The sequence below is a fragment of the Miniopterus schreibersii genome (assembly GCF_964146895.1).
Source record: "Miniopterus schreibersii genome assembly, chromosome: 4".
In the NCBI taxonomy this organism is placed as follows: Eukaryota; Metazoa; Chordata; class Mammalia; order Chiroptera; family Miniopteridae; genus Miniopterus; species Miniopterus schreibersii.
The window spans coordinates 64,304,486-64,372,073 of NC_138105.1; the positions used below are offsets into that span (position 1 = coordinate 64,304,486).

The following is a 67,588-nucleotide window of genomic DNA, read 5'->3' on the forward strand; positions in this document are numbered from 1 at the left end:
GCTGGGGCACTGGGTCTGCGCATTCACAAATAGCCCCTCCCCAGAGGGCAGCAGTGGAGGGGGCGCTAGCCTCCTGAACCCAACATTGGTCCCCCGTCTGGTTGCCCACGGAGACGGGGGTGTGGCCGCCTCGCTCTCGCACCGCCCCCTCCGCCTTCTCCGCAGTGCCCCGCCCGCCGGATGCCAGGTCCTAGCCCTGACCTAGGCTAACGAACTGGCGGAGGCAGTAATGAGGGTCTGGACCCAGGACGGGAGTGGCCGGGATGAAAGACGCTTGTTTGTGGGAGACCCAGGGGCCGCATAATTACCACCCCCTCCTAGCCTCTCAGACACCGGCTGGACTATGCACCTGGCAGCTTCCGAGCGGGGGCGCGGAAGAGGGATGATCCTGGCGCAAATCAGCGGGGTCCAGAGCCAGGGTGGGGGAAGCGGAGACTGAATGTGTTCAGGAGTTGCCAGGTGTGGTGCACATGTGTGCCTGTGGGCAGTAGACTCGTGGGTACAGAAACAGAAACAAGGGTTCCTGGGGACGCATGCTTGTGTGGACACGAAAATGGAGCTATGTGCATGGAACTCATGTGTGTGCAAATGAGTGGAGGTGTGTGTGTGCGAGCACACATGGAAACATGCTTGCATTGCAACCCATGTGGAAGATCACAGGGGGTTGTGCACAGACTCCAAAGCATGTGCATACGGGATGTGGGAGCTGCAGGGGACAGAGCTGGGTGTGACTTGGGAGGGCTGGGACTCACAACACATATGTGTCCCTGGGGTGGGCACACAAACTGTTCATCAGTAGTGGTCAGGGTATCTTGAGACAGAAGAGAGAGATAAGCGGCCAGAACCAGGAGGGGTAAAAGTTAAACTGCTGTCCACCCAGTTCCCACCAGCATGAGGAGGTGGGGCTTCTGGTCCTTTCAGGAGGCCCCAGGTGGTGGACAACTGTGAACACAGGAGATTTCGCTTAGCTGTCCTGTGCTTAGTTTCTCTCATTTCTAGGAGAGGGTCTCCACGTGGAGGAGGATTCAAATGGTCGGGGGACACCTGGTAGAGTTGCCTCTGACTCACGGTCCAGGATTGTGGAGACTGAATCTCCTGCACCTGCCCAGGCCCCAGGAGCATAAATGCCAGGCAGTGACCCCATTCCCCACAAAATGCATGCACACATGATGGGCTGCAGAGTGGGACCCTGGGGGACACAAGGAGACACAGACCTTGTGTATTTGCTCCCACCTGCACCTGGGCAGAAGGCCTGTGGAAGCCACAAGCCTGCCTCTCCCATCATACAGGTTTGCTCTTTCCCCATTTCATGATCTCCACAGGCCTGGATGGTGGTCTCTTCTGCTGAGGGAAACTGAGGCACAGCAGGGTGGTAAATGCAGTGACAACAAAGCACACACCAAAAACATGCATTCAGGCATAGGATATGTATCAGGAGGAACTAACCCCCATGATGCCCCCATCTGGCCCCACACACAAGATGTCACACACACAGAGGCTCCATGCAGGCACAAGGGGCTTGTGGGATCTCCATGGCAACACTGGAGTGACACAAATGGAAAGTGACCCCTCCCCTGGCAGCTGCAGGGATTCAGGGAAGAGCTGTGGGGCAAGAAGCCCACACATGTGCCCACAACCCCCTGCACCTGTCCCCACCAGAATCACCTGGCCGGGCTCCAGTGGGCCTGTGTGGGTGAGTCTGTAGCTGAGTGCTGGGCGTGTCTGGGGAGGGTGCTGCCTTGAGTGAGCAAGTCTTCCAGGACCCAAGTGCCAGCTGCTGGGTGTAACTTCCAATTTTGCGGTTTTCTTAAGGGAGATCTTGGCCCAGGCTGACAGTGGGGGTGCAGTTCGATTTGAGGGTCACACAGTTAACTGAGGTTGTGGCTGGAGCCAGTGGGGGTATATGTGGGGTGTTGTGTATTGGGGTTGCTGGGTTGCAAAGCAGGGAGTTGATGGATTGCGGAGGAGGGTGCTGCATGTGAATGTCCAGTGAGAAGGCGGATTAGTTTGTCTGGGGCTGTGAGGGGCTGTGTGTGGGAGTCTGGGGTGGTGTTGCTTCTCCAGGAAGCCTATGGGAGTGGGGGTGGAAATCAATTGGGGCCTGCATGTGGGAGGCTGCCTTCCCCTGCCACTCAGTGAGGCTGGCCCCACCCACATTCCAGAAGGGTTAGGGGGTGCCCTTCCCTCCCCTGCCTGTTCCCTGACCTATTACCTTGGCCCAAGCCCACTCCCTTGGTCTTGGGCACCCAAGGCAGCAGTAGCTGGCTCCAGGGAAGGGCGGTGAGGTGGGATGGAGGCCAAAATGTGCCACGGGTGAAGGAGGGGGCCCCCAGAGAGGGAGCGAAAGTAGTGGAGGGGCTGGTGGGACAGAGACCAGATGAAAATAGAGGGAGACCCATCCAAGAACAGAGATAGGCTGAGAGAATGAGCAAGGCAAAAAGAAAGAGAGAGATGAAAATAGAGGAAGGAGAGGAAGGCCGAGAAGGATGGAGACCAGGGGCAGACATGAAGGCATCTGGCTAAGAACACAGGACCAGGGTAGGGCAATCCCGAAGCAAGGCCCCAGGTGACAGTGGCTCTTCCCCCACCCACAGGCGGGCTGTTCACCAGGTCCTCTGTCATCCCAGGGTTGGGCAGCTGTGGGTGGGACTGGATTCAAGACTCCTAGGTTGGGCCCAGTGCCCTTGGCTTGGTAACTCCCATTCCCAATGAGCCTGGAGAGAAGGGCAGATTCCACCAGGCCTGGTGGGAGCGGCTGTGCCCCAGGCACTTGCCTAGTGCTGGGGGTGCGGCTGGCCCTGGTGGGGCACCACTCACTCCAGTCTCACCAGATGGCTCCTGGCCAGGGGCCTGGCTCTCTAATGTCTTCCCCAAAAGACCCAGGACTGGCTGGGGCCTTTGGCATTTCAACACCGTGCAGCTAGCCCCAGTGACCCATTTGGCCACCCCCAGGGGACTCTGGCCTCAAGCTGAAAGCCATGACCTCAGTTACTTTCTCCTGCCCACCCACAGTGGCCTCATCACCCCAGGAGCACTGCCTACCTGTGAGCCACCACTTGGACTCAGGCTCCACACCTTGGTGGTCACACCAGCCAGTTCACACCACCATCCTTGACCTTCAACTCAGTCTTAAATTCTCTGCCTGGGACCAATGGTTTGGCTTGCATCCTCCCCAGCTGGCAAAACCTACCCTTTCACGCTGACCACTGCCTTCTCTGAGTGACTCCTGGTCACAGCCCAATCTGAGCCACACCCAGGCAACAACGTGGACTTCCTGCTACCCTAATCTCTCCTTCTGGGGTCCTCAATCTCTGCCTGGAAGTTGGCCAGGTGCCAGGAGCTCATAGGGGTACCTTCTTCCAATCTCCCAGTTCCCTGCAGTCCCTTTGCCAATCATCTCGCTGTGAACAAGAGGCCCCTTCAGACAATGCCCCAGCTCCATCTGTCCCTCTCAGGCCTCTCCCCTAAATCCAAGCCCAGCGTCCAGCCACATCCGTCCTGGATGTTCTAGCTTCTGCTCCCTTCACCTCCTTCTCCTCCCTGGGCGTCATCTCACTCCCCAAACCACAGACTTGGAGAATCACCTTTTCGGGTCCTTAGCCTTTTGTTTATATCTCCCACAACCTGATTTCCCGGCTGCCCCACAAATGCACCTGCTTTTACGTCTCCTGGTCTTTGCACACGCCGTGCCCCCCACCTGGGGCATCCATTCCCTCTTCCTCTACTCGGCAAACTCCTATTCCATGGGCAAAGCCTCATCCCAAGTGCCCTCCCGTTGGGTCTCTGGCGCTTCCCCAGCGTGGGGGCTGCAGTACTCCTCCAGCCCCGGGTCACGCACACGGAGTCGTGGGGGAAGAGGCAGCAGGCAATACCTGGGCGTGGAAGGAATGGTGCACGCGAGCGCGCCGGTGCAGGGGGAACTGGGAACATGCGGCGACCCCAGACACGCCCCCTCTTCCGTCCAGGGGTATCCGCGGGTGTAAAAACTGCAGCCAGAGGGAGGGGGCCTAACCCCTCCGCGCCTCACTTGCGCACTCAGCACGGCCAGGACGCAATCCTGCCTGGAGAAGGCAACCCAGCGCCACTATTGGTGTGTGCAGAGGAGCCAGCGGGGCAGCCACCAATGAGGCGAATCCGATGGTAGGCGGGACCTGGGCCTCCGACGCGCCGTAAGGGGCGGGCGGGGCGCCCTCTGTACGGTGACGTCAGACCCGTTTCCCCGCGCGTTGCCCTGGAAACCACGTTTCCAGCCTTGTGGGTTTCCGGGGCCGCCTCTTCTCATTCATCTTTTTCGTCATTGGGGGAGGGGGAGGTGTAGGGCCGACCCTGACACTCGCGGTCCCAGCAGCCCCTGCCTTCTCTGGGCGTCAGTTTACCTTTCGTAGCCTCCTACTCCCGCGTGGTCTAACCTACCGCCCCTCCGGCCGCTGCACACCCTTGGCTGAGCACCCCCACTCCCACTTCCTGCAGGTGTGTGTGCTGTGGTCCACAGCCCCTATGCGGGATGGAGTCCTCATAGGACCCCTGGGCAGGGCCGTGACTCTTGCACCCCGGTCTGCACCGTGAGGAGTAGGTTCCCGGGCAGCAGGGCAGGTGCTCCCCGCCCTAAATTGTGCAGACACAGCCCTGTGATTCAGCGTGTTCCTCAGTGGACACCTTCCCTCCACATCCCCCACCCAGCTCTGCGGTGGTAACCTGGGTGACAGCGCCGGTCCCTCACCCCCCAACATCCCCAGCTGGACTGCGTAGGCGGAGGTTCCCACCCACACTTCCACCACCTGGGGGGACATTTGCTGCGTTGACATTGAGGTCTGAAGCGATCAGCCTGACTCCGGCATCCTGATACCTTTTAGCTGTGGGCAGACAAATATGATTTGGGGGTGACTGGACGGTAGGAGAGGCCCAAGGGCCTCCACGAGATGCCCCAGGACTCTCCTAGGAGGGAACGTTTCCCTTCCTTCTGGGGTCCCTGGAGCTGGGGCTTGGGAGGACAGGAGCTTGGACCATTAGAAATCAGCCAGGGGGAAAAAAGAAAAAGAAATCGGCCAGGGACGTCCTGGCTAGATAGCTCAGTTGGTTAGAGCATCCTCCTAATATGCCAAGGTTTTGGGTTAGATTCCTAGTCAGGGCACAAACAAGAATCAACCAATGAATGCATAAAATAAGTGGAACAACAAATTGATATTTCTCTTTCCCTCCCCCCTTTTTAAAAATATATCTTTATTGATTTCAGAGAGGGGAAAGGAGAGGGAGAGATAGAAATATCAGTGATGAGTCATTGATTGGCTGCAGCCCGAAACCCGGGCATGTGCCGACCGAGAATCGAACACAGATCGCCTGGATCCTAGGTCAACGCTCAACCGCTGAGCCACACCCTGCCGGGCTCCCTCCCTTTAAAATATATATATATATCTTTATTGATTTCAGAGAGAGGAAGGTAGAGAGAGAAACATCAATGATGTTATTGATCAGCTGCCTCCTGCACGCCCCCTACTGGGGATCGAGGCCATAACCCGGCCATGTGCCCTGACAGGGAATTGAACTGGGATCTCCCGGACCATAGGTTGATGCTCAACCACTGAGCCACACCTGGCCGGGCATCCCTCCCTTTTTCTAAAATCAATAAATAAAAATTAAAAGAGCCCGGCTGGCATGGCTCAGTGGTTGAGCATCAACCTATGATCCAGGAGATTGTGGTTTCATTCCTGGTCAGGGCACATGCCCCAGTTGTGGGCTCCATCTTCAGTAGGGGGCATGCAGGAGGCAGCCAATCAATGACCCTCATCATTGTTGTTTCTCTCTCCTCCGTTCCTCTCTCTGAAATCAATAAAGACGTATTTTTTCTTTTTTAAATTGGCCAGGGGTAGTGGTCACAAATTTCAGAAACATCCCCAAGTGATGCTTCTCTCTGGGCCTGTTTTCTCCTCTATTAAATGGGAATGCTAAGTCTTTTCGGTGGCAGTGCTTGTTAAGTGAGGAAATCCATGTAAAATGACATATGATTGTCCCATGTCTGCCCAGTCCCAAAGTGAAGACGGGATCCCAGAGCGGTGGGAGACGAAGACTGAATAGTTCCCAAGCCAAGCAGGGACAGCTGGGAGAGGGTTGTTCCTGGACAGGGTGCAGCCTGGGCTGGATGCATGAAGGTCAGGGCTGGGGAGTGCTGGAATGCAAGGCCAGATAGAGTTCACACAGGACCTGGTGGCCTTGCACAGCACCAAGCCCTGGGAATTATGGATCCCCTAATAGAGGATTGGGTACTCTGGAGGCCGGGCACCAGGGCACCCTAGTAGTATCCTGGGAGGGGACTCAGGTCTGGGGCCAACCAGAGCAGGGAATCAAGAGGGCAAGGCCCCACACAGCCCCTGCCCACACCCTGCAGATTTCCGTCCTTGGGTAAGGGAGGTGGCCTACCCCTCCCTCCTCTGCAGGGGCAGTTTCCTGCCCACCCTCACCCCAAGCCATGGAGGGAGCCTGGGATGCACTCCTCCCTCTTTGCATTAGGACCCACTTCACACCTGAGATGGTGGAAGAACCCCCCCCCATTGCCACTCCCAGGCACGCAAGACCACCCACTATTATAATCTCGAACAGAACCTACCCCCAAGGGGAGCAGGAGGGACTTTCACTCGTGTAATTTTCTGTTTATTACTTGAAATCAAGGTGTTTGTGTAGGTTTTTTCTTTTCATACAGGAAACTCATGAAAAGTGCAGGCACACCCCACAGCCGGACCCCCACCCCCAGGGCCGGTAATGCTTTCTTGGGGGGGGGGGGGCATAGTGAGGCAAGGCTGGTTCCTGCCTGGGGCCTCTACCCTCAGACCCTGGGGGGCACAGACATTATTTAAAAATTGTTAAAAAAACAACAACAAGAACACATTTAAATAGGTATCCAAGACAGTTTTTCAAAAAACAAACCTGCCCCTTTTCTCTTTTGGAAAAACAAAAAAACATCCTTGACCCTTAACCTTCTGACCCCCTCCTCCCTGCCCACCCCCCCAACAAAAAAAATTTACAGAGCTACAGTTAACACATGATGTTCACATCTGAAACCATTAACTTGAAACACATAATGGGGAGGGGATGAGGACCTGGGGTTCATCTACAAGTAGGACAAAAGGAGGGAGACAAGCAGGGGTGGGGTGTCCTGCAGGACAGACAGGTGGGGGAGGGGGAAGGCCCAGACATCTCCATTTATCAGTAAAAAAGTGAATGAAAAATAAACTCCACCCACATTGAAATGGCCCCAATTAAGGGGGGGGGGGTCCTGTCCCTCTGCTCTGGGCCAAAGACCCCTGGGGCATGGGCATGAGTGGGGAGGTTCCAAATTAGACCAGCAGCAATGCCCCCCAGGGGGTTAATGCTACACAGTGTAGCTCCTAACCATGAGATTCACAGCTCAGCACCCCCTCCCCTCCAGGTTGCAGGAGGGCCATCCCCAGTCCACAGGCCCAGATCCCTCAGGTTGGGCTGAGAAGCAGGGCTGAGGGCATCTCCCCTGCCCCACAGGCATTTCTCTCCTGATTTTTCAAGAGATTCCCAACTACTATTGGCTCAGTCAGAAAATTAACAGTCTATAAATACCCCGAGCTCAGAAAAAAAAATAGGGGTGGGGCTGGAGTGGCATCAGAGGATATCGCACAGTGCATGGCCGGCAAAGGCGGGCGACAAATCTGTTCCCTTCCCTCCCCTTTGTGCCAGGAAAGAGTACCACACCCCTACCCAAACCCCAAGGCAGGCTCTGGCCAGCCTCTCCCCTGAAACAGCTTTTTTTTTTCCAGGAAAAAGAAACCAAGAAGAGAAAGAAGTACAGACGTGGAAGAGACAGCCCCTGGTCGGTTGCAGCTGTGGGTCCTGTGAGGTGTTTGGAGCCCTGTGGGGCCCTGCTGGCTGGGGGAGGCCAGAATCAGCAGTGGGGATTCTCTTGTCTGTGGCCCCCTCCTGTCTGTAAAGTGCATATGAGGCATCTACATTTTTGACTTAAACCTGAAGAGGGTGGGGGAGCAGCAGAGCCAGCAGAAGGGGTGAGGGGGCTTCCTCATTTCTGCTCTGAACCATCTGGAAAGACTGCTACATATTTGGAGCTTGAGAAGGTGAGCAGGGAAGGACCCTGCCTGGCTGAGGTGGGGGGGGGGGGTACAGAGGAAGAGGTGGGGAGGTAGGGAGGCTGAACTGAGGAGGCAGGAACCCAAGGCCACGTAGGGTTTGGAAAACCATGGTGAGAAATGAAATTTTTAAAAACCAGGACACTAGCTGAGGAGGGAGGGGCCTCCTGCAGTGCCCACTGCCTGCTCTCCTGAGCTGGGTGATATTCTCAGCCACCCTGGGCAGGGGCAAGGGACAAGGTTCCTAGGCCACCACAAACTCTGATTTGATGTCAGGGTTAACTTCTGGCTTCCAGACGGATTCCTCGAAGTCAAGGCCCAAGCCTGCAGCCTCACTGGGGCTGCCACCACTGCCTCCGGGGCTGCTGTCACTGCGACCAGCCTTGCGGCTGGGTGGCCAGTGGTAGGGGCCGCGGGCATCTCTCCGGGCCTTTCTGCGGAGCCGTTTCTGCTGGAGCAGCAGCTGCAGGCGCTCCACTTTGCAGCGGGTGGCACGGTTCTCTGTCTGCCGCAACCGGTCCCCTATAAAGGAAGCAGTGACTGTGACCCCCCCAGGAGAGGCTGGACCCCCAGCAAATCCCCTCCAGCATTAGGCATAGCCTAGGACTCCCTCCATTGAGGGGACTGGTTAAGAGTATTTACAGGATGAATCTCCAGTAGACCCCTGGAAGCTGCAGGTTTATTAAAACTTGCTCCAGTGTCCAGCACACCAGCTTTGAGCCCTGTGAGGGCAGGGTCATGTACAAGTCAGGCACTCAGGACACAGTCACAGCATGAATTAACTGCAGCTTGAACCCTTGCAGCTGCTTCTGTGACCGAGAGGAACTCAGGCTCTGGCCTCGAATGATTTCCCCTTTGTGGCCTGGGCTGGGGGGCCCACTGGACAGAGTGGCATCACCAGTCTACAAGACTCCAGACTTATAGGGTAAAAACAAGTTGGGAAAACATGGCGTCATAGAGAAGGAGGGGAAACTGGGCCCCCTCCTTAGCCTGACTTGGCCATTCACAGAGGCTCCACCTGCCATCTGGAGAAGGTTCCCGAGGAGGAAGTGAGGAGGAACCCCCCTTGGGAGGGCACAAGGACACTTTCTGCCCCCAACACACGGTCCCTTCTCTGCAGGCTCTCCAAGAGCAGGCTGAGTGGCAGCTAGTGCCTCCCCAGCCTGAGGTGGGTCAGCTGCTCTGAGCTGCACAAAGAGGGGCCTTGAGTGATGAGGATGGGAGAGGCACCCTAGACACTCACCCGTGGGCTTGCCCAGGCGGGCCTGGCTCAGGGAGGCCGGGGCCATGGCCACCAGCTTCTCACAGGAGGTAGTTTTGGGGGTGAGGTCTGCAGCAGACGAGGCAGGTGCACACTGGGCATGGCAGCGCAGTTGGGTCAGTGATGGGGGCATGCCCTGGTAGTGCCGTGTGGCACTCAGGAGGTCATTAAGGATCTGCAGGATGGTGCCGATGTCCCGCCGTGGCCGCCCACTGCTGTCCTGGCAGTTGGGGTGCAGCGTGCCTACAGGTGGCAGAGTGTATTGGTGAGTGCCTAAGGGATGGGACCCTGGGGCAGGAATGACACAAAGACCCCCACCCACGCATGGGGGACACAAAACCTGCTGTGGGGTCATGAGTATATGTAGAGATCTGAGGGTGGGATGGTGAGAGTATGTCCCAACCCTGAGGTGTATGCATGTGACCACTAGTGGGACACACGTGGAAGCCATGACACCTACCAGAGAAGGTCCCTGAGAAGACCCCCGGGGCGTGGTTCACGAAGCTCTCGATAATGGCACCAGGTTTTCGGGAACGGGAGGTGGGGCTGCCCCCAGAGGTGGATGTGGGACTGGCCCGGGTACTGGCAGCAGGGGAACAGTCCATCTGCTGATGAGGGAGGGGGCACATGAGCTTAGGGTATAAGCAAAGACCTTGGGGTTCAGGGTCCAGGGATCACCCACCAGCCCAGGATCCAGCGATGGCCTTTGAAACAAGGGATCTGAGTCCCTGTGCACCCTCCTCCCCCATGTCCCAGAACAGCCCATCCTTGAGTTCACCGAATAAGCCCTTCCTGGACTCACCTCGGGACAGGTGGTAGGGGCTGAGTGGGAACGAAAGGAGCCGGCTGTGACAGGTGGGGGGGATGCAGGTGCAGGGCTGGTGGGCACTGGAGGGACACGGGCAGCACTGGACACTGGCCGGCAGGGAGAGGACACAGAGGTGGTCATGCTGGGGTCCCCGCGGGTGGCAGCGGCTGCAGCTGCTAGCACATGGCGGTGTTGTAGTGGGGCGTGCTGGGCTGCAAGTTGAAGCTGGACGAACATCATGTGGTCACCCACTCGAAGAGCCAGGGTCAGCGGTGAGCGGCCCGACAAGAAGTCACTGACCTGCAGAGAGTAGCCTGTCAGCCCCAGGGTCCCAGCCCTAGGCGCCCCCAGCCCGGCCCAGCCCGGCCCCCCATGCTGTGTGACCTGGGGCCTCTCGCCGCCCCTCTCTGGGCTCTGGGGTCCCTGTCGGTGCCACGGATGCTTAAATAAAATGAATCGGTATTTCCGGAAGCCGCCTCCGCCAGCCCGGCCCGGCCCGGGCGCCGCTGGGGGCTGTGGGGGACAGAGGCAGGTCAGACAGGGGGGCCTGGCCCTTCCTGGCCAGCTTGGTTCTTTCAAAGGGAAACTGAGGCCAGAGGGGGCAGGGCCTAGCCAGAGGTCACTGTCCTTAAATAACCCTCACCTTGTACCTTTCCCCACCCTCTCAAACCCCCAGATCCTCTCTGCCTATGATTATGGCAAAGGGACCTATTTCAGGCCCCCTCCCAGTTAAGCCAAAGGGGTGGGCAGCAAGTGGGTGGAATTGCTGGACAAATTCTTCATCCTAACCTTTGCTTTCTCAAGATAAATATTTATCTGTCCTGGGCGGGGCAGAGGCTGAGAGGGAGGCGTCACTGCAGGAAGGGGCCCTGACTGGTTCCCTGGAGCCAGGGTCCCCCAGGGCCTGAACACAACCCACGCAAACATGAACCCTCCAATCGGGGTCCCCTTTCAAAGAGGGTGTGGGGTGCCTCTGACCCTAGTCTGCACTGGGGACTGGCTAGCACAGAACTCTCCCCAGGGGCTGGGCTGGGGGTTGGGGGGGTGGAGAGGTTTCTGAGAAGTGACAGAGGCTGGATGACTCAGAACAACCGCCTCCCAGCTCTCCCCTGGCAGCGGCTGGTGTAACCTTCTCTGCTTGGGGGCCTTGGGGAGGAGGCGAGGGAGGCAGGCAGTTCGAAGCCCCCACCCCCAGCCCAGTCTGCACGACCCACCCCCACCCCCAGAAATGCCCCTTGCAAGAAGGGTCTGGGGTATCTCCCAAGAGTAGCTGAAGCACCCCCCCATTCCCTCCAGCAACTTCCTCCCTGGGGAGGGCAACTGGGCAAGCATAATGTGGTGCCAGGCAGGGAGCAGCCCTTGGGAGCCCAGTTGATCCACCCAGCCTCCCCACCCCCGCTCCATCTCCCTCCTGATGAAGGCACCAGGGCGGATGTGAACCAAACACAGGGCCCCCCACTGGCAACCACATCCCCCCCCAACAGCAGGGAGCTCAGTTCACATCTGCCCCAGGAAATCAGGAGCCCCCTTGGGGCTCCCAGGACTCCTGTTCTTCCCTCACCCCGCCATCCCTTCTGATGGCAGACCACCCAGATCCTGCTCTCCCCCCTCCTCCACACTAGCTGGCTGGTGAGGGCAGGATGCTACATGTCGGGGAGGGGGCGAGGGCCTCAGGCAGGAGGAAGGGAAGCGGCTGAGCAGGTTTCCTGCGGCTGGCCAGCCCAGACAGGGAGGCCTAAAACCTGCCCACCCCCTCTAGGGGAGGGCAGCAGCCTGCTTCCCCCACCCTGGCAGCAGGCGGATAGCTGAGGCCTGTGTCACCCTCCTGGGAGGAGGCCCTGCCGCCAGAAAAATGAGAAAAGGAGGGGAGGGGAAGGCTGCAACAAAACCGGGAACCTGGGTGTGGGCCAGCCCAGGCCTCCCTCCTCATCTCCCTCCAGGCTGCTTACTAAATATTTTCCTAACATCCTGTGTTGGTCTTGCTGGGTGCCCGGTTGCCCCCACCCCACCCCTCCCCTTTTGGGGCAGAGAACAAAGGCCAGAAAAAGGAGGGGGAGGGGTGACTACCCACCCCTGACAATGGGGTCAGGAAAGGCGAAAGGCGGAAGGAGTGTCACCCAGGCTAGCCCCTCCCTCTCCCCACCAGCAGAAATTTTATAAAGGTCGCTCTGGGGAAACTTCGGTGGCTCTGGAGGGGGGCACTCAGGGACACAGGCCCAGTGGGTGGGAGCTGGGGCCAAGGTCACCCGAAGGCAGGCTTGTGAAAGCTGGGTCCCCATCCCCCATGGGAGCCACCGTGGGAGAGAAGGCCCTCAAGGTCAGGTGGTGAGTGCTGGGGGGGAGGGGGAAGAGGAAGCTGGGTGACCAGGCCAAGCTGGCAAGAAGGCGGGGCAGCACGAGTCCCCTCCCCACAAGCTTCCTGGTAGCAGAAACAACCCCAGGCTCTCCTGTGGGGCTGGTAGCCCCTGGGCTAGGAGGGGCGGCGATCGAGTCTCACCTGGGTCTCTGTTAAGCTCTCCAGGGCCTGCATCACAGACTGTTCTGGCCTTGAGGCCTGAGACTACAAAGAGAGGGAGGGGAAGAGACCCTAAGTATGCATTTTGGGCTGGACACCTGAGCTGGGAGGGTCCTGCATGGTGGGGGGGAGCCCAGACAGGTGTGATAGGGACCATGCTGGCATGAAAGGGCGCTGCCCTCCCATGTTGGGGCCTCCTAAGCCATTTACCATGAGGCCCGCCTCCACGGTGGGCACGAGAGTCAGCTTGCTGCCATCCCCCACGCCGAACTCCTGCAGCTTCCCCGAACTGAGCCGGCTGGTGGGGGGGGAGGGAGGAAGGAAGAGGGTGAGGCTACAGAGACCAGGCAAAACACGGAAGCAGAGGCTGACGGAGAGTGCTGTGCTCTGTGCTCTGTCCTTCCACCCCCATCTCTAACTGGCCGCTAGACCCAGGGCGCTGAAAGTGGGGGCAAGGTTCACCCTCTGGGCCTTGGGACCCCATGCTAGCGGTTTGGACCCCTTCTCTCAAGGAACCCCAACTCTGGATTGGGACACCCCCTTTACACCTTGGCAAGACACTTTTTCATTACCCGGGCCCCACTGTGCCCTGTGAACCCTCCCAGCAGGGCCAGCCCTGCCTGTAATTCAAGAACTCCGGCCCTGGGCTCCTCTTTGTGGGGCCACAGAGCTTAGCCTTTAGGGGCTTTGCCTGGCAGGGCTCCCCCTCCTCCCTCCCTTCCTGGCTCAGGCAGCCTCCGCTCAGACAAAGGAGACCCTCCCCCTCCCGCCCCTCCCCCACCGAGGCCCCTCCGCTGGGGATGGACACAGCTTGTCCCCGGAGGCCCACGGGAGGCGGGCTCCCCGGCCTGGAGGCGATTTAAATACCATGGGGGAGGGGAAGGCTGAGGGGAGCACTCAGAGGCGAGAACAAAGGGGGGCAGAGAGACGCAAGTTGGGGGAGACAGCCAGACGCAGAGCAGATGCGGAAGCCGGCGGAGACGCAGGCAGAGGAAGAGACGGCAGGGCCTCCACCCCCGCAGCCAGGAGCACCGCGCCGTCCCGGGGCTCCTATCGTCCTGCGAGGGGGGTTGCCTAAGCCCAGACAGAGGCACCCTCACAACCGCCTTTGTGCTGCGACCCCGGGCGGGGGAGGGGGCCGAAGCAAGCAAGGCCGAGCAGAGGGCGCCCGAGAGCGCGCCACCGCCGCCCCCCTCCCGTCTGACCGCCCCCCTTCCTTCCCCGAGCTGCGAGCTCTTTGTTCCCGTCCGGGGGCTGGGGCCAGAGGGGGCAGCAGGCCAGGGGTGCGCTGGGGCCGGGGCGGCGCTGGGTACCTACGTGTCTTTGTGGAGCAGCGCCAGGCGCTCCTTGGGCACTTTGAGGCGCTGGGACAGGCGCTTGCGCAGCCCCTCCACCGTCTCGTCGGGGGACACCGACAACTCGTAGCGAGTACCCGTTGTGCTGTGGATGGCCAGGCTCATGGACGCCGCATCCGCCGCCGGGCCCAACTCGCAGGCGCCTCCGGGGGCCCCGCGCCGGCAGCCCCGGGCGCCGCCGGGCTGCGGCTCCATCCCCGGCCCGCGCTGGGGGGCTGGGGTCCGCGGGGCACCGCCAATCCTCGCCGCGCCTCCGGACAGGGCCGAGGCTCCCAGAACCAGGGTTCTCGGGGACACTGGGGACGGGAGGCAGCGCGTGTCCCCTTCGACAAGGTCCCAGTAGCAAATGGCGAATCAAGAATCCCAGTGGCGCTCCGGGGTCGCGTCGGCTCGTTGGGGCGCCTTCCCAGGTTGGGGATTGCACTTGCGACTTCTTTCAAGGGCTGCAGGCGTCAACCGAGATACGGCGGGCGCGGGAGTAGGGTCCCGGAGGAGTGGGCGCCGCTGGCCGACCGCGCTTAGTGCCGTCTGCCGCTCGGGCCGCGCTTCCCCGCGCGTCACCTCCCTTAGCAACAGTCGCCGCCGCCGCCGCTCAGAGGATCTGGGGGTGAAAGTAACAAGAAAAAAAAGTTATAATGTAGCAACGTTACAAGGGGCGGGGCCTCCGCCCCCTCCCATTCACTACTTACTCAGCCGGCCCCGCGCCGGCCAATCAGCACGCGCCGAACGCATAGTGGGCTGCGCGGGCCCGCCAATGGCTGCAGCCACGGCTCTGCCCCACGTGGCCGCCGGGCCCGCCCCCGGCTCCGCCCCAGCCCCAGCGTCCAAGAGGAGCGCGGCGGGGGCGGAGCTGAAGCAGCAGAAGCCGGCCCCCACGCCCCCGCCCGCGCCCGGGGCCATTCATAAGGCCTGGTGCCCACAACAAAGAGAGAGCGGCACGGGAGGGCCCGGGAACTTCGTCCAGGAGCTGCGCGGCTTGAGGGTGGGCTTTGTCCCTGGGCCTGGAGGGGCAGGATGCCGCGTGACCTCCCCCCGCGTTCGTCCGGGAAGCTACTGCGAGCGGAAGCGGGAGGCAATCCCCGCGCCTGGTAGCTGGGCCCGTTTCGGCGGCTCGGGGGAGGGTTCGACCTTGGGGCGTGAGGTCTCCACGAGGAGTGGGGTGATGGCGAAGCCTGCATCCCGGTGACGTGGCCGGTGTCGGGGGGACCCTTCCCGCGCTGGTGCCACCTCACGTCCCACCCCAGTATCGCGGGCCGGACCCGCTTCTAGAGTCGCACCCTCCTGAGCTATGACGTGACGCGGCGTTCCTGGCTGCGCCCGCGCGCAGCGCTCCGCTCGAGGCTGCGGTGAGTCAGCAGCGCTGGCGCGCCCTCTGCCGGCCCCATCCAGGAGCGCTGCCGGGAGTCCTGGGGAGGGGGCGCGAGGCTGCCCCGGGTAGGGGCAAAGCCGACCGACTGCCGGCGTGGGGAAAGCCTCGCTAGGAGTGTGAATCCTCCAAGACTCAGGTCGTACATCCGAGGAGACAGGCTGGAACAGCAACTAGCTCAAGGTCACTCTGAGGAGGGGGAGTGCCCGGGCCGGAGGGGGGGGGCTTGGGTGGGGCGGGGGCTGAGGTCGCACCAAGGGGGTGCTGGCTGCGCCTTGCTTCTCCCATTCTACGTCCCGGGGACGGAGGGAGAGGCTTCCCAGAACTGGAGATATCCCGAACCCTGCCTGCCCCAAGAACAAAGAAAAGTGGGACACCTTAAAAGCCTAAAGTGGGGTACCCCTCCTTGGCCCACGAGATCCCGCCCACAACTCACCGGGCGCGGGCAGTCCGAGGTCACAACAGTCCTTAAAATACCTACGTCCAGAACTAGTGCGCGGTAGCAGGGTAGGTCTGGGGCCCTACGGACGGCCCCGAACCTTTATCCGCACCGCCTTCCCTGGGGTGGAGTTTGGGCGGGCAGTGACGCAGGCCGTCCCCCGCCCCTCCTAGTGGGCCAGGGCCTCGGAGCGCCTGGCCTGGGCCACTTGCCCTATAAATGACTGAGCTCCTTGACTGCCTCCGAATCCGAGGTCACGGTCGGCCGCGTCGACGACTCTGGCGCACCCCTACTTAGGCCACGGGGACTGGGTTTCAGGGTGCACAGCTGGGCTCCCTGCCCCACCCTTTTTCCTGCCGTTCCAGGCCCCGTGCTTCCACCTGGGAGCGCCCGCATGGCGGGGCGGGGTGGGGGGTGGGGGCGCGGGAAGGGGAGCCTGAGTCAGCAGTGCAGTCCAGGAAAACAGGCTGAAGTCACCAGCCTAGAGTGGGGATGCCCCAGCAGGCGGCCTCCTGCATCCCTTAACAGTGACCTCAGAGGGCATTTATGGAGCGATTAACCAGCACCAGGGCTGCCTTGTGCAGCCAGTCACCACAGATCCTGTGACCTCTGGAGGGTTTTGGCCTCGAGCCTGTTTCTCCCTGGTAGCCATGGGGTGGAATGAGAATCCTACAGGGCTCACTCTGGGGCCTGAAGTATGGGTCCCTCACCTGGACTCTGTGATGTTATCATCACTCAATAATGCAAGTTCACAGGCTGCTGCCCATCCTTTGGGTTGGGCATAACCCTCCTACCCATTTTACATACTAGGAAATAGGCCACACAGGCAGAAATGTGGCATGTCCTTTGGGGGGCTTTCTAAGGATGACCCTGATTGGTGGTGGGGCCCTCCTGCCCTGAGAGGAACTCCAAGTTCTACTCACCCACCCTGTCCACTTATCTGCTTTCTCCCTTTATCTAGCCTGACCACCCCCACCTCCACCCTCTGCATCCGTCCCAGGGCTGTTCCTTTCTGCTCTCACCCAATGCTCCTATATAGCCTCTGCCCTGCCAACAACCCCCCACCCAGGCACTCCCAGCCCTGCAAGGTCAGTCAGGGCTGGGCTGTAAGGAGGGAGTCACTGGGGCTGCTGTTGAGGGATGGATAGGAGTTGGCCACACACAGCAGTGGTGCTCCAGGAAATGGAAACAGCCAGTGCAGAGCTCTGGAGACTTAAGTGGAGGCAGGGGGAGGGGTCCAGGGTGGGGGCTCTGCTTCCAGACGGAGCTTGTAGGTGGCAGAGGGAGCAGGAAGAGGCTGGGTGGGACCCTCAAGGGGTGGGGATGTTGCTGCTCGGGTGGCAAAACTTTGTGATCTCAGGCTGGTTCTTGACCTTCCTGAAACCCTTGTCACACACACGGGGGGGGGGGGGGGGGGGATAAGGGGTTGCTGTGTGTGGGGGGGCTGACCTTGCTCTGTAAGTCTAACAATGTGCTAATTAACTGGCTTCCCATTCCCTCCTGTGTAGAACATCCCCATATTTCAGCAACCGTCTCAGGGCATGAGCACAGGTATACCAGGGGACCCCTTTCCTGCCCCCCATTAGGTCCCAAGCTTGCCCTATGGATAAGGTCTGGATCTCTGGTTTCTGGCCCTGTGACCTGCCCCACCCTGCATGCCTTCTGCCCCAGGTCTTGGCCCTGCCAGCACCAGCTGTTCCCTCCAGCCCATGTCAGGCAGGGGTGTCTTCAAGACTCACAGGTCTCCCCATGGAGACTATGCTATGGAATTCGTTGCATCCTGCTGTCCCCCAACTGGACACTGAAGTCTCTCAGGGAATAGGCGGGGGGGGGGGTCCCTGTTGTGGGGGGTGCTGGCGCAGTATCTTGGTGATGGTCTCCCTCCTTAACCCCACTTCTTTGGTCTTATTTATGGTGCCCAGTCTGGCCACGGCCTCTAAGACCTAGGCTCTAAGTTGGAGACAAGAGTGGAGCTGCACCTGTGACCCCTGACTGTCACAGCCTTCTCTGGGCTGGGGGTTCCTGGGAAGTGGGGGGCAGCTGCTTGGGTCTCACTGGCCTGAGAGTAAGGAGACCCAGACACACACACAACCAGAGCAGTGAGCTCACCTGGAGGCCCCACACACATGGGTCTCTTACCAGGTCAAGCCTCAAACACAGCCATGTGACAGTCACTTGCATGGGACTGCAACACTCTAGTGCACAGCCCATCCATACTGATGACATGTCCCTATGACACACAGGGAGGCCCAGGCTCTCCTAAATAGTCACCACTCTGGAATACCCTGCAATCCCTGCTTGGGTTCAGGGTTGAGGGGGGTGGAGCAAGAAGACTCCTTCCTTGAAGTCCTCTGTCTACCAACTGGAGCCCAAGTCTGGGTTAACTCCAGGGTTACAAAATGGAATAGATGGAGCAGCACGGCAAAGCTGTGCACTGTCAGGGCTGCCCCTTCCCAGACACCACACCCCATCTGGGGCTGGCCCAGGGATCGGGGTGCCAGAGATGCCAACACCAACAGGAGTCAGACAGCCAGCTACGGCCACCCCCCACCCGTTGCCTCTGCCCCATCCCCTTGTAGTGAAGGCCAGAAGCCTGCCCATCACCTGCCCTGGTGTCACTGGCTGTGTTTTCCCCCATTTCCCAGAGGCCCCCAAGGACCTCTCAGGCCACAACCTCCAAATCCCTGAGGCTGAGGCCCTACCTCACAGGGGATATTGTGTCCCAAGCCCATTGCCCTAGGCAGGAGACAAAATCAGCACACACAAGTGGGGTCCTTGGTCTTTAATGGGGTGCAGACCGGGGACAAGCTGTCCAGAGGCGGCAGTGGGGAGCACAGGTCTCTACAGGGATGAGAGTGGAGGGTGGCAGGTCAGGTTGGTGGGATCTTTGGAGGTGGGAAACAAACCCCCTAGGTGATAGTCCCCCAAGGGCAGAGCAGGGTCTCTGGGCTCATCCCTACCCACCAGGCCTGGGCCCAGGGGGTGTGCTCTGGGAGAAGCTGGCAATGTGCCACCCCCTGGTGGCCTGGTCAACAAGGATGGCTACCTCTCAGAGGGGTTGCCCCACCCCCTCATACTGAACCCAAGGGAGCTGGTTCCAAAGGGTCCCACTCTGGGCCTTGGTTTCCCTGCTGACACTGGCAAGGGGCACGCACCGCCTACTCCAGGGCCTTCACCAGGGCTTCATTGGCCTCGATTCGGATTTGGATCTCAGCCCTCGCAGCCTCGTCCGCTGCCCCTGACAGCTCCGAATGTGCCTTCTCCAAGTTTGCCTTGGCTGCCTACAGTAGGTGGGTGGTTGGTGAGGGCCAAATAAGGGCCCTGGTCTGGCACCTGCCCCTCCACCCCCAAAGCCAGAAGCTCTTAGCTCATATGCCTTCTTGGTGCCTCAGTTTCCACTGGGACACTTACCCCCAAGTCCAGCATGTCCAATGTCACAGCCTCTTCAGCCAGTAACTGAACTGATGAATCAGCGTTCACTGTGACCGAGCCGCTGCTCACTGTGGAAGGAGGGGGGATGAGACTGCCACATCTAGGCTCAGGGAAAACCACCAGTCCCAGAATCGGGACAGTGGCCCAACAAGGGTCCTGGAGTACAGCATGGGGGATGTAGCACCTGGAGAGAACACATGGGAACAGGGCCACCAGGGGCATCTGTTGTGGCTGGGCATGGGGACAAAGACCCATCCCTTCACACATGAACCCATTAGCTGAGCAGGGCTGTGTTTGAATCCTGGCTGGCTCTAGCTTTAGAGACATGCTGGTGGAAGGTCTTAGAGCCAGTTTCTTTCTGCACAAGTTTCCTCCTTCTCTAAGTCAGGCTCCCCTCCCCAACATGTTTTATTTTTTATTTTTAGAGAACATTTATTAAAACTGGGGAGAATGAAACAAGGAAGGGCCTAGGACAGAAGCAGCAACAGGTACGGATCCAGTGTCCAGAATGGCCTCTGTATCTGCATGGGTGAAGCAAAGGTGAAATGAGGGTCTAGGAGGGGAAATGAGACTAGGCCGGGCTGCTTTGCTCACTAAAATGTAGAGAAGCCCGGCCAAGCGTGACTCAGTGGATGAGCATCGACCTAGGATCCAGGAGATCGTGGTTAGATTCCCGCTCGGGGCACATGCCTGGGTTGTGGGCTCAATCCCCAGTAGGGGGTGTGCAGGAGGCAACTGACCAATGATGACTCTCATCATTGATGTTTCTATCTCTCTCTTTCCCTTTCTCTCTCTGAAATCAATAACGATATGTTAAAAAAGTCAGAGAAAAGGGAGCCTTGAGGACAGGGTCAGGGAGTTAGAGCAGAACAAGCTGCAGTTGCCCATTGCTCCCTGGTCCCAAGTCTCGTGGGTTCCCTTAGAGTTTAGGAGATGCATTCCTGTGGAGGGAGGAGAGGGAGAAGGGAAAGGTGCAGGTGTGCTCCTGGGAGGGAGAGCACGCCTACCCAGCACCGGTTTTACTTCTCTTCCAAACCACAGCCAGTCCGGAGCTGAAGGCTGCAAGATGCTTCTGGCTTGCTTTCCACCGTCCTCCCAGTGCCCACAGCACTTTTTGTTGCCATATCAACTGAAATGGGGACTGACTTGCTGCACTGTGCAGCTCTGCCCAGCCCAGTTCTCTGTCCTCCTGTTGGACTCACCAAAGTATTTCGAGGTAGTACCATCCTCAGCATGGACGACGACCAGCCCTGGCCGCAGGACCTGCAGGGTGGGCACGTGGGATGCCAGGATACCGAAGGCTCCCGTCTGCGTGGGCACGTCCACCTGCCGGACGTTGGCGCCATTAAAGAAGACCTGGAGAAGAAACATGGGGAATAGGTCGCTACAGGCCAGTCCCACACCACCGGGATTCAGTCTTCCCAATAGTGAAATGGGCTGGGACAGGGCTGAGTGCCAATGGGAGACAAAGCAGCAGTCGCGATGGGGCCGATGCTTGGGTTTTAGTCCTTGGGCTTCAGTGCCATTATCTGTGAGAACGAAATCCAGCCACCAAAGCTTTTCGGCAGAGATATGCTATAAGGTTACCAGGAGTGCCTGCCAGGGAAAGACACCATAAGAGGTGCTTATCTCGGGAGAGGTGCCTGCAGCAAGGGGCAATGCCGGCTTAAAGGGCTGGTCCGGCCCTTGGGCGTCGCATTCCAGGTGGAAGGCCCGGGAGCTTGGAGGAGCCGGATCCCAAACCACATGGGGAAGCGACACAGGTACGTAGTACGAAATAGGAGTCCACAACCTGGGGGTTTGGGGCTCGGATTCCAGGTCTGGAATGGGGATCGACAACCTGGAGGCTGAGCGGCTTGGATCCTGGGGCCGGAATGGGGGTCGGCGACCTAGGAGTTGGGGAGCTCGGATCCGGAATTGGGCTTGGGGAGGTTCGTGCCCGAATCACGCGGGAGAGGGGCGCGGATCCGGGGTCCGGAATGGCGTCCGCACCTGCGTGGGTGAGGCGAAGGTGAAAGACATTTGTCCCGGGCCCGCGGCGGGGGCCGAGGCGACCGCCGCCTCGGCGTAGGCGCGAGCCTGGCGCACGAGGCGACCCAGGCCCGGGCGGCGGAGCAGCGCGGATGGCAGCATGGCGGAGGCGGCGCGTAGACCGAGTAGCTGGGGTCTGGCGGAACCTGGGTGGCCTAGAGGGCGAGGAGGACGAGGCGCAGAGACGCTTGGGGGAAGAATTAGTAGCGAGGGCGCACGCGCGAACGACTCCCGGCTGGCCGCGCGCCGCTCCGCGGAGTGCGCGGCACGCTGGGGGTTGTAGTTTCCTTTCAGCTCCAGTTCCCAGACCGCTGGCGGAGGGGAAGGGGGCTGGGGGAACCAAGGTTGGCGTTGTGTGGCTTGTGTGGCGCCGGGGTGAGAAACGGCCGTTAGAAGGTTCAGTTAGAAGGTTCTGCATGCAAGAACTAATAGCCTGTGCGAAGACCAAGAGGTCACCGTTTGCATTCCTGGTCAGGGCACGTGCCCAGGTTGCGGCTAGATCCCCAACAGGGAGCTTGCAGGAGGCAGCCAATCCATGTTGATGTTTTTCTCATCGATGTTTCTTCTCTCTTTCTCTCTCTCCCCCTCTCCCTTCTTCTCTCAAGTCAATAAAAACATTAAAAAACAAACAAAAACCAAAAAAACCCTGCGCGGAGAAGACACTTAAGTTGAATTCAGGATTTGGGGAGCGCTCATTGGATGCCAGGAGCTGGAGAGACATTAGAGAAATACCAAGATTCTACCTCTGGTGTGGGTGGGGGGGGGCATTTTACAGACGTTCAGCGTAATAACTAAACAAATCATGAAGTATGCTAGAAGGAAACATACTTTATTTTTTAAAGGAGCAAAAGGTGGGGGGGGAGGGAATGAGTGCAGAAATCCCGGAACAGCATCCTCAGGCAGAGGGTCCGGCGCAAGCAAACACCGGCGGTGCTAGCACAGCTTGGCTGTAATTCCCGCGAGCGCCACGAGACGACACCCCGGTGTCCGGAGACGCTCTAGTCGCAGCCCGGCCAGTCCGTCGCCCCTGCGAGCTGCTGACGCACTGGCGCCTGTGTGGTAGGTCGGGGGCTCCGCTGACATCACCGCGGTCTGCGCAGCCTCGCTCGTGGCGCTGACGTCACCAATCCGCCTCCGCGGTCACGCACGCAGGTCGGCGCACGGGGCCGAGCTCCCAATCCCTCACCTTGGGCTCCGGGAAAACGCGGAGTCCGGGTTGAACCGGAACGGCCTTTGTTGAGGACCAGAGGGATGCAAGGTGCAGGGGAGTGGGTGTCACTCCTAGGCCCAGGGCACCTGCTGCGGAGGCTTCCCAACCCTAGGGGCTGCATGAGTCCTAGCTTCTTACAGGGCCCAGGCAGACGCTGTCGCTGCGCCCCTGCCTCCCAGCATCCAGACCGAAAAAGCCTCCTCCGGGCTCTGGAGGTGGGGAAGGCGTGTGTTTTGGGAAGCCCTACTCACGTTTCTCGGGTGAGTCATGTGATCCTGTGTGCAGTCCGACCTCTCCTGGAGACCCGGACCCCACAGGGAGGCCTGATCTATCTAATAGGCTTCTCAAACCCATCCGCTGGACGACTTCTTTCCAATCCCCATTCCAGCGTGACTCATGGGTAAAGGCACCACCTGTTACTCAGGTCCTAAACCTTGAGTTACCCTGGAATACCCTGGTGGAACCATAGACAAGGCCTTTCCATTCAGCTTGGACATTGTGGCCATCACTGGTTTGGATGGTCTCAGCCTCCTCCCTTAGCCTCACCACAGGGGGCTTCATACACAGCCAGAGGTACCACGTTATTCCCCTCCTAGGAACCACAAGATGGTTTGTTTTCCCTGCTTCCTCAAACATATCTTCTGCAAACACACCTACCTACCTCAGGGCCTTTGCACATGCCATTCCTACTCACCTGGAGCCAGCTTTCCTGGGTTATTTATCCACTTGGCTGTCGCTTGCCCTCCTTTAGTGGTATCACCCTTTCAACCAGTCAATAAGTATGTTTTCTCCCGGGTGCCAGCCCTGTGCTATCCCTGGGGAGCCAGAGGTGAATGAGCTCCTGCTCTTGGAGCTCACCGTGTAATGGGGGCAGGAGTGAGTAGAGACGAAACACACAGGAGCTAGTAAGGTCGAGAGAGGGCCATAGCAAGAAACAAAGTGCAGCAAGGGACAGGAGTGTAGCGTGGTGGTTGTCATGTTAGTAGACAGAGGCATGGAGGCTTTGCTATGTGGGAAGTGTTGAAGGTGGGAAGGAGGGTCTCTTGCGACTGAGCTAGGGAAGAGGGGTCTTGCCTGGCACCTGCGAGTGCAAATGCCTGGAGGTTGAATTTGGGCATAATTGAGCAGTGTAGGCTTTCCCTGGTAAAAAGATGTCCTTGTGGGGCGTGGCTGGGATGGGACCCGGACCAGACGGATGGCAGGTTGGTGGCCTAAGCATCTAGAAGGACAATGCGCGACTTTCAGAAGGAGAAAAGGGGGAACAGCCTTGGGGTTTGCCAGATATGGGGGTTCTGCAGGGTAGTTCTGATGTCACCAGCGCTGGGCAGGCCCTGGTGGTTCTTTTCTATTATCTTTGTTCATCTCAACAAGGCAGGGCCCTGACAGTGCCGCCCTCACAAAGGAAGAAAGGGAGGACAGCCGAAACCCCTGGGCTGTGCACCTTGGGAACCCCCATACTGGGGGAAGATAAGGAGGGGGAGAAGATAAAGAGGGGGAGCCTATGCACCCCAGGACCCCGGGTTGGGGGGAGTCGTGCATTCCAGCATGCCTCCCTCATCCCCACCCTTCGGGACCCAGGGAAGGGTCGGGAAGTCGTGCTGCAGGGACTGGGGGCGGAGATCTGCCGCCGCGAGAGAGGGCGGCTCCGCGTGGGGAGGGGGCAACGGGGAGCGCAAGCTCCGCCCCCCCCGCCCCCGCCGGAAGGGAAGGGGAGGCGGTGGCCAGTGCGGACAGAGCCAGACGCAGCGGCAAACGCGGTGGGGGCTGCGGGCCTGGACCCGGCGGCACCCAGCGGGTGGGATAGGGCTCGTAGCCAACGCGGTCACGTGAGCGGCCCCTCCTTTCTCGCCGGCCTCCCCCGCGCACCGGGCTCTCCATTCATAAATTCTCCTCCCGCTCCGCGGCCACCGGGCGTTGGAGCCAGCCGAAAGCGCCGCGCAGCCGCCCGCCCGCCGCCCATGGGCCGCGCGCCCCAAGACTGAGGTAGGCGCGGCGGGCCCGGGGCTGCACCGGGGCGGGCGGGAGGCAGGCTAGGATCGCGGAGCCCAGGATCGCGGCCGGCTCCAGGGCCCGCCCTGGCTCCGGACCACTGTCCTTTCCCGACGAGGCCCGAGGGAGGGAGTTGGAGGATCGGGGCGGGCGTGGGAGCCAACCCTTGGAGCTCTGCACCTCGGCTTCGGAGGCCGGAAGAGGGACCTCCGCCCGCGCCCTTCCCCGGCCTCAGTTTCCCCTTGGGAGGTCCAGCGAGGGCGATGGCGTTTTCCCTCCTGGCTTAGCCCGAGGTTGAGATAAGCCTGGAGCTCGGCTCTGCCTGTCCTCGTTAGCCATCCCCGCCCCCGGGGCCGGATGTGAGCGCCGGGTTAGGCGCAGAGGCAAGCGAGCTCGGGGAGCGGAGGCCCGGCTGGACCTCAGGGTCTGGCCCGTGGGGAACCTCCACCCACCGCTCCTGTCCCCGCCTACCGCCGAGAGTCCACCTCTTTTCTTCCTCCGCCTCCTGCCATCTTCCCTGGTCTCCTGTCAAGTCCATGCGCCTCTGTCCCCTCCCCCTCCAGTATGAACTCATTTCTCAACCTACATATACGTGCGCCTTACTCCGGAGTAGACAGGGGTGCGGCAGCCAGTCTCTGACCCCGAGCGCTCAGGACACCTGGCTTTCGCCAGCACCCTCCCCTTCTCTAAGCCTCCGTTTCTCCCGCTGTAGCGTGGGATCAAAACCCGAAAGTGGTGGGGACGCTGGAGCCTGTGCACAGGCATTCCCTTTCCTCTGGGAAGGACCGCGTGGGCGCCGAGCCGACTCAGGGCTGCTGGTCATCCAGCCCCAAACTCTGTTCCCTGAGATTCCAGAGTGCATCCCAGTCCTTCCCGCCCGGAGAAGGGTCAGGTGCAATGCCTGGACAGCCTTTTTCCCCGAGTGCCGGGCCCCTCCCCGGCCTCAGTTTCCCCTGGCGTAAGGCAGGCTTGGAGGCCAGCCAGCTCGCGCTGGGAAAGGCTGCTGGCGGAAGCACTCGGCCTCTCGGGCTGGGCACCCGGGCGCGGGGAGGAGCGCAGCAGCCATTTTGATGCCCAGGGCCCGCAGGAGTCGCCCCTGCAGGAGGCCTCCCTCCCACGCCACGCCCCTCCCCGCCCCTCCCCTCTCCAGTGCTCCCTGGCAAACCCCCCCCTACCCCCCCAGCTCTGCCTGCTCACTCAGTCGCCATGGGAACCAGATTCTTCAGGGCTGGGAACAGATGCGCCTTCTTTGGCCTTTTCACTCCCACTAGTGCTCGGTGGAAGGAGGCCTTTACCTCCAGAGTCAGGAGCCTGGAGACACTGTGCTCAGCCCCTCCGCCACACTCCTCTTGGTGGACTACTTGTCCCCAGTCTCCTGGGACTGCCCATCCCTCTCCCCTGATGGGGCAGACAGGGCCAGCCCTGTGGTCGCTATGGGTTGTGGGCAAGCAGGTGGAGCTGACAGTCTGTTTCCCCATTCTCCCAGGGAGGCTTCCTCTTTCCTGGGCAGGGTTCCAAGCCCCTGTTACCTTGGGGGTCCTGCCCCATCAGCTGGGGAGGCAGTTAACCTCCCTATTAAAGATGGGGAGATGGAGGTCCCTGCTGGGCACTGATCTGAGGGGGTGGGAGCGGTGTTGGGTTCCCCCCACCTCTCTGTGAGTCATTGCCCTGTGTGGGCTGCTGCTCTGACTCCCTGGGATGAGGGAGGAGGCAGGTACCCAGGAGTTGGAGCTGAGCAGCACCCCCCTCCCCAGGCCCTTTCTCCTCACCTCAAAATGCAGCCCACGGCCACCATGGCCACGACTGCCGCCACCGCCACCACAGACACCCTGACCACGACGTGGGACAATACCACAGGCCACCCCACTGTGAGTGATGGGGTTGGGGAGGGAGATTAGCGGGTCTGGGCCACCAGAGTCCAGGCAGGACCTGACACCCCCCCACCCCACAGGCGGAGCCTGACCCCATCCTGGACAACTATATGCTATTGGTGGTGGTGATGTCACTCTTTGTTGGGGGAACCCTCGTGGTGCTGTCCGGTGTGTTGCTCCTGTGCAGGCGCTGCTGGGAAGTCCACCAGGGCTTCAACAGGTTGGTGCCTACCACCCCGCTGCTTTCTGGGAGGCCTGGGGGCCCTGGAGCTGGGCAAACATCTTACAGCTGGCCAGTGGGGAGCAGGTGCACCATACCTGTGCAGGGGCAGTGGTGTTTGAGGATGTTGGGTGCACATGTGCCTGTGCAGGGACCAGGTCCCAGCAGATGGGCTCCAGTGAGCTCAGAATGCTGCCCATGGGCATGAGCCCTGCAGGCACCCTTGCCTACCTTGCTCTCCTGTTGTCCCACCCCAGAGCCACAGAGGAGGCAGAGAAGACGACTACCACCTACTTGGACACCAGCACCCACCGGGTCCAAGGTGAGGTGCTGCCCAGGCCCCACCCCTGCCCAGGCCCCTCCCCCTGTCCACTCCTAGGCCTTCCCCCTCGGGCCTCCTGACCTTCTGTGTCTGTCTGTCTCCCCCACCAGACTGGGCGCAGCTCGATTCCGACTCATCTCTGTTTCCTTAAAGCCCACGCGTAGGTGCTCACAGGCGCATGCTGAGTGAGTGAGTGTGTGAGCGGATGAGCGAGTGCCCGCCCACCTCCCTGTCCATCCCTGGTGGTCAGTCGGGCCCCCTCGCTCCCTCCCCATCCCGTCCTGCCCACAGTCTGCTGGCATCAGGCACGGCCCACCCGGGGCCCACCCTCTCTTGGCTCTCCTCGCAGACCCCGAATTGAGGGGGGAGGACCTCGAGGGCCAGGATGCAGAGACCGAGCGCTTCCTGTCTACCAGCTCAACCGGGCGCCGCGTATCCTTCAACGAGGCAGCCCTGTTTGAGCAGAGCCGGAAGGCGCAAGACAAGGGCCGAAGGTAAGGGGATCCCTGGGAAGTCAGCACCCTCAGGGCTGGAGCATGGCCTTGATACTGGGCTCACTGGGCAGAGCTGGCCTCTGCTGGGTGGCCTTCATACTCTGCTCTCCCCAGACCCAACAGGGTGGACAGTGGGGCCATGGAGCAGCAGTATGTGGGCTGGGGGTATCTGGCTTGTGTGGGGTGGGGCCAAGCTCAGGGATGGGCCACTCAGTGACTGGCGGGTATGCTGGGCACAGGTATACCCTGACAGAGGGGGACTTCCACCACCTGAAGAACGCTCGCCTCACCCACCTGCACCTGCCACCCCTCAAGATTGTCACCATCCATGAGTGTGATTCCAGCGAGGCCACTGCAACCACCATGCCTCACCCCACAGCACCTCCCAAGGCCAGCCTTGCCATATTCCAGGTGAGTATGGAGAGGTTGGCAGCCAGACTTAGGCTTGGTGGGAGGGACCCCTACCCTTACCTGGCAGGTGGCACCTTTCCGGCTCTCTGAGCCAGGCCCCTTATCTCAGGATGGGGAGGGAGGGCTGGCTGGGATGCATAGAGGGGGGCTGGGCCCAGCATCCCCCCTCACCCACCAGTGCTCTTTGACCTATCAACTGCTTCCTCCTCCACCCGGCTCTGTCCCACAGCCCCCGGGGAAGGCCCTCACTGGCCGCTCCGTGGGCCCCAGCTCCGCATTGCCAGGTGACCCCTACAACCCTGCCACGGGCCCTGCTGACTTCGAGATCAGCTCCTCCTCATCCAGTGACTCCGGGGAAGGCACCTCGGTGAGGGCTCCCATCTGTCCCACTTGTCTCTCCCTGTTCCACTTCAGGACAGGTCAGCCTGTGGCCTCCCACCTCAACAGCTCTCCTTGCCCAGGCCTGGTCCCTGAAGGGGCCACAGCACACAAGTGGGCTCTTGTGAACTGGGGAGCTGCCCACGGGCATGAGCCCCGCGGGGTGGGCAACACATAGGACACATGCACAGCCTCTCGAACACGAGTATGCTCACACATGCACAAAGCACTTGGGCAGCTGGGCAGGGTGTGGTCAGGACCCAGCCCAAGCCCCAGGGTGAGTACTCCCGGACATTTATTCTTGGACCCCCTCTGTGCAGGGCTGGAGAGGACACAGCTAGCCAGTACCTAGCCGAGTACCTGGGAAACTTGGGCAGCATCTGGGGAGGAGGAGAGAACTCCCTGCTCCCCCTTTGCAGTTAGCCTGGGCTGAGTAATAGGCGGGGGACAGTGGGGAAGGGGGCCGTTTTGCCTGAAAGCATCCTTCTTCCCTCCCAGACGGATGCAGGTGCCAAGATCACCAAGCCTGGCAGGCTGGGGACCTCTGTGGGGCCCCGGGAGGCAGGTCCAGGCTCTGGGGCGGGCCCAGTCCTGCAGTTCTTCACCCGCCTAAGGCGCCATGCCAGTTTGGATGGGGCCAGCCCCTACTTCAAGGTCAAAAAATGGAAGCTGGAACCTAGCCAGCGGGCATCAAGTCTGGACACGAGAGGTGAGCTGTGGCCCCTGGTGGGGAGTGAGGGCCAGGGACCCTGCCCCAAGCAGCCATAGGGTGAGAGGCTCAGAACCCAGGGTGGGGGGTGGGGTCTATGCTCCTGAGAGGCGTCTCCAGTTCCTGCCCCATGCTGGCCAATGGGTGCCCTGTCCAAGATCTCAGAGCTGGTCAGGAGGGGGCCCAGGGCCATGCAACGAGCTTTTTTAGGGCCCCAGAGGGTAGTGTTTTTGGCTTTGCTGTCTGTCTATAGTGGTGGTGGGCAAGCAACAGTATATTACATGGAAACGAGTGTGGCTGTGTGCCCATAAAACTTTACAGCCCTGGCCAGTGTTCCTCAGTGGTTAGAGCATTGGCCTATGAAATGAAGGGTTGTGAGTTCAATTGCCGGTCAAGGGCACGTACCTGGGTTGCAGGTTTATTCCCTGGCCCTAGTCAGGGCACATGTGGGAGGCAACCAATTGATGTGTCTCTCTCACATTGATGTTTCTCTCTCTCTATTACTCCCTCCCTCCCTTCCACCCTCTCTCAAAATTCAATGGAAACCCCCCCCCCCACAAAAAAACTTATTTGCGCCAGGTGGAGGGCCCATTTGGCCACCCCTGGACAAATGACAGCAACGTTGAACCCAGCAGACCCAGAAGCATATGGAGTCCTGGATATAGGGCTTCTTTACCCTCAGCCCAAGGCAGAGTTATGCGGGGGCTTGGGGAGGTGGACACTAGCAGCTGTAACCAGAAGCTCAAAGGAGTTTAGTTGGCCAGGCCAGGTCATGCATGTGCTTGCTTCCTTGTGGAGGAGGTGGGGAGAGGGGACAAACAGTGTCAGAGAGAGAAGGTACGTGGCCAGTGCCTGTGCCATCCTCCTTGTTGGGGCCTGGCTCCAGCCAGCATCAGAGAGGGAGGGGTGAGTTCTGGCCTAGGTGCTCCTGGCCAGAGAGGGAGGGCCTGCCCTGCTGCCCTGTAGGGAGCCCAGAGGCATCCTGTAATTCCTGAGGGTGTCTACAGTAGTACCCAGAACCTACCTATTTGCTAGGTGACTGTCCTCCCTACTCCTGAGGCCTTCCCACTGAAGCTTCTCCCAGGCCTCTGTGGTGGGAGGGTCCTGGCCTCTGTCCAGGTGGCCCATGGGCAGGGGTGAGGCTGGCAGGAGAGGGCTTCACCTCTTCCCTCACCCCCGCAACCTGTTCCTGAGAATTCACTCCTTCCCACATCTGTGCGTTAGCCCAGCTATGCCTGCCACTAGGTAACCAGTTCAAGCCCCCGCTGTAGCCACACCTGTTTTCCCTGGCTGCTCAGGGCACTACTGCTGCCTATACACAGCTCACACCTGCACAGCAGGGTGTCACAGGCTCACCGGGCCCAGGCTGGTGCCTGGGGTGGGAGTGGGGTGCAGTGCTGGGAGGGGCCCAGGCAGACTGATGTGCCTCCCTCTGCACAGGCTCCCCCAAGCGACACCACTTCCAGCGGCAGCGAGCAGCCAGCGAGAGCATGGAGCAGGAGGGGGACACCCCTCACATGGACTTCATCCAGTACATTGCCAGCACAGGCGCTGCTATGGCCTTCCCGCCCCCCTGCCCCTTTCTGGCCAGCCCCACCAGCCCGTCCCCCGCTCTCGGCAGGTATTTTTCAGTAGATAAAGGTGCTAGGGGTGGGCCTGTGGGCCCCTGCCCTACCTAGTCACCCATAGGTAGCCAAGGGAGTGCTTTCCCCACCTTGTCTGCAGGGCAGACAGGCAGTCAATTTCCTCCCGTGCCACTGCCCCTCCTGGAGGCTGCCTCGCTGGGGCCACCTATCCAGCGTGGACCGTGGACCGGAGGAAGGGAGCAGGGGGAGACTGGGTAAGGGCCAAGGGGAGGGTCCCCAGGACTAAACACCTACACAGGCAGGGCTGCTGGGAGTCCCCAGTGGAATCCTTGGCCTGAGGGACCCCCTCCCACCTGCCCAGGTTCCTTCTCAAAAACTGTCCTGACCACATCTGCCAGCAGGACCACCTCCCACAGCCCAAGGGCAGTTATCCTGAAACTCTGGGCCCATGTCAGTGACATGGGGGAATCCAGGGAGCAGGGCAGGGTTCCTACACTTCCTGGTCTGGGTAGAGACCCCTTCTGATTGTGTATCGTCCTCCTAGTTCTTTATTACTCCAAGATGGTGGGAGGGTGCTAAGTGGCATATCCAGGCACCTAGGGGTAGGGGCCCCCCACCTGCTTAGTTCCTCCCCACACTGCCCCTGCACTAAGATGTTAGGAAGAAGGCAGCTCAGAGAAAGCTCTTTCTGGGTGAGGAGCCAACCACCTGCAGTGCCTATAGGTGTTTGGGTTACATATTGTATAAGACATCCTGGTTGAAAAGCAGGCTCCAGGAGAGCTCAGGGTTTACCAAAAAAGCATCCCCTGCAAAGGAGACAGCATTTAAAAAAACTCACCTTCTGCAGAGCCTGACCAAGGTGGAGAGTCCCTATCTGTGCCCCCCTCCCTGACGGAGCAGGGTGGCCGGGGAGGGCATGGGGGAGCCCTCTGACTGTTGCGCCTGGCTTGCAGGCTAGAGGTGGAGGAGGAGGAGGCAGGCGCCGCGGGAGGAGTGAACCCCGAGCCCCCCTCGGAGCGCAGCTTAGGTGGTGCGGGGCCTGACCAGCAGCAGGAGTCAGACAGTGAGCGGGATGCAGGGCCAGAGCATGCCCAGACCATCTACCGCGACATCTGGAGCCTCCGTGCCTCTCTTGAGCTGCACGCAGCCACCGCCTCAGACCACAGCAGCAACGACCGTGACTCGGTGCGCAGCGGAGACAGCTCTGGCTCCGGGGGCACGGCGCCCGCCTTCCCACCGCCCTCGCCGCCGCTCACACTGCGGCCCTCCGATGGCGAGGTGGGAGGGCCCCGCAAGCTGCTGCAGATGGACAGTGGCTATGCCAGCATCGAGGGACGCAGCACGGGTGACGATGGGCCTCCTAGTGCGCCCGAGAAACCCTCCTCCTTCCCTAGTGTGGGCCACGCGGCTATAGTTGGGGGCAGCTTCGACGGGGCCGCTGCCGAGGAGTCCCCCTGGCCTTGCAGCCCGCGTGCCTGGCCTCGCCGCACACCACGCCGGGACTACAGCGTGGACGAGAAGACCGATGCGCTCTTCCACGAGTTCCTGCGCCACGACCCACACTTCGACGATGTACCACCCATGGCTGGGCGCCATCGAGCTCGTGCTCACCCGCACACTCACGCACGCAAGCAGTGGCAGCAGCGGGGCCGGCAGCACAGTGACCCCTGCGAGCGCGCTGCACCCTCTGCACCCCCGGGGCCTGACCCTCGCCCCACACGTGCGCCTCTGCGCCGTGGCGACAGCGTCGACTGCCCACCCGACAGCCGCGCAGGTGAAGACCCAGCCGGCCCCCCAGCACCCACCATTCCTGCCATTGAGGAGGAGCCTGGCGGCAGGTGCCCAGGATCGGGCCTGTGTGCCCGGCCCTCAGAGGTACTGCTGGACAAGCTAGCATCTGGCCTCGAGAATAGACTCTTACTGCCACACCTCGCCCAGCCCGTTACCGCGGCCCCCGTGCTGGCCACCGCCACTGCAGCACCCACATCCCCGGACCACAGCCCCGCCTAAGCCCCGCACCCCGCTCTCCTATTGCGTGCACAAGGCCTCCGTGGCCAGTCCTACCAGCAGCACGAGGTCCTGGTGAGCGTGTGCTGAGACCAGGGGTCCTCAGGTGCAACAGTACTGCCCCCGACAACCCCATGCTGCCGCGGTGTGCCTGTGCACAGTCCCCTCCAGTCACTAAGCTGGGTTCCTGCATCATTCCAAGGCACAAGGACCCTGGCCTATCTGGAGGGAGCAAGGCGTATTCTCATCTTTGCGCTACTGAGGAACATGTTCACTTGCCCTTACCTGAACCGGTGTAGCCTCTGGATGGTGGTAGGGCTTTCATTCACAGGAGATGGCTGCAACCTAGAGGGACTGCAGCCCGATTGCGTGAGACATAAGTGCAGAGTGCCCCTCCCAGGGCCAAGTGAGCTTTGAGGCATGTCTGGTCTGTATTTGCTGAGTTCACGCCAGGGTGCATGCTCCAAGCTCACTGGGACATGGACCACAGGGTGCTGAGGATTGGCAAAGAGTGGACCGGCATGGCTGCCAATTCCCCTCCCTGAAGCTGTTACCTCACTGGGGCGTGTGTTCCGGTGTGTTCAACTGCAGACCAAGCCTCCTCCAAGCAATAACCACGCCCACTGCTGCTGCTGTCCCCAGCCCTGGAAGAACCCTCCCTCTACCCTCCTCCCCAGTCTGCAATCGCCCTGCCCTGCGCATGTGAGTGGTGCGCCAGCCCCGCAGCCGCACATCCAAAGAGCCCCAAGACTCATCAGTGTTTGAAACTTACACAAACCCAATCGGCCAAGGTTTCAAGTTTCCCAAGCTTTATTTATTGCCAAAAGATGGGGCAGCTGAGCCACACCGCCCCATCCCTCAAAGCTTCCTGCATTCTGTGTACCTTAGTGATGGAGTTTGTTTTGTTTAATGGTTGATTATAAATATTTACTGCATACTCTTGCTCGCTCTGGGTTTTCTCTGGGGTTCTAGTTCAGAGGCCTTGGGGGAAAGCGCCAGGGTCCTGCACACTTGGCCCCTGCCCTGGGGCTGAGCCAAAAGGGCCTGTTGAGCTTTGGAGAGCACAGAGGGCCAGTGTGGCCAAAGGCAGGGCCCCAGGGAGGCCCAGGAGCTCCACACGCTGCCAACAAGACCTTAAGATGGAGGCCAGCCCCTGCACTGGTTCCAAGGAGGGGCCCCATGTGCATATTCAGATAACTCACCTGACAGCACGTCCTGCCACCCGACAATTCCCAAACACCCCTCACAACCACAGCTCAAATTGACCTGTTTTATTTTTTTCTTAAAAAAAAAAAGAAAAAAAAGGAAAAGGAACCAACCAACCAAAAAGGCAGCCACCTGGCTCCCACGGGCACTGGGCATGTGTCTCGGTGGGCATGTCTATCCACCCCTGCTGGGCTGCAGTCTGTTTGAACACATCACTAGGTATGGGAGGTGCTAACATGTACAAAGTAAAGAGAAGTCGGGTGAGAACCAGTAGTCTAAACGTAAAGTGCACGGCGAGGTCTGTGCAGGGTCCATGGCCTGGCCTCACCCTCCCTTGGCCAGGAAAGGGGCCTGGCACAGGATTGCAAAGTCAACAGGAGGTTGTATCCACTACCCACGATGGGGGGAGGGGGAATAGACCCCAGTCTCTGCTGTCCCCCAGCAAGAGCCCTACAGGAACACCCCCCGACACACACACTGGCTTCCTGAGGGTTGGTCAGCACGAAAGGTGTGGCGGTGGCCTTCCTGGGTTGTGGGCGGTAGGTCAGCAGTCGTTGGGAAGACTGAGGAGGACCTGGGCTATTGCACCTGGCCAGGGCTCTCGGAGATGGGCTGCAGATGGACGGAAGGTATGTCAATCCCAGGTGGGTAAATACATTCTGCATCCCCAGGAGCTTCCCCACCCTGAGGCCCACTGGTAGGGCAGTAAAACTGAGGCTGTGTCCCATGGGGCTGTCAGACATCTGGAGAGGCCAGGGAAAGGTTTGCTGACTTGAGGGGCCACCCTGTGAGTTACTCATTGCTCACTGTAGTTAAGCAGAGCCCTCAGAAGCCCTGTGGCTGGGCAGGGGCAGCTGCTGCCTCAGGCCCACACCCCACTGCCCACATCCTGAGTAAGTGACAGTTTCTAGCACCTCTGGAGCCTAATCCCCACTTCCTAGACTGGGGCGACCAGTGATAAGAGGGGGAAGCAGGGACCAGGATTACAGCCTCAGCTAGACCCCAGCCACTCCCAACACCACTGTCCCAGGAGAAGCCTGGAGATAGGGAGGGCAAGCTCCTCACCCTACTCCTAGCTTTCCTCCTGCACAGGGGCTTCACGTCCTGAGTGACCTGCCCCCGACTCTGGTGGCAGTGATCATAGACTGACAGGACGAGGGCAGAACTGGCTGTGGTCAGCAATGTCCACAGGTGATTTGGCTAAGTTTGGGCAATGCTCACTCCCACCCACTCCCGCCATCCCTGCTGCGGCCCACCTATGGCCGACCGCCCTCACTGCTGCTTGCAGGCCGACAGCCGACGGATCTTGCCGCTGGCGGAACAGGCCTTGCGGGCAGGGTTGGAGGCGGCACTGGCCCGGCGCTCTGCCCTTGATTTGGTGCTTAGCTGCACCGAATCGGTGCCATTCATGCACATGGTCTTGGGCAGGCCCCGACTCTGTCCGTTCTGACTGGCCTCCTCTTCTGGGACTTGTCCTAGGAGGGAGAGGGCAAGTGTGGGCTGATGGGGACCCAAGACCAACAACCCCCCCCACAGTCACCCTACTCCCCAGGCATGACCCCACCTGTCCTGCCCAGGTCCTGCCTGCAGGGGCCCTCACCCAGGTAGATGGAGAGCTGGCCTCAGAGTTGGCTAGCAGACCAGGCCAAGACCCAGACACTTGGTGAAGAACCAGGGTCCTGGGACACTGGTGAGAGCCTCAGCCCTCTCACCTGTTCAGAGGCCACACCTTGCTGCGCTGCCCTGTGGGACTTCGGAGGGGCTGGGCTCAGGCTGGGCATGTCTCTCAAAACAGCACACTGGGATGAAGGGATCAGTGCCAGGAACCTACTATGACCTCTCCCTCATCCTCAAAGCATCCTGAGTGCTATGTGCCTGGGACTTCATGCCCATCTGCACTCCTGTGCTCACTGAGGGCCCACGAAGCTCAGTCAGTGACAATGAAAACTGGTCTGTTGCCAGAGGCCTGCCCTCCTACAACAGCCATGGGAAACTGCCCCCAACTCCTCTCCAACACAGAGCCCCTCTCTGCCAAGGGTGTCCAGGGCCTGACTCATGGCTTCAGGAACTTGCCACACCCACCTGTGTGCGCCCAGGTCACAGCTCATCCCTGCTCACAGAATCCTGCTAGACAGAGCAAGTAAGGGGTCTCCGCACCGAAGACTGAAGCCCAGCCATCAGTGCAGCATTTGAAACTTGCCCTACTCACTCTCAAAGCACTGTGCCAGCAGCAATTAACCAGAACCAAAGCCCAGTTCTCCTGGATGGCAGGATCCTCATGGTGGGGACAACTGAGAGCCTCTGAGGGTAACCAACCGACTAGGATCAGAGTGAGTGGGGTCTTGGCCCCAGCACAGCCTGTCACTGACCCATGAAAAGGTCAGAGAGAAGTGGCTGCCCGACCTTGGAAATGGACTTTCCCACTTCTAGGTTGGAGGACATTCCCAGGGCAGGGCTCCCCACTGGGAAAAGGCCACCCTGGCCTCTTACACAGGCCCGAAGGGTGCTTGGGAGCCAGCTCTGGGGACCTGTCAGGATCCTTACTCAGCCTTGCTAGGACAATAGGCTGCCTGCTGGTGAGGGTAACACCCAGGTGCTGGTCACCTGTCATGGGCCCCAGTGCCCCTGAGAGACAGGACACCTTGCTCTTGTTTTGTGTGAAGGGGCCAGAGGCTCCAGAAGGCCTCAGATCCAGGACTAGAGTGCAGCGAGGTCTCTCAGGGCCAGAGCACCACACACACATTACCTCCATGGGCTTCAGGCCCCAGGCCCCACAGGGAAATGGCTAAGCCAAAGCCATAGTGATTTTGGGCCCTGTGGGCAACAGCCCCAAGCTGACCCTGTGGCCACAGACCCCAGGACAGTGGGACTCTTGGACCCTGCCCAGCTCTGCTACGGACACAGCTCCTGGGGCCCAGCCCATCTGACAGGCTACCACTGCATAATGGTTCTCTCTACAATAAAAACCTACCACCTGGCTGATGAGCCAGGGAGGGGACACAAGCATAACCCACACATAAGCGTTGGGCAAACCTTTATGATGGGGCCTACAGAACCAGGCCTGAAACAGAACTATGAATGCTGTAAAGGGACACATCTGGCAGCAGGGACAGCTGCCCAGTCTCCCTCAGACACCTGGACAGGGTCAGTGAGGGCCCGTGGGGGGTGCACGGCCTGGCCCCTACAGCCCAGGTGGGCAGGGTGGCTATGCTAAAGCATGGAGCTCCTCCTCGAGCTCCTGTGCGCCCCCGGCCTCAGCTTCCTCTGCAGAAAGGTCTGCGCACTGGCTCTGCTGGGTGCCTCGCTCCTCTCTAAGCCCTGCCTCAGACGCCTCCTCGCCACCTGGGGAAGCAAGGCCACTCATCAGGGTTGGAATCAGGGCCATGAGGGCCACTGGACCCTCAGGGCGGTCAGAGGGGCCTCCCCCATCGCTCACCCCTTGGCAGGACATGGTGTACAGTCTGCAGAAGTAATGCAGGGGGAGCCTGGGGGGCCTTTGCCCTCTGGGTCCCCACTTGCTTCTATGGCTGTGAGCCCCACCAAGCCCTTGGGGTCTGTGCTGGCTTGGATGGACCTGCCCTGAGGGCTCGGGGACACTGGGAACATCCAGGCTGGGCTGAGAGCCACCATGATTGCCAGACTCACCAGGCACCGTGAAGTCCTGAGTGTAGATGATGTCATCCTCAATGTCAAAGAGGTCCTCGTCCCCTTCATCATCAGCGCAGCCATGAAGGTCCTCCAGGTAGGGCACAACAGTCATGCCGCGCCACCGGTCCTTGCAGTCCGAGCTTGGTGGGATGGGCACCAGCTCCTCAGCCAGTGGGTGCTTCTTCTGGAACCAGCTATGGAAGCCAGCACATCAGGATGGCCTGGAGCTCCAGCTCCCCATGCAGGCCCCGCCCAACCAGGCACCTGAGGACACTCACCTGTGCTGCCTGATCTGCTGTATGGAAAACCTCTTGGCTGGCTCATATTCCAGCATCCCTGAGGAGGGGACCACGGGGGAGTCAGCATGGGCCCCTGCCCAGCTCTACCCCGCCCACCTGGTGCTTTCTAGCAGTGCTGGGCCTGTAACTATGTGGACATGGCACCCAAAGGGACCTGTCCTATGGGGACATGAAGGGCTATCCTGGCACCAAAGGCCTACACAGCCATCTGTGGAAAACTGCAAAGCCATAGGCAGCGTGGCTGGGAAGACAAAGAGGGGAGACTGCTTTTCAAAACGAGAACAGAGCAGGCCAGGCAGGATGCAAGCCCCAATCCACAGGTGTTGGATCTGTGTTCACACACTTGAGAATGAGGAAGCATGGGGCTGCCCTCTGCCAGTGCCCAGCCATCAAGGCCATCGAAGCTGGTGACCCGAGATTCCAGCCAGGAGCTCATGGCTCCTAAAACGGCAGCAAGGGCAGCATATCATGGGTGCTCATACACCCGGGGGCAGGTCCCATACCAGGATAATCACTAGGAAAGGGAAACACTGGCCCAAGGCCCATCCAACCAGGATGGCAACATCACACTCAAGCCACAGAGTACCAGAGCCCTCAGTTTCTGCTGCTCCCACCCCTCACTCCCTGTTTCTCCTGCTCCCTTCCCAGTGGGAGGACAGAGTCGTGCCTCCTGAGCATGATGCAGAGGAGGTAATGGGGTGCAGAGCTAAGCTCTGAACCACCAGAGGGAGGGCGACTTGTATTCAAGAAACAGCAGCAATTTTGGAAGCTGAAGAACTGAAGATCTGAGTGGCGTGGGGAGGGAAAGGGGGAAATCATGGTGGTGGTCAGCTGGGAGGCCCCTATCAGCTTTTGCTTCCCCTGTTCCTGTCTCTGTTCCCAGCTCTCCATACCTGGGCACAGCAGCCAGCAATGTCCCCTCCCATCATGCCTGGGGTTCTGAGACACTTGAACTCAGGGCCAGGGTGGCTCTAGAACTCACAGGGACACCTCCTACCCACCCCAGCTGACAGGCAGAGCCTCCAGGCTGATCATTCAGCTGTGCAAAGACCCTAACTGAAGCATAGGGGGAGACACAGCCCATGTGCCCCAGCCGGCAGAGACAGTAAGGGATGGAGCTACCCTGCCTGCATCTGGGGACACGAATATGCTCTGCTGTGTCATCAACCCACATGGAGCCATTTTAGGCATCAACAAGGGTATGGACGCACAAGACACGAGTACATGTAAAGAAAATGCCAAACTGACTAATGCCTGTCCAGGGAAGGTGAGTTCACAACACCCGATCCTTCACAGAGCTGAAATCACCAGGCATGGAAAAGCCTTGTGAAGGGAGGTCGAGTGCCAAACTCTGGGTACACCCAAGGATGAGGTGCTAACTCCATAATCAAAGGGCTGTTGGAGCCCGTGGGCACCTGGGAGTGTTCAGAGGACTGGGGACAGGGCGGCCAGGCTGACATTGACCTGGGGGACCTTCTGAGCCAGCAGTGGAAACTGGTGGGCTGCATTCTGACTGCTCGGCTCACTCCTTGCCATGTTCCAAGAATAATCCAGACTGTATTCCCAGAGCGAGCCATCTTCCTCAAAGTCCTGAGGTGGTGTGCCTAGCCTGTGCTCAGCACTGGGAGCCCAACTCCACCTATGCAGCACTGAATGAACTTACATGTAAGAAACAGCTTGAGCCCAGCTGGAGTGGTTCAGTGATTGAGCATCGACCCATGAACCAGGAGATCACGGTTCGATTCCTGGTCAAGGAACATGCCTGGGTTGTGGGCTCGATCCCCAGTAGGAGGCGTGCATGAAGCAGCCGATCTATGACTCTCTCTCATCATTGACGTTTCTCTCTCTCTCTCTCCCTTCCTCTTCTCTGAAATCAATAAAAACATATATATATATATTTTTAAAAATCAGCTTGCCCAGCTGGGTGTGGCTCAGCGGTTGAGCATCGACCTAGGATCCAGGAGATCTTGGTTCAATTCCTAGTCAGGGCACATGCCCAGATTGGAGGCTCGATCCCCAGCTGGGGGCGTGCAGGAGGCAGCCAATCAGTGACTCTCTCATCATTGATGTTTCTATCTTTCTCTCTCCCTCTCCCTTCCTCTCTCTGAAATCAATAAAGATATATTTAAAAAACAAACAAACAAACGAAACCCAGCTTGACTCAGTTACTGGGAAACTGAAATGTATTTGGGGCAGCTTGTGAACATGGCTCAATCTTTCCAGCTGTGCCTTATACAAAACCTAGACACCGAGCAAACATCCAATGAGGACAGAGTATAAGGTCAGTCACACACCAGAGCATAAAGACTAAGGGCAGAAAGAGAACCTGAGATGGTACTGTATTGATGAATCTTACACACTAGTCAAACACTGGGTGTGTAACACCCTCATAAACTGTCATCAACACTCAAACCAGCTGAACCTCAGGTTGCCAGCTAGGGCTCCCACCCACCTGCAGGCACCTTGCCAGCCATGGTGTGGACCGACAGCGCCACCTGCTGCACTGGCTGGGAAATGCAGGAGCACTGTGTCACCCAACAGGCAGTCAGTATTATTTCCCTGAGGGAGTGGGGGTAGGAGTCAGAGCAGGCGGTGGAGCAAGGCTCAGCCTTGAGGGGGTCATCCCTTCCTGGACCCAGACACTCTCCACGCCCCACGGAGAACGGTGCCCCCACCCACCCTCAACAGACCCACATCCTGCCCCTCCCCGGCCCATGGTCAGTTTCCATCCTGAAGGCCTCACCTTTCAGCAGGTCCGAGAGTGGGGGGCCGCAGTCGCCTGGGATCGTGTAGTCCCCCTTCCCGATGTTCTCAAACAACTTGTAGATGTTGTCCCCCTCGAAGGGGTACAGGCCTGTTGTAATGTTGTAGCTTCGCCCCCGAGCGGAAGGACAGAGGCCCAGTCAGTCGGGGCTTGTCCTGCAGCCCTGGCCCGAAACCCACCTGGCATAGGAGACTCAAGCCACCCCCATGTATAGGACTTCATATCGGGAGGCAGGAATGATCTGGAATAAAGGATGGTGGCTGCACCACTGAAAATACTGGAACTGCTGGACTGTATACTTTAAAGGGTAGGTCATGTGCTATGTGAATTCTCTCTCAATGAAATATGAACGCTCAGCTTGTGGCTGCCCTGTGGCAGGGGTAGATGGAAGGTTCTTGATGGGGGGCTATGCCTGAGTATCTGCAGCATGATTGCCACTTCAGGAGTGAACAGGGTTCCAGAGAACTCTGACAGGCCAATTAGCGCTGTTATGTGGAAGTGCTCAGGGACATGCCCTATTGGGCCAGCAGACCAAGGCAGCAGAATGGGGAGGAGGGCAGCACACAGTGGTTGGCCATATAGCACTTTTAACACTTCCAATTTGCCATGTCTGAGAATTCTCAGTATAAAGCATTAGGACATAAGGCACTCACAAGATGAGTGTGGCTGGGTGTCGACTGGTGGGGCCCTTGACAACTGAGGGGAACACAGCCCTTACTCCCACCCATAGGGGCTACTAGCCCCAGCTCCATGGCTGCCCTGCTCCAGCTACCCCAGGAGGGGCAGGTTCCAGAAGCCTATAGCCCAAGCAGAATGGGTGAAAAAGGGGGCCATAGCCCACAGGCACTTACAGCGTAACCCCAGCTGACCAGATGTCCACTTTGAAGCCAGAGAAAGTGTCCAGGCCATTGGCAATCTCAGGTGGCTGGAATGCTGGGGAGCCCTGGCTCGTCCTGCATGTGTCATCCTCAGCGAACGGGTGCAGGGCCTGTGACAGAGCCAGGTGGCCTCAGGAAGCGGCCTCGGGGAGCACCCGGCCCCCACCCTGGTCCTTGGGTCCTACCTCGGCCACACCCAGGTCAGAGATCTTGAGCGTGCCACTGGTGGTGAGCAGCAGGTTGCCAGGCTTGATGTCCTTATGCACAATGCCCTGGCTGTGCAGGTACTCCAGGCCATCTACCAACTGGCAGAAGTACCTGCAGGGCACAACAGCCATCTGGGGTCACCCAGCAAAACTAAAGACAGGAGGCCATAGCTAGGGAGCCACCAGGGCAGTGAACAAATGACAGAACAGGAGGCCCCTCAGGGAACCACAGTCGACAGGTGGGGCTGAGCCACTCCTAGACCGTTGAGGACTTCAGTCACTCCTTACCCAAGCTACCTGGGGAGGGCACAGAAGGGCTCCCTGGCTCCCCACCTGCCTCTCTCCATCAGGCAGCTCTTCCTTACTCTCCCCATCAACTCAAGGCATGTGTAACCTCACCCCCACCCCCAATTGCTCTGGCATAGACACAGCCATGTAGCCTCCCTGGAGCGTTCCCTAGGGCCAGAGACCCAGGCTCACCTTGCTGGCCTTCCACTCATGCCACAGGCCAGCTGGTCCTGCACAAGGAAGGGGGATTATACTTTGGGGGGGGGGGCGGCCAGGGAGCCAGCAGCAATACGGATCACTGTCAGGGGTTTCCTAAGGACTAGGAGGTCTCAAAGACTCAGGAGCAGGCACACTGGGGTAGAAGATACAGAGAGAGGGGCAGGTGACCATGGGTACTGCAAACCAGGCTCCTCAAACTCTGAGTTTTAAAGCACACTTGAGCCTTCATTTCACTGGTAATCAGAAAAAGTTGTTGGAACACAGGACTGAATTCTTGTAGCCACTGGGCCTGTGGGTGACATGGCAGGACAGAGGGACAGCCATAAGGCTGGCAGTGCATACTTACCCATGAGCCTGGCACACAGGGAACCGCTTCTCGGGCACGCTGTCCAGCATCTCCTGCATGCCACACACACAGTACTCCATGACCATATACGTGCAGTGCTAAGGAAACCATGGCCCAGCCCAGACCTCACCCCACACAGGGCCTGTCCCTAGGGTCAGCTGGAGACCAGGGGCAGCTGGGACAGGAGGCCAGAGATGGCCTGGAGTCTCAGGGTCAGACAGAAACTCCCCACCCCTAGCTGTGTCTCCACCAAGGGCAGTCTTGAAACGTGGACAGAGAGGAACCCTGTCACTGTACCGAGTTGGTGACGGGTACTTGTGGAAGGACACTGACCCCTCAGAAGGACCCTGGGCCCCTCATGTGCCTGCTTCTGGGAGCCAGGGCCACACATTCTGGAGAGAGCCCATCCCTCTCAATAAAGGGCAAAGGCCAAGGACACTCTTGTATTCCCAAGTTATATCTCTGGTCCCAGCAAGCAAGGCCCAAATGCCAGAGGTAGGGAACATGTGCCTACCACGGGGCCCCTAAACATGGGGTTACCCAGACTGAGGCCAGAAAGCATCTTGTCTCCAGACCCATTACTCCCATTAGAGCCATGGAGCAACAGGTGTCCCCAGCTAGTTTTGGAATAACTGGGAAGATGGACGTGCGGGTGCGATGGCCAGTGCCCCCCATCATGATCCCGAAGGATATATTTTCTGCTTCTCCTCATTGTAAAGCACGTCCACTAGCTGGATGACGTTTTTGTGCCGCAACCTCCGCAGTAGCTGAATTTCCCTGAAGAGAAGACAGAGCATCAGCCAAGCCTTCTGTGTGGTGGGACACAGAGCTTGCCTCACCTTGGGTGCCATGTAGAGGACATGCCAGCTCTGAGGCATCAGGAGAACCAAGAGGCTCTGTCACTGCCCCTTCCACTGAGCCAGCCCACACAAGGACAGCTGGTGGGGCCTGAATGGGGACAACCCAATCAGGACACTTGTTACATTTCAACTGAAGATAAATAATTTGTTTTACAAGAACACACACAGAGATAGCAAAGCAAGGGTGGCATGAGCACCAAGTATACGGAGTGGGGCTTACATTGAGTTCCCAGAGATGGGGTTGTCAAATAGAAAGGCAAGGCCACGCCTGCTCCCTGGTGTCTTGTAAGGACTCCCTTCCTCTCCCAGTACTCTGTAGCCCTGCAAAAACAACCACCACACCAGCCCCTCTAGAATGGACACCAAGGTGCCACTGCCAACCTGGCACCAACCAAACCCATCGACTTGTGACAAGGGGCTGGAGGGACTCTGAGCACAGCACTGCCTGCTCTGCAGATGGCCTTCCATGTGTCTCATCTCCAAGCAGTCTGAGCAGGAGGGGCTCACACAGCTGGGGCACTGGGGAGGCAGGAAGTGGTAGACAGGTCCTCAGAAGGTTGAAGTTACCAGGTGACTCAGAAATTCTGCTCCAGGTAAGTGCCCAGAACTGCAGACACGTGCATAGAAACCTGCATGTGCACACTCATGGCAGCACCATGCAGAGGTCCCAAAGTAAAAACCACCCACATGTCCATCCACGGAGGACATGGGCCCTTGAGCACAGGGGCAGCAGGAATGGGGAGCCTATAGTGGAGCTCCATGTGCCTGACTGCCCAAGCCTAGAAACACCTTTCTAAATGTGCCACAGACAGCCCACAAAAGAGTGTGGCTGCATCCGGAGCAGGAACCCCTGCTGCTAGTTGGGGGGCTCTGGAGAACATATCCCAGGTCCTCAATGATAACAGGACCAGCCCCACGGTTCTGCATCCCCACATCTGGAGATCTTCTGGGGCCCATCTCCTGGGTTGTGCCCCCCCTCTACTCACCATAAGGGCAAATCCTGACACAAAGTGGCCAGTGGCACCCTGTCCTCTGCAGTGAGACAGCTCAGTGCTCTTGTTAATGTCAACAAAGTGTGTTCTTTAAAAAAAAAACACACAAAACCCCAAGAGGCCCACTCACTTAACGAGGTTGATCCACTGGGGTGGGGTAGGAGTGGGGGAGTGTTTGTTCATTTGTCTAGTAACTGGATCAAAGCCCTCCATGTAAACATGTAAGTCCCATTACTCACACCAGGAAAGAACTGATACACCATCAGCTTCACAGAGATGGGGAAGTGGGAAATTTGTGCCCCCAGCAGCAGGAGCATTTGCATGAAAGGTGCCTCAGGAGAGGTAACTGGAGACAGGCCATCAACACAACCTGAGCTGCCTACAAAAAAATGTAGGCAGCCGCCAAAATTGTCACTGCAGTGGCCTCGAAGGCAGAGGGGCTTCTATCACTGTCTATGTTGTCAGCTCCTATAAGCTGCCCCTCTGGCCAGAAAATGAGAATGCTTTAAGAAAAAGGAAAGGCCAACTGCCCAGCCAGAATGGAGAGGAAGTGGTGCCTTCCAGGTCAGGGAGGCTGCCTCTGCTCCTCAGGAGCCTCCCTGTCGGCAATGCCCAAGCAGAGTGAACTGTTCAGTGACTCTGATTAACAGAAGAGAAACTGAAGAATCAAGGTCAAAGCCATTCACACTCCAGAGGAATGGAAAGCGGCTGCCTCCACACTAAGCCCGAAACACATGGAAATGGGCAAGGGAGACAGGGCCAGGCCACAGCCACTGCTCAGAACCACCCTACCTTGCTCCCCTTCAGGTGGAGGGCAGGCCCAGGATTGATGGGTGGCTCTGGCAGAGGGAAAGATTAAGATCCCCTTACCTCCTGGTCTTTCTGCTGACACTTCTAAACACATAGCAAGAGGCCCTCAGAGGTGGGAGAGGGACTAAAACAAGAGGAAATTAGCTAAAAGTGCAGTTCAACACAAATGTACATAAACTTTCACAGCAGCAGGATTCACAATAGGCAACAGGTGGAAACAACCAAATGCCCATTGACAGAAAATGAATAAATAGAATGTGGCCCATCCACACAGTGGAATATTACTCAATCATAAAAAGGAGTGAAAGTGCTGACACTCGCTGCAATGTGGATGAACCTTGAAATCACAAAACTGTGAGAGAAAACAGACATAGCTCTGGCTTGTGTTGCTCAGTGGTTAGAGTGTCAGCCCTCAAACCCAAAGATTGCCGGTTTGATTCTAGGTCAAGGGCACATACCTGGGTTGCAGGTTTGCTCCCCACCCTCAGTAAGGGTGTGTGCGGGAAGCAACCAGTCTATGTGTCTTTCTTCCTCCCTCCCTCCCTCCCTCTCTTCCACTCTCTGAAAAGTAATGGAAAAAATATCCTCAGGAGAGGAATAAAAAAAAAAGAGAGAGCCACACAGTGTATGATTCCATTTATGTAAAATGTTCAGGACAGGCAAAACCACAGAGACAGAAAGTGGGTTAGTGGTTGCCAGGGGCTGGGGAGGGGGATGGGGGTAACTGCTGATGGGGAAGGGTTTCTTTTGAGATGATGGAACAGTCTAGAATAGGTAGTGGTGAGTTTCACAATCTGTGCAAGTACTAAATGCCATTGAATTATACATTAGTCAGGTGAATTTTTTAAAAAATATATTTTTATTGATTTCATAGAGAGGAAGGGAGAGGGAGAGAGAGAGAGAAACATCAATGATGAGAGAGTCATCAATCGGCTGTCTCCTGCACAACCCCTCCTGGGGATGGAGCCTGCAACCCGGGTATACATGCCCTGACTGGGAATTGAATGGTGATCTCCTGGATCTTAGGTCAATGCTCAACCACTGAGCCACACCTGGCCAGGCTAGTCAAGTGAATTTTATGCTACATAAATTATATTTCAATAAAGCTGTTAAAAAAAATAAATGAGAGCCCTGGCCAGTGTGTCACAGTGGTTAGTGTGTTGGCCTGCCCACCAAAGGGTCGTGGGTTCAATTTCTCATCAAGGGCATGTACCCGAGTTGCAGGTTGGATCTCCAGCCCCAGTTGGGGCAATGCAGGAAGGCAACCAATCAATGTGTCTCTTTCACATAGATGTTTTACTCTCTGCCTCTCCCCCTCCCTTCCACTCTCTCTAAAAAAGATCAATGGACCAGCTAAGATCTGGAAACAGCCCAAGTGCCCACCAATAGATGAGGGGATAAAAAGGCTGTGGTACATTTATACCATGGAATACTATGCAGCTGTAAAAAAAAGGATCTCTTACCCTTTGGGACAGCATAGATGGAACTGGAGAGTATTATGTTAAGCGAAATAAGTCAGTCAGAGAAAGACAAGTACCACATGATCTCACTCATATGTGGCATATAATAAACAAAGTAAACTGAATAAAATAGATCCAGAGGCATGGAAGCATAGAACAGACTGAGGGATCTCAGAGGGAAGGCGGGGGTAGGGGAGTGGATGGGGAGAGATTAATCGAAGAACTTATATGCTTATATACATAACCTATGGACATAGATATTGGTATGGGGAAGGCCTGGGAGTGGGGTGGATGTGGGGTGGAGGGGATCAATGGGAGGGAAAAAAGAGGACATCTGTAATACTTTCAACAATAAAGATAAATTTAAAAAAAAAAAACACAATGGAAAAAACATCCTCAGGTAAGGATTAAGCAAAAATACAATAAAAGAATAAATAAAATAAAATATAAAACAACCAACAGTTCAGCCATAGGTGGATGTGAGATAAAGGGCAATGTGGACTGTGATTCCCCCACATACTCAAGGGTGAAAAGCCAGAATTCCACATGGACCCTGGCCCAGTGTCCCGTGCTTCCACTGCATCTCAGAGTTTCCCCTCAATCAGGGAAGGACCAAGCAAACAGGGAAGCCCCCAGGACATTCAGTGAAGGTGAACCTCGGTAGATGGGCTTTGCTGTCTTGCTGTTGCCTCTGGCAGGCAGCCTGTATGGCCTCACAGTGGAATCCTTCCCAATACTGAGGGGGGTAGGCACCCCAGCAGGTGCTGGGACATTGCAGAAGCCACTCGGGACAGGAATGAAAGCCAACAAAGTCCAGGGCTCTGGTTCTCAATGAGCTAAAATTACAACCATTCACCATCCTCCAGATCCAAGTACCTGCAAAGAAGTCCCAGCCTTGTCAGGCCCAGCAAGGACATGGGCGTCTGCTCTCAGAGCCACCACCCCTCCACTGAGGACCTGGCCACACAGGCCAAACCAGCTAAGGGAAAAGAAACAGCCTGAATGGCCAACCACATCATACAACATCATCTCCCTAACACAAACAGGAGGCAAGCACCAGAAACCATACTCAACAGAGAGGCTATAATGTGAAACTGAGCTTTGGCCCTAGCCAGTTTGGCTCAGTGGTTTGAGCATCGGCCCGCAGGCTGAAAGGTCCCAGGTTCAATTCCAGTCTAGGGCACATACCTCAGTTGCAGACTCAATCCCCAGTGGGGTGCATGCAAAGGCAACTAGTCAATGTGTCTCTCTCACATAGATGTCTCCCTCTTTCCCACACTCTCTCCCCCCTTCCACTGTCTCTGAAAAGCAATGGAAAAAATGTCCTTGGGTGAGGGGAAAAAAAACTGGACACAGCTTATCAAATTCATGCACCCTTCCTCTGACCCAGAAACTCCACTTCTGGCTATGTGCCCTTCATACCCTTGAGCCTGTCACACAACATGGCACGGAGTAACTCACCAACACAGCAAAAACATCCACGGTACAAGGAGGATCAGACTCGCCCAGTGTAAACAGAGACCCATGGGACAGAAAGGTGAGTTGGCTTGAGCTGCAGGGCAGACCACCCCATGACTTTGTACAGTCCTAAGCAGGACTGAAATTGTTTCACATTTCTAAACAACTGATGAAAAAAAATACAAAGACCACTCTTTGGTGACACGTGAGTATTCTATGAATTCAAGTTGCTATCTGTGCAGTTTTACTGGGGGTTTCCCTCAGCCCTGAGCACACCTGGCCTGGCTGTACCCACTTACCACTTGTACCCCAGAGTGTGCCCATCTGGTAGAGAACTATCTATACCTACCAAAAACCCCAGTGCCCCCAAGAGGGAGTGACCACACCAGACACTTTTTATCAGTTCAATCCATGCAGTTCTACTACCTATTGGAAAAACAAGTACATTCAACTTATTTTTTAAAAGTGAGTTGGGAGTTTTATTTTTTATTAAAAAGTGCTTGGACAGGGTAAGAAAACAACTGAAAAAGAAAGTGGGGCAAGATGCATCCGTATTAAGATTACAGTCAGGCCAGCATGGCTCAGCAGTTGAGCATGGATCTATGACCCAGGAGATAATTTGATTCTCAGTCAGGGCACAAGGCCGGGTTGTGGCCTCCATCCCCAGTAGGGGGAGTGCAGGCAGCAGCGGATCAAAGACTCTCTCATCACTGATGTATCTCTCCCTCTCCCTTCCTCTCTCTGAAGTCAATAAAGACATTAAAAAAAAAGCTTTGATCCAACTGAGGCTTGTCTGGAAGGTTTCGGACAGTCCTATAAGAGAGGAGCAGCTGTAGTGGAGTTTATTATACCTCTCACAGACAAAGGAGCCTTTTCCCCCTGCAGTGGGCTGGCTGGCAGCAAGGGAAGCCCACCTCTCCAGGCCAGGGAGCTGACACAGCCTACCCCCCCCCCCCCCCCCCCCGCCCCAGAGATCTGCATGGGGTAGGCCCACCCAGTTTCCTGCAGATTTGGAACAGAGTAGGGGCTCAAGAAAGGAGGTGCAGAGGGTTCTAATCCCAGCTGCAAACCTAGGAGGATGGGACAGCTCTGAGTAGTCCAGCACTCCAAGGGGAACCTCAAAAAGGGGAACCCCTGCGTGCAGGTCTAGGCCTGAGTTGATGAAACTGAGTGCTAACTCAGTGCCTGCTGCTGACACCTTATGCTAATTGTCAGGCTGGCTGAGCACGACCAACCACTAGCCACCCTGGCCTGCTTCCCCTCCAGTTCTTCCTACAAGACACTTCAGGAACCGGCTCCATGCAGTCCTAGCACCACATACCCATGTGTCTCCAAAAGCTCTTGGGACCTCAGCTGACCCTTCAGGAAACCAGGAGCAGGATGCCAGTGCTCTGTGACCCTCTAACTGGGTTCTGGTCATTTGTGTCTCCAGTGGAGCATGAGAGAACTTTTGAGGGGTGTAATGCCCTCCAAACTTGACCTTGGCATGTAAAATCTGTCTCCTGAATGGATGCTTTTATCACAGGTACATTACACCTTAGCAAAGGGGGGCCCTCGTCCACCCCAACATGCCCTCCACTGTGGCAGGAGAGTGTAGACCTTCTGGGACCTGCTAACCCTGCTGCCACTAGTCAGTGCCCTGATCTACAGGCTCCCTACAGTCAGCAGGGTGGGCTTGGGTGCATGACTAGCCAGACAGATCAATTGGTGCTGGAACCCAGCCACTGGGACAGGACTCTGGGAACCCCTCCTACCTGGGGCTGCTGCTCCCGAGAGGCTGGGGACTGAGGTGCCCAGCAGCAGAACCTCAAGCAGCCGGCACCAGAATACATCAATGGACCAGTGCCATCCGGAGAGCTCAGCCAGGCAGAGAGAGACCAGAGCTCGTTCCAGGACACATAGGGGATGATGCCTAAGAGGAGCCACGAGGACAAGGACAACTCTGGAGAGCAGGAGGGAGATCCATTTCCAGGGCAACATTCCAGATGCAGGAACTCACTGCACTCAATCTGCAGTAGTAGCAATCTGGCTGCCTGAGGGCCACATTGTTCCCACGGGCTTCTAATGAGAAAACATGACTTAGGGCCAGCAGTCAAGTGGGAGTTTCTAACTTGAGGGTGAGCCTTCACTTGGCCCTCAGGAGGGAGTCTGCTTTTGGGGGCCTAAGTCTCCCCAAGGACACACCATGACTCCTGCCCAACCCCCACCTTACAGATAAGAGACTGGTACAGAGAATTGACCATCTCGCCCTAAGGTGCCCAGCCACACCTTCTCCTAGTTTCCACAGGATGGGCTGTAAAAAGGCCTCACCAAAATACTGCCCACCTGGCCCACTGTACCACCCACCCTGAGACCTGTCAGTACAGCCCCACTTCTCTGCTCCATCCCCCCTTTCACCTCCCCCAGGTGTCCCAGAGCAAGTGAAAACAGCTCAGCTGGACTGCCTGCGGGTTGGAAGGAGGGAGGTAAAAGCCCACCCAGTGAGCAGCACTTCCAAGGACTGGCCTGGCCAGCCTGCATGAGGAGTGTCCAAGGTCACCGTCAGTCCTGTTGCCTGGCACGTTAGATAAACCTCTTCTGGGAATCTGAAGGCTGGGAGGAGCATGGGCGTGAGTAGGGCAGAGTTCCATTCCCAGCAGCAATAAGGAGGGATGCCCCCATCCTGAGACCAGAAAGAGGAAGTAGACAGTGCCTCCCACTGCCCTTGGGGGACTCCTGATCACAGACTCAGGCACCTCCAGGATGCGTAGGGGGCAGATGGCGCAGAAGAAATTTATGTAAAAAGTTCTCCAGGACACAAGCAATTCCCCTCTGGGGGTCACTGAGCCTGCAGTCAGGGACATCTAGTGACATCCAGGCCAGCAGGAACGGATAAGTACCCCCTTCTGTCTGATAAGCCGGTGCAAACAATTATTTTTGGCAACTGCAGGGTTCCCCTCCAACAGGATAAACAAATCGAATTTCGCCTGGCGCTAGTACCATACTGCCTGCTCACTAAGCAAAAATCTGCCGGCCTCCAAGGCCATTTCCGGGCAGAAACTCTCAGGGCCAAATAAACACTGGCTGGCTCCATGGGTACTTAAGTTCTTTGGCCAGCTGGGAGAGCCAGGGAAAGAGGTACGCGCCCCTACGGAGGACGACTTCACACTGGCACCCAAGAGCCAAACGCACCAGGGCCCAGCTACAAGCTAACCTGACTTCCTGAAAGTACTTAAGCACAGTTCCAACGACACTTGCCCTGGCAAGGGGGGGCGGGGGGATGCAGGAACAGATGATCAACTCAGGTTTGGAAGGAAGGAAGGAAGGAAGGAAGGAAGGAAGGAAGGAAGGAAGGAAGGAAGGAAGGAAGGAAGGAAGGAAGGAAGGAAGGAAGGAAGGAGGGAGGGAGGGAGGGAGGGAGGGGGGGGGGGGGGGGGGGAGGGGGAGGGGGAGGGGGAGGGGGAGGGGGAGGGGGAGGGGGAGGGGGAGGGGAGGGGAGGGGAGGGGAGGGGAGGGGAGGGGAGGGGAGGAAGAGACGGAGGATGACCCTGGCGCACCTGGGGACACCCAAAGCTGTGCAGGTCAGGAAGCCCACACTTACTTCTTCACGTTGGCTTCCCCATTGGGGATCCTCCGCAACTTCTTCTTCTTGAGAATTTTGACAGCTCTCCTGCACAATGTCTCCGAGTCCAGCACCTCCTTCACTTTGCCATAGGAACCCTCCCCCAACAGGTCCCCCATCAGGTACTTGCCAATGAGCTTGGCCCGCTTGCGGCGGGGTTGGTAGATGACCTCGGTAGAGTCGATGCGGTGGATGAACGTGTCCATCCCCACCGACATCAGCTCGCCCTCTGTAAACATGCCCAGCTGCTGCGGGTCTGCCACATCCATCCTGGACCCAAGGCCTCCGACTCGCGCCCCCGGCGGTCCCTTATCCCCTTTATGGATGGCCCCGTGAGCGGTTCTTCTTTTTGTCCCTCCCAAATTCCCTTTTCAAAAAAAAAATCAACAATAACGCAAAAGATAAAAAGAGAGAAAAACCCTTCTTCGAAAAGAAACGATTGTACTAAATGTGAGTTCAAGAGGCGTGATGGTCCGAGGCCCGTGTATCCAACGGTGCGCAGCACCCCAAGTTTGAGTAAGACCCGGCCTGGCAGCTCCGAGTTGGGCCGGCGTATCCACGGGGGCCCTGGGGAGGCCGGTGGGGTTGCGAAGTGCTAGGTCATCCTCCAGGGACTTTAGACCTTCGGGCAAACACGGACGCGGCCGAGCCAAGTCTTCTCCGGGCCGTCCATAACCAGCGGGCCGTGGCGCTCGCCCGTAGCCCGGGAGCCCCCTAAAGCTGGGCAGATGAGCTTTGCTGGGGGCTAGGGCGTCTCCAGCAGCCTCACAGTCCTAGGCGTCCCAAGAAGTGGCAGGTGCCTATCCGGCTCAGTCCGCTGCCGCCAGCCACGGGCGCGTATCGGGGGTCAAAAAGCCGCCTGGGGCCCTCCCGCCGCAAGAAGCAACTTCCGTGGGAGCCGGCCACTGGGGCGCCCCCAAACCGGTCTGGGACCCACAAGAGGCCTCGCGGGCGACCCCCACCCCAAACGGCAGCCCGCGCTCGCTCTCCGACCCGAACGCCGTCCGACGCGGCCCTCGAAGCGCGGGGGGCCTGTAGGACTCCGGGCTGCCGGGGCGGCGCAGGCCACAGGCCCCGGGCCTGGGGTTCCCGAGGCAGCCGGGGCCCGGGCGGCGCGTCCCTCGCCGCGGCCGCCCCAAGCGTGGAGCAGGAGGGGCGGCGCGGGGACCCAGCCCATGCAAGGCGGCCGCGGTGCCGCCCGGCCCCACCGCCGCCGCCGCTTGCACCCCTGCCTCACTCGCGGGCAACCTGGGCCGCCTCCCCCTTCCGCACCCGACACGCCGCCGCCATCTTGTTTACTTCCCGCCCCAGCCCAGAGCCGCCGCGCCGCCGCGCGCCCGCCCCTTGCTGTGCGGACGTACCCACCCGTTGGCCGAGCTGACACGCCCCGCCCCGCCACAGCCTTCTATTGGGCGGTTTGGACCCGGGCGGCCGAGCGGGCATTGGTTCGCGCTCGGCCCCGCCCCAGGGGTGGACACTGCTTGCTCATTGGCTCGCGGAGACGCCCTTCATGGAGAGGGGCGGGAAGCAGGCGTGGGGAAGTGAGAATGTGGAGAGGACTACAGAGGGATTTGGGGCTGTGGTTGGAGGTTGGGAGCACTTACGGGCTCCTCCGAACGAGCGCTGGTGGGTGCCGTCTTTATGGGCCAGGACGCGGCTCGGGGACCCAGCAGGGCGCCTTCCAGGGACCCCTCCCCCGGCACTTTTTTGAAGACGAGGTCAAGGGTCAAAAAGTAACCCATTTTTTTCCGTCTCCGGCTGCCAGCAGCCTGCCGCAGCAAAAGGAGTTACCGCCAGGTCCGCCCACCTGCAATGGATGGTGCACGGAACTGCTCCAGCTTTCTGATCAACAGTAGCCAGTAGACGTACAGCACCGAACCCCAAAATGTGAAGACCCGCAACTCCTTTCGCTATAACGCGCTGATTTACCGCAAGACGGTGGGTGTGGAACCGGCGACCTGCGGCAAAAATGTGCTCGTCTAGAGGCGGGGATCTGGCCAGCAAAAGCCGGCCACCTCCTACTTGCGAACCACCATCCACAAGAACACCCCGGTAGCCTCCGGCACGAGATCCGCGAGAACAAGTACTTCCCTGAACTGCGCATGGCCGCCACTCCAGGGCCAACGCCAGCCTGCGCAGCCAGAAGTACGTGAAGGTGAAGTGGGCCCGCCCCACCAAGAGCTCCTGAGCACCCCCCCTCCCCCTAAAGCAATAAAGGTATCCGCCAACTTTCCTAAAGGAAAAAAAAAGTCGCCCAAAGTGGCCAATTCAAGGCAGACCTTGATTAAGCATCGCAGGGGCTGGAATGTGAGAGAGGTGAGCTGGTCGTCTCAGCCCTAAAGGAATTCAGGAGTGAAAACGCAGAACAGGGCTGGGACAGTCTCAACAAAGTGCTTTGCGTGAAAAAGGTTGACAAAATATGGCTTGATGAAGTTGAAAATACAGTGGTGCCTCAGTTTGCGAACATCTCTGTTGACAGAACATTTCGGTTTACAAAGGCTATAAACCCAGGAGTAAGTGCTTCGGTTTTCGAACACAACTCGGCAGTCCAACACGCCACACTGCTCTGCTGAGGGCAAGATCCTGAGGCCTAGCTGTCAGCTGTTGAACCTTGGTTTTGGACCATTTCAGAACTCGAAGGGTCTTCTGGAACAGATTACATTCAAAACTGAGGTATCACTGTATGTCCCTTGTACCAGGCCCCTAATTTCTACCTTTCTCCTTTTCAGCACTAGATTATTTTGCCAGAACAAACTCTTGTGTGAAGCTCCTGATTCACAGTAGTCAAAAAATAAAAAAGTTGGAAGCTGGCCGACATATCCAATTTTGGGTCCAGGCTGGGGTCCAAGCCTTGAACTTCCTTAAAACTGCAAAATTGATTGTGTCCATGTACATGTTTTTGGGGAGATCCTTTAGTTTTATCAGATTCTTTTTAAAATATTTTAAAATTAAAATAAGGACCCATATAAGGGGGATTGGTGGCCTGGCTTGCGTTGCTCAGTCGTTGGAGTGTTAACCTGCACACCCAAAGTGTCTCAGGTTTGATTCCCTGGTGAAGGGCATGCACCTGGGTTGCAGGTTCCATCCCCACCCCTGTAGATCAGGACTCTTGCTGTCTCTCTTACATCAATGTTTCTCTCTCTCTCCCTCCCTCCCTTCCATTCTACAAAACAATGGAAAAAATATCCTCAGGTGAGGATTAACAACATCAACAAAAAAACATGTAAGGGGGATTGGTGTGGATTTGGGGAGAGGAGGGGGCACCAGGACACCAGCAAGCCCAAATCAAAACATGCAGATTGGCCCCAAACTCCTTTTGAGAAGGAAATAAAGAAAATTAGAGCACAAACCAAGGAAATAGAATAGAAAAAGAACAGGGAAATTAATAAAGCCAAAAATTGTTCTTTGAAAAGATCCAAAAAAATTTACAAAACACTAGCTAGATTGGCCAAAAAGAAAAAGAAAAAAAAAAGATGATCAATATCAGGAATGAAAGAATTAACTGCCACTATAGATATTTAAAGGATTAAATTCTAGGGACAACTCTGTGCCCATAAATTCAACATCCTACCTGAAATGGACCACCACCTTGAAAGACACTAAAATGAAAGCCCACTCAAGAAGATATAGATTGTCTGCAGTCGTATCTATTAAAGAAATTAAATCTGTAGTGAAAAACCTTTCAACAAAGAATTGTCAACAAGTGGACTCCCTCACCAACTAGGGAGACAATACCGAGGACTCCAAATCTTTAGTTTGATTGGTCCAAATAGCCCCACCCAAATTGGTCAGAATAGAGCCCTTCTTGGTCAGTGAAAATGTAAATAAGGATATAGGTAGGCAAGTCTGATTGGACAGGTAAAGTCTGAGTCCTCTAGATGAAAGGTGGATCTTTGGAAGCCAAGTCTGTAGCTTTTCCCTCATAGGAAGCTTGGGTGAGAGGCACCTATAAACAATGGCTAGTAGACTCTGGTTATGAATTTGAGCCCAGTTAACTAAAAGGAGTCCTTGGCAGGTATTCTCTTGGACAACACAAGGTTCAGATGGTTTCATTAGAGAAATTCCACCAAACAGTTCAGGAAGAAATAGCATAAATTCTAAAAAAAAAATTCTCCCAGAAAACAGAAGTGGAGAGAACACCACCTAACTCAATTCTTTTTGGTATCTTCTATTTTTTTGAGTGCTGACTTATAGCCAAACTTCTCGGAATCTGGGGGTGCCTTTGACAATCTTGGCTCTACTTTCCCTCAGAGCCCAGACTCCTCTCTTGATATGCAGAACATATGAAGGGACTTTAAAAATGTAAGGTGACCATTGCAGAAAGTCCTTGAAGGTGAAATCTCTGCTCAGGTGCCACCTCCTCCAAGAAGCCCTCCTGGTCATCTCCTGGAACATGGCCTCTTTCCAGTTTTTCTTAACCCTCGTCATCAGCAGAAATTGCCTCATTTATATATATTTTCAAATGATTTTTTACAATGTTTTTATTGATTTGAGAGGGATAGGAATAGAAACATCAATCAGCTGCCTCCTGCATGCCCCCGACTAGGGATCAAGCCCACAGCCTGGGCATGTGCCTTAACCCGGAATTGAACCAGCAACCTCTTGGTTCATGGGTCAATGCTCAACCACTGAGCCACACCGCCCAGGCTCATTTATATACTTCTTTACCCATTTTTCTTCTGTCTCTGGCACTAGACTGGAAACTCTCTGGGGCTGAGTCTGGGTCTGTCTTGGTCACTGCTGTGCCTTCATAAGTGAGAGCTAGTAAGTCCAATACAGCACCCACTGGCCATGTGTCTAGTAAGCTCCTGTAATGTGACTGCCCAGATTGAGATGTGCTGTGAATATAAACTATACATTGGATTTCAAAGGCTTAGTATGATATATCAATATATCATTAATAACTATAATGAGAAAACACACAATAACTTGCACTGCTTGCGTGTTGAAATAACATAATTTTGTATATGCTAGATTCAAGGAAATATGCTATTAAAATTAACCATACCTGCCCTAGCCAGTGTGGTTCAGTTGGTTGTAGCATTATCCTGTACACCAAAAGGCCAATTCCTTTTAAATTTTTTTTTTAGCCCTGGCCAGCCTGGCTCAGTGGTTGGAGTGTCGGCCGAAGGACTGAAGGGTCTTGGGTTTGATTCTGGTCAAGGGCAGGTACCCTGGTTGCAGGTTCTATCCCTGGCACCAGTCGGAGCATGTGCAGGAGGCAACTTATCAGTATTCTCTCTCACATCAATGTCTCTGTCTCTACCTCTCTCTCCCCCTTCCACTCTCTCTGAAAAGCAATGGAAAAAATATCTTCAGGTGAGGATTAAAAAAAAAAATTTTTTTTTAAACGTTTTTATTGATTTCAGAGAGAGGAAGGGAAAGAGAGAAACATCAATGAGCCCGGCCAGGCATGGCTCAGCAGTTGAGCATCGACCTAGGATCCAGGAGATTGCGGTTCGATTCCTGGTCAGGGCACATGTCCAGGTTGCGGGCTCAATCCCCAGTTGGGGGCATGCAGGAGGGAGCTGATCAATGACAACTCTCTCATCATTGATGTTTCTATTTCTCTCTTGCCATCTCCCTTCCTCTCTCTGAATCAATATATATATATTTTTTAAATAAATGAAAGAGAATTATCAATCTGCTGCCTCCTGCATGCCCCACTACTGGCAATTGAGCCTGCAACCTGGGTATGTGCTCTGACTGGGAATCAAACAGGGACCACTAGGTTCATGGGTCTACGCTCAACCACTGAGCAACACTGGCCAGCCCAAAAGGTCAATCCCCTGTCAGGGCATGCAGAGGGCAACTCTGATTGATGGTTTTTTCTCTCTCTCCCTCTCCCTCCCCCCCTTCCTCTCTGCAAAATCAATTTTTAAAAAATTAACCATACCCACTAGGATGGCTATGATAAAGAATATAGACAATAGCCCAAGCAGGTTTGGCTCAGTGGTTAGAGCATTGGCCCACGGACTGAAGGGTCCTGGGTTCAATTCTGGCCAAGTACCTAGGCTGCAGACTCGACGCCTGGCCCCAGTCAGGGCACATGTGGGAGGCAACCAGTCGATGTGTCTCTCTCACATTGATATTTCTTGCTCTCCCTCCCTCTCTCCCTTCCACTCTCTCGGAAAAGCTATGGGAAAAATATCCTCTGGCAAGGATTAAAATATACACACACACACACACACACACACACATATTAAGAAGTACTGACAAGGATGTGGAGAAACCAGAACCCATGTAGAAAAGATGCAGCTATATTGGGAAAAACTCAAAAGGTTAAACACAATGTTTCCATATGGCCCAGCAATTCCACATCCACATAGAAAACTCCACAGTAGCAGGACTCACAGCAGCCAAAATGTGGAAACAATTGTCAGTTTTGGCTCAAATTCATAAAAAAATTTTTTTAAGTGGAAGCAACCCCAATGCCCATCAACAGGTGAATGGACATACACAATGCGGTCAATCCACACAGTGGAATATTACTTAGCCACAAAAAGAAGTGAAGCACTGACACTCACAACATGGATGGACCTTGAACACATGATGCTCAGTGATATAAGCCAGACACAAAAGGCCACACAATGAGTGATTCCGTTTATGTGAAATGTCCATTATAGGCAAATCCAGACAGGAAATGGGTTAGTGGTTCTCGGGGGCTTGGGGAGGGGGATGGGAGTGAATGCTGACAGGGCTGTTTTAGGGGGTGATGGAATGTTTTGAAGTCCTCCTCCTTTGCCCCCATCACAGGTGAGCAGACTAAGACTTTCTGAGGGGAAGCCACCTGCCCACATTCCTGGTTGAGTGGGGACTCATGGCTGAGTGCCCAGCCTGGGAGTCCCCAGGAGCCCTGTAAGGATTCTAGCACCATCTACTCAGGATGATGTGGAGTCCTGGGGCTGCCCCATTGTCCTGCCTGCCTAGGGTTTGTAGCAAACACCAATCCCAGGCCAGGCCAGCAGGGAACCAGATTTTGGGGACCTTTCTCAGCAGTACAGGGTTCACACACACATACACACACACCATAGGGCTGCTCTCAGCCTAACCAGGGACCCTCTCACTGGCCTCACCCTTTCCCAGCAGAAATTCTCACTTGAGGCATCTTGGCCTCTCACTTCCCATTTCTATTTCTCTTAAAGGGGGATTAATAATACCATGTTACCAAACATGAGGCCATTGGTAGGGAGATGTACTATTACTTTAAAACATCCAGCGACACTTTGGGTTGAAAGAGGCAGCCTGACCTCTGGGAAGGTAAACTGTCACAAATGGGAATAATCATAGCGCTAGGCAGTATTATCAATACTTGTGATAGCCCTGGGAAAAATCCTGTTTTACATTCTCTCATCTTCACCAACCTGCAGGTTTTACTAAGGATCCTGGCTTACAGGTGTGGGCCCCAGGTTACAGGTGGGTCTTCAGATTATAAATGGAAGGCTCTACACAGACACTCATGTTCAGCCAGCCCCCAGACCCACTAGCCCCCATAAAGCCGCTTTGCTAACCCTATTGCTTCTCTAAGCTTTGATGCCAAGACCCCTTTCCCACTAAAGACAGAGGAAGCCAACTGTCCTGGCCACTCTACAGACTGGCTGCCCCCATCCTGGATCTGCTCCCCCTCAGTGGGTCTCATCAATGTCAAGTTCCTGTCTCCAGGCACAGTTCACCATAGGCCCAGCAAAGTGGGGCCCCCAGGATCCGGAGGGGTCCTTCCAAAAAGAGATAAACTCCCTCAGGGAGTCCAGCTATGATTACCATGTTAGGATGTGGCCAGAGGGGCCAGGTCTGTGTGGAACTTTGTGGCCACCAAGGGGTAGGTGGCAGGGACCATGGCCAAGGCTCCCTAGGTGCTTTGTGTGTGCTACTGGGGTCTTCAGGGTTTCAAACCTATATACAGTGCCTCTGGGCAGTGACACCCAGATTGTCACTGACAAGAGTGGGGATGCCAAGACTCACACATTGACAGTCACCCATCCTTCACTCTAGACCATGCCCTCCCCCACTTCCTGCACTGTGCACATCTGGGCTGGGTCATCACTGTGGGAGTCCTGGGCACTGTGAGGTATGTAGCCTCCCGGCCTTCCACTTACTAAATGCCAGGAGCACTCCAGTTGTGACAACCAGATGTCCTCAGACATCACCCAGGATCCCCTGGGGGATCACCCATGGCTGGGAATGACTAGTTTAGCAATCCATGTCTTTATGGATGAGAATGTTTAGAATTTTGCTTCAAAATACTCCTGGGCATAATGTGTTTGGGGGAAAATGTCCTGATATAGTCCGTAAGGTTTTTTAAATTTTCATTTATTGATTTTAGAGAGGAAGGGAAAAACATTGATTTGTTGTTCCACTTATTTATGCATTCATTGGTTGATTCCTTTAAAAATTTTTTTAAAAATCCTCAACAGAGGATATTTTTTCCATTGCTTTTCAGAGTGAAGGGAGAGAAACATCATTGTGAGATACATTAATTGGTTGCCTCCCACACGCACCGGCCAGGCCAAGGAGCCTGCAACCAAGAACCCAGGACCCCTCCAGTCCACAGACTGATACTCTAACCATGGAGCAAACCAGCTATGACCACTGGCTGATTTTTTTTTTTAAGAGAATCTTTTTCTTTTTTAAATATACCTTTATCGATTTCAGAGAGAGGAAGGGAGAGGGCGAGAAACATCAATGATGAGTTGTCACTGATCAGCTGCCTCCTGCACGCCCCCAACTGGGGATTGAGCCCACAACCTGGGCATGTGCCCTGACTGGGAATTGAACCGCAATCTCCTGGATCCTAGGTCAACGCTCAACTGCTGAGCCATGCCCGGCTGGGCCCATTGGCTGATTCTTGTATGTGCCCCAACCATGGATCAAACCCACAACCTTGGCATATTGGGACAATGCTTTAACTGAGGTACAGGGCCAGGGCCATGTTATTATTATTATTTTTAATTATGTTTTTATTGATTTGAGAGATAAGGGAGAAGGAGAAACATGGATGTAAGAGAGAAGCACTGATTGGTTGCCTCCATACACACCCCAACCAGGAATAAACTGGAAACCTGGGCATGTGCCCTGACCAAGAAACCACCGGCAACTTCTTGGTGCACAAGACCAATGCTCAACCAACTGAGCCATACTGGCCAAGGTCACATTACTTTTAAATGCAGCCGCACACACTTACTGATAGCTGCATAGAGTTAAGGATAAATTTTCAAATATGTAATAAAGTAAAGCATTAATAGAAGAAACTAGATATTGAGGTTTTACCACAAAATTCTTCAACTCTTCTCCACATTTGAAAATGTTCAAAAATAATTCAAGGGAGGAATAGGGATGAAGCAAGACTGGCCAGGAGTTGACCACGGTTGAGGCAGGCATAGGTTTCTGCTACCTCCTCGACCCCAACCGGGTGGCTCAATTGAAGCATTATCCTGATGCGCCAAGGTTGTAGATTTGGTCCCTGGTCAGGGCACATACAAGAATCAACCAATAAATGCATAAATGGGTGGAAGAGGAAAATTGATGTTTCTTTCCACTTCTCCCTCTTCTCTAAAATAAAATTTTAGAAAAGTTAGGAGGTCCACCACCTCACACCCATTAATATGGCTACTACCACAAAACAGAGACAGCAACTCCCTCCCCCCAAAAAACAGACAAGTTCTGATGAAGATGTAGAGAAATTGAAGCTTGTGAATAGCTGGTGGGAAAGCTGCTATGGAAAAGGATGGCTGTTCCTCAAAGAATTAAACATAGAATCACCATTTGAACCAGTAATCCCACTTCTGGACTGATTCAAAATGGAAAGTAGGATCTGGAAGAGATATATGTACACGCATGTACATAGCAGCACAGTTCACGACAGAAAAAGTGTCCCCTACGGGTGACCTCAAGCTTCCACTTGCTCAGGCCAAAACCCAGGTGTCACCTGGACTTTCTCTCCATCAGACCCCTTAGTCTCACTGCTGTCTGGACAGTCACCAACTGCTTGAGGTATGCCACCTCTCCTGCTTTATCTGTATGTCTCCTCCTCATGAAGTAAATGAATCCAACCAGGATGCTTTAGGGAGTGCAATTAGGACCCTTCTGCATCATACTCTACAGAGGCGGTCTGTGACAGACACCCTGGTGTGTCCTGGGGAAGGTTTAACCTAATGCCTGTGGCCCCACACCAGGGTCCTGGGGCCACTGTGCAAAGCTTTCAGATGCCAATTAGAAACATCATATCCAAAAACGGACAGATATAGGCAACATGTTGAGGGTAAAGAACACTGAGAAAAGTTGAGCAGGTATATAAATTGGACAGAGGGGTAAGAGGTTAGGTCATTAGAAGGCTCTTCCTGTTCATGTGCTTGACAGTAGGAACCCAATCCATGCCTAGGGAACTTGGGATGGGCCCGGGAAGGGGATGGGGGCCTGAGGGGAGATGCTACACTCAGGCCAGCAGTGGCCACCTCTATAGGCTAAAGTGCACCCAGAGATGCCAGGTGTTCAAACCTGCAGATCTTGGTTTGGAGGATCAAGAAGCAGAGGCACAGGGAAGACAGCATAGGACCCTGAACATCCCCAGACCTGTCACAGGAGCCCCCAACCCACCATCAGTGTGGCTGTCACCATATATATAGTAGGAAACCCAGGGACACTCACTACCCAAAAAGAGGAACACACTACACAAAGCATGCAAGACCCGAACCTCCAAGTATTGTGCCCAGATCCAGTCCCCTTTGCTGGGTGGTTGACACACTGCCCAGAGCCCCAGACATTTGGAAGAATGTGTTGCACTCGGACTTAGGTTAAATCTGTGCTTTTATTAGCTACTTCAGAGGGATGAAGCGGGAGGAGTGAGTGGCTCCAATGCCAGGCCGGCCGTGCTTCACCGGCTTGTAGGTGATGGAGAATTCACCCAAGTAGTGGCCAATCATCTCAGGCTGTAGGAGGTGAAGAATGGACCAGTGTTAGATGACCATGGGCAGACAGGCCCACACCCGCCCAGACAATGCAGCCCCGTACACACCTTGATTTCCACCTGGTTGAAGGTCTTGCCATTGTATACGCCCACCATGCTGCCCACCATCTCGGGCAGGATGATCATGTCCCGCAGGTGCGTCTTCACCACTTCTGGCTTCTCCATGGGCGGCGCCTCCTTCTTGGCCTTACGCAGACGCTTCAGCAGTGAGTGCTGCTTCCTCCGCAGGCCCCGGTTGAGCCGCCGCCGCTGCCTGGCACTATACAGCTGCATCAGCTGCTCACTGGGGAACAGGCAGGGTAGAATGCGTGGCCTAAGCCCTGGCAGAGACCCCCACCCTTCACCCACTAACACTGATGCTCCCTGTAGTGCCCAAAAACAATGTTCACGGCCCAGCCAAATATTCAAGATGAACCCTGCAAATTCGACAACCTCCACACTGCTCTCTAGAAATGAGGAAACCGAGGCAGGAGGACAGGCAGCTCAGGTAAGGTGGCACAGCTGGAACTTCGTGGGCAAAAGACTGTGCTCCTAAAGGCCTCAAGCACCCAGGAGAACAGCCAAGCCTGAGAAACTCTGAGCCTGCTCTGTGTTCCCAGGAAGCTGGATCCTCCACTCCTAGCCCCTGGCACACTTTCGGGAGATCCGGGGTCCCTGGCTGTCAGCAAGCCTCCCTCCCAGACCTGCACCCACCCTGACCTTGGGGGCAATTTTAAGAAGTACAAGTCTGCCCAGCCGGGCGTGGCTCAGCGGTTGAGAGTCAACCTGGGATCCAGGCGATCGGGGTTCGATTCCCGGTCAGGGCACATGCCCGGGTTGCGGGCTCCATCAATGACTCTCATCATTGATGTTTCTATCTCTCTCTCTCCCTCTCCTTTCCTCTCTCTGAAATCAATAAAGATATATTTAAAAAAAAAAAAAAAAAAGCACAAGTCTGACCGTGACCACTCTGCCTAGAAACTTCCAGCTTAAACCAAATCTTAGACCTCCCGTCGCAAACTCTCGCCCATGTGCCAATCCCCTGCCCCATATCTGACCTTACAAGGCTTGTGAGCTACAGACACCTGGGTTTTCAAGTGGATGGAAAGATGACAAACAGGACACATTTAAGTTCTATTACATGGATGGACCTCGAGAATATTAGGCTAAGTGAAATAAACCAGTCAGAAAAAGCTAAGAACCATATGATTTCACTCATGTGGGACATAAAAACTGAAACTCATGGACACAAAAAGCAGTGTGGTGGTTGCCAGAGGGAAGGGGAAGGGGTGAAGAGAGTCCTAATACATGGTGATGGGAGATTTGCCCTTGGGTGGTGGGCAAACAGTGCAATATACAGATCTTGTAACACAAAAACCCACACCTGAAACCTGTATGTTCAAATTAGTACTGCCACCCCAATAAATTTAATAAAGTAAAAAAATAAGACAAAAATAAAGTTCTACTAATGTCAAACCTCAGCGCCCGCAGCTCATCCGTCTACACTCGATCTAAGGCCGCGTCGGCAAGTCAGGCTGCAGCCCCCAGCCCCCCGGGACCCCCTCCCGCCGCCACCCCTCCCCTGGTCCGGCCAACCCTTACTAAGACATGTCAAGCAGCTGATCGAGATCCACGCCGCGGTAGGTGAACTTGCGAAAGGTCCGCTTCTTCTTCTGCTCCACTTCCGCCTGTGCGGACAGGAGACGATGGTGAGCGGGAGCCCGAGATCCACCTCCCACCCCCACGGCTACAGGAGGGTCACCAAAGGTCCTGCCTAAAAACGCGCGGCGCCTCCGGTAAAGAAGTCGGTGGGGACACACCACTTCGGGTACGTCCCAGGGCAGCACGCGCAGCTACGGGAATTAGGCTGGGACTTGGGAGAGTGTACAGGACTCTCCTGCCCCGGGTGGTCGCGAACCCACCCGGCCGAGCTCGCGCCCCCACATCCGGCGGCTCCGAAGGCCTGGAGGAAGCAGTCTCAGCTGCGCGGCCCGACCCTGGCCTCCTAGGTGCGGCCAGATCCCGGATGCCGCCGGATACGTTCAGATAAATAAGCAAAGAACCAACACCTACCATCTTGCCTATTCTTCGGAAAGGATCACGCACTCTGCGTCTGCGCAATTATCACGCGCTGGCCCATGTGCTCCGCCCCTCGGCCTGAACGCGCAAGCGCTTCAGCTCTCCTGGAGGATGTGCGCCCTCTGCTGTTCGGAGGGTAGAGCGCAGGCTAGGACGGCAAAAGGTTTTGTTAGCTTGGACCCCACCCCCAGGTTGGGGGCTGCAGCCTAGAGTTTGGGGCTTCTTCTTCAACGTCGCTGCCCCTTTCAAGCCTCATGTTTGTGCTCTATACTCTCCATTAATGGAACCCATCTAACAAGTGTTTATGGAGTACCTACTGTTTGCAGTCAGTGCTGTCTGGTTAGAGTCCAGAGTTCCACGATGCTACTGTTGTAATTGGCTTGTTATTAATAAAAGGAAAGGAGCAAAGTGAAGGCCAAATATAGGCATGTCACTTGGGCAGCTTCACCAGGAAACTAAAGCTTTACACTCTCCAGAAAGCCGCTGAAGATTCCTGGGGGAAGGAACTGTACAGGGAGGAGAACAGACACATGCCCAGTAAAGTTGGGGTGATGTTGGGAAGGTACTTGACTGTCAGTCACACCTGGGAACAGGTCACTGGTCAGAATGTGCATGACCATTGCAAGGGCGTGAAATTGGGATACTTAGTTCCCTAAAGAAAAGAGTTCATTCTTGTGCTCTTGGTTCCTCTTATGCTTTTGGGACTCATTTCTCCTGAGGTGCTCTCCTGCATTTTCCCACATACAATGGACTAATGGACTGCAACTAGCCTGATGCTGAACTGGACCCGGCTGCAACATGGAGCAACAACTCTCAGAAAATTCTTTTTCTCAAGATATTGTAAGGACCCCACCCCCAGCACCCAGTGGGGCAGAGGACACCCCAATTTCTCCGATAATAGAGCTGTTGTTGCAGAGTAGGAGGTAGTTCCTGTAAGGGACAAGGTAATACAGATATCAGAGCCAGGAGGAAAATCCAGGAGGGGTGAGACACTGGCTTCTAACATGGTTAGGAAAAGGCATCCCTGAACCAGCCAGCTTTTTTTTTTTTTTTTTTTTTTTAATCCTCACCCAAGGATATTTTTTCCATTGCTTTTCAGAGAGAGTGAAGGGGGAGAGAGAGAGAAGAAAAAAACAAAACACATCAATGTGAGAGAGACACATGGATTGGTTGCTTCCCACACAGGCCCCAACTGGGATAGAGCCTGAAACCAAGGTACGTGCCCTTGGCCAGAATTGAACCCAGGACCCTTCAGTTTGTGGGCTGATGCTGTTACCATTGAGCCAAACAGGCAAGGCCAGTTGGCCTTTACTGGACAAAATTATATAAGTAACAACTATACAACAATGCATTGCTAGGTTTGCAACATAAATAGATGTGGTAAGTATAAGAGTAATAGCAAAAAAGGAACAAGGGACTAGGCTATATAGGAATAATTTTTTTAATTGACTTTAGAGAGAGAGAGAGAGAAACATTGATTTGTTGTTCCACTTACTTATGCATTCGCATTCACTGGTTGATTCCTGTATGTGCCCTGACTGGGGATCAAACCTGCAATCTTGGCATATTGGGATGATACTCTAACCAACTGAGTTACCAGGCCAGGGTAGGAATTCTGTTTCTATATTCACTAGAATTAAGTTAATGACCATCTAAAGGTGATTCTGGTATATTAAGATGTATATGGTACCATATGACCCAGTAATCCCATTTCTGGGTGTGTACCCCAAAGAATTGAAAGCAGTGATTTGACCATATTTACACATCCATGTTTAGAACAGCACGATTCACAATGGTCAAGAGGTGAAAGCAACCCAAGTGTCCATGAACAGATGAATGCATAAGCAAAATGTGGTACAGCCACACACTGGAATACTATTCAGCCTTTAAAAGGAAGGAAACTCTGACACCTGCTACAACGTGGGTGAACCTTGAAGACATTATGCTCTGATAAGCCAGACACAAAAGGACAAATACTGTGTGATTCCACTTATAGGAAGTCCCTAGAGGAGTCAGATTCATAGAAAAAGAAAGCAGAATGGTGGGAGCCAGAGCTGGGGAGGGTGGTGAGGAGTTAGGGTTTTGTTTTGTTTGTTTTTTATCCTCACCTGAAGATATGTTTTTCATTGATTTTAGAGAGATAGAAAGGGGGGGAGTCCCGTATGCTCCCCAACCTGGGATCAAACCCACAACCTAGACATGTGTCCTGACTGGTAATCAAACCTGTGACCCTTTGGAACACAGGATGAAGCTCCAACCACTGAGCCACTCCGACCAGGGTGAGGAGTTAGTGTTTAATGGGGACAGAATTTCAGTTTGGGAAAATGAGAAAGTCCTGGAGATGGATGGTAGGAATGGTTGCACAACAATGTGAAGGTACTTAACGCCACTGAGCTGTGCCTTGAAAAGTGATTAAAAATGGCAAATCTTATGTGCATTTTGCTACAATAAAAAAACAACCAAACGTATGTACGTGGTAAGCTCTTAGAGGACCCACTAAGAAAATCACCCCCAAAATATAATGAAAATGTCAGTAAAGGGACTAAAATGCTACACTAGAAAATACTCATTGACTGCAAAAGAAAGAACTAAGAGGCACAAAAAGACAAAAAGAACATGTAACTAAGAAAACAAAGTGAAATGGCACAGGACAGCCCAAGCATATCAGTAATATAAATGTGAATTCATTGAGGAGGCAACCAGCCCTGCTGGGAGGGGACATCTTCCTGGAAGAGGCAGCAGGTGTGCAAAGGTCCTGGGAGGGATGACCTGGGTTCTGCTAAGGCAAGAGAAGCCAGTGCCACTGATTGAGCCTTCAGTTCCCTCCTGGCCTCCAGTCCAGTTTGTTAGGTAGGGTTTGACTGACACCAGTAGCTTTGGGGGGAGCTGGGTTCGCCAGGAGGAAAGGGAAGTCTCCAAGGAAGCTGAGAACCTCTTTAGCCATTTCCACAATACTGGAAAGAGTCAATTAAACTCTACCCAAAGGGGGTAATGTCCCTCCCTGTCCTCAAGGGACTAGTACA

The 67,588-nt window shown here is 56.2% G+C and overlaps 5 protein-coding genes across 11 annotated transcripts; 1 reads left to right on the plus strand and 4 right to left on the minus strand.

Annotated features, from left to right (window-relative positions):
• Positions 1–6,629: 6,629 nt before the first annotated feature.
• On the minus strand, positions 6,630–15,945 carry MIDN (midnolin). Of its 4 annotated transcripts, none has more exons than XM_081136679.1 (9): positions 15,847–15,945; positions 14,007–14,645; positions 12,900–12,987; positions 12,672–12,734; positions 10,559–10,687; positions 10,169–10,474; positions 9,827–9,971; positions 9,349–9,609; positions 6,630–8,627 (listed from the first exon to the last, which is right to left on the minus strand). In XM_081136679.1, exons 2-9 carry the CDS (start codon positions 14,237–14,239, stop codon positions 8,350–8,352), a joined length of 1,503 nt encoding a protein of 500 aa, XP_080992805.1. In that variant the 5' UTR covers positions 14,240–14,645; positions 15,847–15,945; the 3' UTR covers positions 6,630–8,349. The 4 variants fall into 4 exon arrangements, with proteins under 4 accessions (XP_080992805.1, XP_080992804.1, XP_080992807.1 ...); XM_081136678.1 differs by having other exon boundaries at positions 9,827–9,974; positions 15,847–15,944; XM_081136681.1 differs by lacking the exon at positions 10,559–10,687 and having other exon boundaries at positions 15,847–15,944.
• Positions 15,946–18,616: 2,671 nt separating this feature from the next.
• On the minus strand, positions 18,617–21,751 carry ATP5F1D (ATP synthase F1 subunit delta). The gene is made up of 5 exons (XM_081135666.1): positions 21,274–21,751; positions 20,484–20,637; positions 19,261–19,349; positions 19,005–19,130; positions 18,617–18,690 (listed from the first exon to the last, which is right to left on the minus strand). The coding sequence occupies exons 1-4, from the start codon at positions 21,412–21,414 to the stop codon at positions 19,008–19,010; spliced, it is 507 nt and encodes a 168-aa protein (XP_080991792.1). The 5' UTR covers positions 21,415–21,751; the 3' UTR covers positions 18,617–18,690; positions 19,005–19,007.
• On the plus strand, positions 20,640–33,446 carry CBARP (CACN subunit beta associated regulatory protein). 4 transcript variants are annotated; one of them, XM_081135663.1, is made up of 11 exons: positions 20,893–21,044; positions 26,266–26,379; positions 26,463–26,602; positions 26,860–26,924; positions 27,035–27,109; positions 27,274–27,418; positions 27,658–27,829; positions 28,059–28,196; positions 28,706–28,916; positions 30,357–30,537; positions 31,456–33,446. In XM_081135663.1, exons 5-11 carry the CDS (start codon positions 27,103–27,105, stop codon positions 32,510–32,512), a joined length of 1,911 nt encoding a protein of 636 aa, XP_080991789.1. In that variant the 5' UTR covers positions 20,893–21,044; positions 26,266–26,379; positions 26,463–26,602; positions 26,860–26,924; positions 27,035–27,102; the 3' UTR covers positions 32,513–33,446. The 4 variants fall into 4 exon arrangements, with proteins under 4 accessions (XP_080991787.1, XP_080991789.1, XP_080991790.1 ...); XM_081135664.1 differs by having other exon boundaries at positions 27,035–27,084; XM_081135661.1 differs by lacking the exon at positions 27,035–27,109 and having other exon boundaries at positions 20,640–21,044.
• On the minus strand, positions 33,297–52,864 carry STK11 (serine/threonine kinase 11). Its single transcript, XM_081135665.1, has 10 exons — positions 51,524–52,864; positions 43,057–43,140; positions 42,364–42,453; positions 41,490–41,622; positions 41,278–41,414; positions 40,406–40,533; positions 37,642–37,699; positions 37,361–37,557; positions 34,972–35,190; positions 33,297–34,327 (listed from the first exon to the last, which is right to left on the minus strand). The coding sequence occupies exons 1-9, from the start codon at positions 51,811–51,813 to the stop codon at positions 34,988–34,990; spliced, it is 1,320 nt and encodes a 439-aa protein (XP_080991791.1). The 5' UTR covers positions 51,814–52,864; the 3' UTR covers positions 33,297–34,327; positions 34,972–34,987.
• A 9,465-nt stretch (positions 52,865–62,329) lies between these two features.
• RPS15 (ribosomal protein S15) lies at positions 62,330–64,649 on the minus strand. Its single transcript, XM_081137177.1, has 4 exons — positions 64,560–64,649; positions 64,089–64,174; positions 62,556–62,790; positions 62,330–62,469 (listed from the first exon to the last, which is right to left on the minus strand). Exons 1-4 carry the CDS (start codon positions 64,560–64,562, stop codon positions 62,356–62,358), a joined length of 438 nt encoding a protein of 145 aa, XP_080993303.1. The 5' UTR covers positions 64,563–64,649; the 3' UTR covers positions 62,330–62,355.
• Between the last annotated feature and the right edge of the window lie 2,939 nt (positions 64,650–67,588).

Excerpts from the sequence above, each read along its gene's own strand:
- MIDN (XM_081136678.1), bottom strand. The coding sequence starts at position 14,239 with ATGGAGCCGCAGCCCGGCGGCGCCCGGGGCTGCCGGCGCGGGGCCCCC. Across the intron at positions 12,735-12,899 it reads CCGTGGAGGCGGGCCTCATG|TCTCAGGCCTCAAGGCCAGA; the intron begins GTAAATGGCTTA and ends CTCTCTTTGTAG. Across the intron at positions 9,975-10,168 it reads CCCCTACCACCTGTCCCGAG|CAGATGGACTGTTCCCCTGC; the intron begins GTGAGTCCAGGA and ends CTCCCTCATCAG.
- RPS15 (XM_081137177.1), bottom strand. Across the intron at positions 62,791-64,088 it reads CAGCTGCTTGACATGTCTTA|TGAGCAGCTGATGCAGCTGT; the intron begins GTAAGGGTTGGC and ends CCTGTTCCCCAG. Across the intron at positions 62,470-62,555 it reads TCAACCAGGTGGAAATCAAG|CCTGAGATGATTGGCCACTA; the intron begins GTGTGTACGGGG and ends CACCTCCTACAG.
- ATP5F1D (XM_081135666.1), bottom strand. The coding sequence starts at position 21,414 with ATGCTGCCATCCGCGCTGCTCCGCCGCCCGGGCCTGGGTCGCCTCGTG. Across the intron at positions 20,638-21,273 it reads CCTTCGCCTCACCCACGCAG|GTCTTCTTTAATGGCGCCAA; the intron begins GTGCGGACGCCA and ends TTTCTTCTCCAG. Across the intron at positions 19,131-19,260 it reads TGGACATGCTGGACTTGGGG|GCAGCCAAGGCAAACTTGGA; the intron begins GTAAGTGTCCCA and ends CACCTACTGTAG.
- STK11 (XM_081135665.1), bottom strand. The coding sequence starts at position 51,813 with ATGGATGTGGCAGACCCGCAGCAGCTGGGCATGTTTACAGAGGGCGAG. Across the intron at positions 42,454-43,056 it reads AATGAGGAGAAGCAGAAAAT|GTATATGGTCATGGAGTACT; the intron begins ATATCCTTCGGG and ends TTAGCACTGCAC. Across the intron at positions 40,534-41,277 it reads TGGTCAGCTGGGGTTACGCT|CTACAACATTACAACAGGCC; the intron begins GTAAGTGCCTGT and ends TCGGGGGCGAAG.
- CBARP (XM_081135661.1), top strand. The coding sequence starts at position 26,287 with ATGCAGCCCACGGCCACCATGGCCACGACTGCCGCCACCGCCACCACA. Across the intron at positions 26,603-26,859 it reads GTCCACCAGGGCTTCAACAG|AGCCACAGAGGAGGCAGAGA; the intron begins GTTGGTGCCTAC and ends GTCCCACCCCAG. Across the intron at positions 30,538-31,455 it reads CCGTCCCCCGCTCTCGGCAG|GCTAGAGGTGGAGGAGGAGG; the intron begins GTATTTTTCAGT and ends CCTGGCTTGCAG.